A 60,948-nucleotide genomic window follows, 5' to 3' on the forward strand; every position below is an offset into this window, starting at 1 on the left:
AATCGATTCTAAGTTACAACTTATAGTTTGTGACTTATCTCAAGATGTTTCTTGTGCATTTTGGCATTGAATGAGCATAAGGTTGCAAGGTGAATTTGGAACCTCTAAATGTGATAACATATTGATTAAGCATGAGTATAGATGTCCACCTTGTGACATATGTATATCATTCCAAAAATAATTTAGCCACTAGATTTGCATTAAAATCTTATAATGGTAGACTGTGACATATCTTTTTTTGTACAATTTTATTGATTGGTAGCGGGACACAACTTCTTTAAAAAGAGTACTTATAAGTTATAATTCTTATGTGCAGGTATATATGAGAATCCACACAAATAAAAATAGTTGTCATCATGGTTGATACACCATAATAAAAAATTTGTGGGATCTTGATACAAAGAGGTGGCTGTGATTTGGATATGCATTACTTTGTGTTTGGCTACGAGGATTGAGTTGAACCTCTTGGCTTGTGGATTATAGACACCTCCTTGATGTGCTTTGTTGTGAATTGGATGTGCTTTGTGGTGAGCTATAGTCTGTGGTTTTCTGTGAACTGTTATGGGATGTAGTGTTATAGGTGTTATGTTCGTTATGCTTTTTATTCTACTCTGTGTTTTCTTTTTTCTTGACCATAAGTTTATATTTTTCTGCACTGTTGGTTTCAATAGTTTTTTTTATTTCAGAGTCAATGTATGAGGAAGAAGTTGATTGAAGAGTTAAGACCAGTAAAGGAATTGAGAGAGGGAGAGAAAAAATCATAGGAATGAAACAAGGAATACAGTGTTGCGAGAATTGTAGATGTCAAGCTCATGAATTGTAAAGGTTGTGCTCTCAACATTCGTCGCTCCCTCAAGTGATTCCTAGGTGACTAGGTGAGTGCTTCTTCAAGGATTGAATTCAATTTGATTTATTCATCTATAATGCAAGTATTGAGGAAGTATGTTATCTTCCTTATTTCAATCAAGAATGTTACCTTCCTGCACAATCTCCTCCGGCTATAATGCCCCCACCCCTGCTATAACTAATGTTGCCAGCCAGGTCCACTTCACACCCAAAACAATTCCCCAACAACCAAAGTGGATATTTTATCCGTGTTTTTTCACTTGCGAACTCTCACCAAACCAAGCTTCTGCAAGTGAGATGGTAAGGTTTAACTATTGTGCTTAAGTTCTTAGCTGTTATATATTGATCTTATTAGACTGTTTTTTGCACTGCAAAACTTGCCGGTATATGTTTATGATTATATTCGCAATGGGGAAGTTTACAAGTGGCTTTTGAGAGGGCCCATTGACAAGGAAGTGGAATGTACCATTCTTGGTGTGCCTAATCGGAATTAGGCGAGGTTTGGTAGGGGTTGGAGGGCCTTCTGTTCGTCACATGGATTGAAGGCAGGGGATGTGTTGACCTTCTTCTTAACCAGTGAAAAGTTTGTTGTTATTGTTTTATTCAACATTAAGCTGTGATAGAATGGCATGTATGTTCTTACTTAACGAACTGGATTGTATTTGTTGTTATCTATTATGTACTGGACAAGTGTTGTTATTTTACTTAGTTTACGATGGCATGTGTTGAACAAGTTGTTGTATCATCTGGTTTGTTATCCACAATTTCCCAATCATGAGTTGTCATATTATATATATGTAAGGAACATTTTGTAGAAGAAAATATCTGGTTGTAATCACCGTGCAAAGCACGGGCTTAGATACTAGTTATTTTACAAATGGATTATTCAGTTGAGTTTTTAAATTGTTATGCTTACATCCACAGCCGCTCTTCACCTCTAATCTCAATGTACGGAAAACTACAGAAATAACGACCATTCAACTAACATACTTGTCTATTCTAAATTTATTGATTATCATTTATAAAAGATGTTCCAATTAATATTGAATTACCAGGCTTTTGGATTTACTATACATAATACATGTATTGGAATTATTGTAATTTAAATTAGCAACTTGACTCACAAGTCAAGTCAGTTAGAGTTTGTTAGTTTGTTAGCAGTTAGTTACAGTTAGTTAATAGTCAGTTAGAGTTTGTTAGAGTTCAGTTAGTTAGTTTTTCTTTATCTTTCACTGATTAGGAACTTGTATAAAAACTGTAATCTTCAAGCATTGAATCTAAGAAGAATCATTCAATCAATTCATTGTTTCTAACATGGTATCATGAGCTTTTAGCTTCCGCTTTCTCTCTTCGTCTCTGATTTTCTCGGGAAAATTCCTTTTCTGTTGGAATTTTCTTGGTGACGGTTACCTATCCTTTTTTTCTTTTCTTCTCAGACATTTTCTCGAACACTTTCTTGGCATTCTCTTAGCTATTGTTTCTACTTTCTCAGAGATTTTCTCAAGCTTTTTCTACTTTCTCAGAGATTTTCTCGAGCACTTTCTCGGCATTCTCTTTGCCATTTCTTCACTTCTCTTCACTGATTCTTCTGCATAAAGCTTTGAAGCTTCTTCTACCTTCAACAATGGCTCCGATTACTCGAGCAAATGTGACAGACTCGACTCATGATTACTACATTCATCCAAACGAGAATCCCTCACTTGTTCTCGTTTCTCCAGTTCTTGATGGGAGCAATTACCATGGCTGGGCTCGTGCAATGGCGATGTCATTGCAGATGAAGAATAAGTTTGGTTTCGCTGATGGTTCGATTGCAAAGCTCTCTGATGATGATCCTATGCTTTCAGCTTGGAAGCGCTGCAATAATCTTGTGCTTTCGTGGATTAATCATTCGGTTTCTCCAGAGATAGCAACTAGCATCATCTGGATTGACACAGCTTCTGGAGCTTGGCAAGATCTGAAAGATCGTTTCTCGCAGGGAGATTCGGTAAGAATTTCTCACCTGCATCATGAATTGTACTCTCTAAATCAAGGTGATTTGTCTATTATTGCTTACTACACCAAGATGAAGATTCTGTGGGATGAACTATGCAATTATCTGCCAATTCCTGTTTGTGTTTCCCCTCATGCGTGCTGTTGTGAGGCTGTGAAAATCTTCAAGCAATATAGGGAAAATGATTGTGTGCTGTGTTTCCTTAGAGGTTTGAATGATAATTTTGCTGCTGCTAGATCTCAGATTTTGTTGATGGAACCTTTGCCAACTTTGTCTAAGATTTTCTCTATGATAATACAACAAGAAAGACACTTAGGCATTGGAGTACTTCCTGAGCCAGCAGCTATGGCAGTTCATACTGGGAATACACAAGGCACATATTCTAATTCCAACAGGGGAAGGTCGAATTCTCAGTATTCTTCAAGTAAATCCAATGTGCAGAGGTTGTGCACACACTGTGGAAGGCAGAATCACACTGTTGAAACATGCTTCCTTAAGCATGGCTATCCTTCCAACTTTCCAAATGGTTATAAGCCAAAGAAGGCTTACATTACAACTTCAGGAGGTGATTCACATTCTTCTTCAGATCAAGATGAACCTCCTTCTTCAAGTCTTGAGCTGACAAGAGAGCAACTTCAAGGTTTACTGGCATTACTTCCTCAATCTAAGCCCACTGCAGTTTCATAAGCCCCCAACCTTAAGCCTATTGCTGCTTCCAACCTTGTCAATAGTCACAATGTTATTGCTAATAACATAGGTATGGTCAATTCTCAATGGATCATGGATTCAGGTGCCACTGATCACATTGCTTCTTCCTTATCTTTCTTTTCTTCTTACTACTCAATCAAACCTGTACCTGTATCTTTGCCTAATGGAGCTCATGCTATTGCAAACCATTTAGGGACAGTATTTCTTTCACCTACCCTGACTTTACATAATGTTCTCTATGTACCTGAATTTTCTGTCAATCTTGTTTCTATACACAAGCTTACCAAAGTATTAAATCACAGATTGATTTTCACTGATTCCTTGTGTTTGATTCAGGACAAGACCACTTTGAAGATGATTGGGAGAGCTGAGATCAAGGATGGGCTATACATCATGGAGCTTCCACCTATTACTAGTTTCAAACCACTTCATACCTTCCATTCTGTAAACATGAGTACTGTTTCCTCTTCTAATAAGTTGCCAAATATATGGCATCATAGGTTAGGCCATCCATCTCAGCCTTGTTATATTTCTTTGCAACAAATGTACCCTGCTATTACTACTTCTCCGTGTAAGAATTGTGATACTTGTCATTTTGCTAAACAAAAAAGATTATCTTTTTCTTTGAGCCATACTATTTCTGGAACTGTTTTGGAATTGTTGCATGTAGATATTTGGGGACCATACAGTGTTGCATCTATTACAGGAGCCAAATATTTCCTCACAATTGTAGATGATAAGTCTAGGTTTACTTGGATAAAATTAATGAAAGCAAAATCAGAGGCTCGGGCTGCATTACAAACTTTTATCCTTTATGCACAGAGACAGTATGGATCTCTTGTTAAAATAGTGAGATCAGATAATGGGGTTGAATTTGCCATGACTGAATTTTATTCACAGCATGGAATTCAACACCAATTATCTTGTGTTGAAACTCCACAACAAAATGGTGTTGTGGAGAGAAAACATCAGCACATCCTGAATATTGCTAGGGCTCTTATGCTGCAATCTAACTTGACCCTTGAATTTTGGTCCTTTGCTGTGATTCATGCAGTATACTTAATGAATCTTTTACCAAGCAAGGTTTTATCTTACTCATCTCCTTTCATCATTTTGCATAACCTGAAACCAGACATTGAACACTTACGGGTTTTTGGTTCTTTATGTTATGCTACTTCCCTTACTGCACATAGAACAAAGTTTCAACCAAGAGCTAGGAAATGCATTGTTCTAGGACAGAAAGAAGGGGTCAAGGGATATCTTTTGTTTGATTTGAACACTAGAGAAGTTTTTCTTTCAAGAAATGTCATTTTTTATGAAAATGTTTTTCCTTTTCAAGCAACTGACACAGTATCACTATCCTCTTTGTTCCCTGTTCCCTCACTCCCTACTGATCTTAGTTCTTCCTCAGATGATTTCACTCCCCCACAGCCAGCTCAACTCGAGCCAGATACTACCATCATTTCTTCACCCTTTTCATCACCCTTGTTACCACAACCACCAGCCTTGAGACATTCCACTAGACAAACACAAAAACCCTCTTATCTCCAAGATTATCATTGTAACATAGCTCATACTTCTTCTCAGGCCTCTTCCTCTTCAGGTGTCTCTTATCCTATTTCATATTACATATCTTATCACACACTCTCACCATCACATAGAAGGTTTGCTTTAGCTGTTTCTCAGGAAGTTGAACCTCATACATATAATCAAGCAGTGAAGCATGAATGTTGGAGAAATGCCATGGATCTTGAAATTACTGCTCTAGAAAATACTCAGACTTGGGTTCTAACTGATTTACCACCTGGGAAACACCCTATTGGTTGCAAATGGGTTTTTAAGATCAAGAGACATGCAGATGGGAGCATTGAAAGGTACAAAGCTCGGTTAGTAGCCAAGGGTTACACTCAACAGCATGGTCTTGATTATTTTGAGACTTTTTCACCAGTTGTTAAGATGACCACGGTGAGATTAGTTCTTGCTATGGCAGCATCACATAACTGGCACTTGCAACAGCTGGATGTTAATAATGCATTTCTGCATGGACATTTAGATGAAGAGGTCTACATGTCTCTTCCACCAGGATATAAGCCAAGTCATTCTGGTCAAGTTTGTAAGTTGGTCAAGTCTCTATATGGGCTAAAGCAGGCTAGCAGACAGTGGAATTCCAAGCTTACATCCTCTTTGATCTCACTTGGTTACACACAATCCAAGTCAGATTATTCCTTGTTTGTTAAGCACACAGCCAACCACCTTACCATCTTGCTTGTCTATGTTGATGATATAGTATTGACTGGAGATGATCTTGAAGAAATACAACATGTCAAACATATTTTGGATCAACAATTCAAGATCAAAGACCTTGGAGCTCTCAAGTTTTTCCTTGGTATTGAAGTAGCAAGATCCAAGGAAGGTTTAGTCTTGTCACAAAGGAAATATGCCCTAGAGCTGATTGATGATGCAGGCCTGTTAGCAAGTCAACCAGTTGCTACTCCAATGACACCAGGAACCAAGTTTTCAGCTAGCTCGGGCCAACCTTGTTCAGACATTCTTGCTTATCGAAGGTTGATTGGTCGGCTACTCTATCTCACAAACACAAGACCTGATCTGTGTTTTGCTGTGAGCACTCTTAGTCAGTTCTTATCTAATCCTATGACAGAGCATCATGATGCTGCACTTAGAGTTCTTCGCTATATCAAACAACATCCTGGTCAGGGCTTATTCTTTTCTTCGACTTCAGCACATAAACTTACAGCGTTTTGTGATTCTGATTGGGCATCATGTGTTGATACTCGAAGGTCAATCACAGGTTTCAACATCTTTTATGGTACTTCCTTAATTAGCTGGAAATCCAAGAAGCAAAGTACTATTTCCAGATCCTCATCTGAAGCTGAATATCGAGCAATAGCATCCACAACCTGTGAAATACAGTGGCTACTTTATCTGATGAAAGATTTACATCATCCTATGTTGTCTCCTGTAGCTCTTAACTGTGATAACTTGTCGGCCATTCATATAGCTCAGAACCCCACATTTCATGAGCGGACTAAGCATATAGAAATTGATTGCCACTTGGTTAGGGAGAAAATTCAACAAGGGATCATCAAACTCATGCCAATTCCAACTACTGCCCAACTTGCAGATCTGCATACTAAAGCACTTCATCCAACGCAGTTCAATCATCTTGTTTCCAAACTAAGTCTTAGAGACATATATGCCTCAGTTTGAGGGAGGGTATTGGAATTATTGTAATTTAAATTAGCAACTTGACTCACAAGTCAAGTCAGTTAGAGTTTGTTAGTTTGTTAGCAGTTAGTTACAGTTAGTTAATAGTCAGTTAGAGTTTGTTAGAGTTCAGTTAGTTAGTTTTTCTTTATCTTTCACTGATTAGGAACTTATATAAAAACTGTAATCTTCAAGCATTGAATCTAAGAAGAATCATTCAATCAATTCATTGTTTCTAACAACATGGGTATCTTCCACGATATTCTTATCCACAACTCGAACCCAATAAGACAAAAAAGAAGAAGAAGAGAGAACTGATTCCGTCATCCTGACATCAATACGTGGAGTACTATAGCTAATATGAAGCAAGCTATTCAACACTGGTTTTTCTCATATTTCAGGTTTTTTACATTTTACCTCACACACTCAATCCCTATTTTCCATTTGCATCACGCCCGTCTTGTACATAGTATACACCAGGTGCTGGTGAAAGCATTTTCTTGGAAGTTATTTATTTCAAGAACCGTGTAAAGATAAATAGAATGTACAATCTCGTCCCCGGAATCATACTTTTTTCTTCAATCACTTTTTCTCGTTAATTATATTTTAGAACAGAAACACGTACCACCATACTCTGTTAGTCTGTTATGAGCATTATGATATGCATAGAGGAGTGTGAAAGCAAATTAGGATAGTCAAAAAATAAAGGAAGGAAAAAATAGAAGATAAGAAGACTATAAACAGAAAATGACGGAAGTTTCTAGTTTCTTTTTTTTAATACATCGGAAAAGAATTAGAAAACAAAAACATCTAAGGTATTCCTAGCGAGTCTTGGAGCATCATCACTAGTTTCTTAAATAAGTTCTCATAAAAAAAATAATATCTTAAAAATAGGATTTCTTTCAAAAAAATTGTTTGATGACCAAAAAATTGGAAACAAACATATCTTTGCCAAAAGTAAATCATAAATTAGGTGAAAGTATATCAATTATCCTTTATAAACTGTTAACTTTATTTTCCAAAAGAAATGTTTACTAAAACGTGCAAATTGTTAAAGTATATACCTTGAATTGGATCGTAGCTTATGATTCTTAAGAATCAAACTCTCAATTTAGGGATTCAAACTAGGGGTGTTTGCGGTCTGGATTAGTTCAGTTTTGAGGGAAAAATTCATCTGATCCAATCATTTCGATTTTGTCATTTCATCATCCAATATTTTTTTTAAAAATCTGATAGAATTTATATCGATTTGGATTGGATTGAATTTTGATTTTTCAAAGACAAACTATCAAAATCAATAAAGAAACTAAAGTTAATTTTAATCCTATAACATCAAATTACAAGCCTAAACAATGAGACTTTGGAATAAAAAAGTAAAGACAATCACCAAAAGTCTCCAAAATATTACCACATTCATTATTCTTGGCTCATTGCCTCTAAAACAATAAGAAGAAAAAGTTTATTCCTACATAGTAGATGACATATTTTTCAAATATATGTTCACTTTTATGCATATTTTTTCAAATTATTACTTGAAACTCTATTTACCCATATATGTTCATAAATAAGTACATGTCATATAATAATTAAATAAACATGTAAATTTATTGGAGTATGTACCAATAAAATTATATATATTTACAAACATTTGATTCGGATTTAATTGATTCGGTTTTGATAATCAAATTCAAAATCCGATCTAATTTAATAAAAAAATTCGGTTTTCTAATTTTAATTTCAACATGATTTTTGAATGAATTTACAAACATACACATAAACCATCTTGTGTTACAGTGGTGCTGTGTAGATTTTTAGTGTGGGGGAATGGGGACGGTCTATTTTGTCTGTGGAGGTCAGAATTGTATTACCAAATCAGACTTTTTGTAGTACAAGCATTGAAGATAGTGACACACTGAAAAATTGATGATGTTGTAGTTTGACACCTAGTCATGCGCCCTTTTTAACTACAAAGATGTCATTGTAAAAAGTGATGCCAAAAAGTGCCTCTAGTTAACTATACATGTTGCAATCATTTATATAGTGCGCATCATCATCTTTTTCTATCTTAAATTTTTGTGCTATGAAATCAACTTATCATTAACTATGGAACTATTTTGCTTTCTAATATTTTCATTGTTCCCCTGAACTGGTGTAATTGGCCCATCAAATCAATCACGTGCAGATCCAAATGGTGAGTGGAAACCCTTTTTTTTCACCTCCAATTTTCACACCGTTCATTTACTTTATGATAACAAGTAACATTGCTAAATGCCAACAACACAGGACCCATGTTTTACAATGGAGTGTACCACTTGTTCTACCAGTACAATCCCAATGGCTCTGTGTGGGGCAACATTGTATGGGCTCACTCAGTTTCAAAGGACCTCATCAATTGGAAAGCACTTGAACCCGCCATTTACCCATCCAAACCATTTGACAAGTACGGGTGCTGGTCCGGGCATTGATCAAGCTTATTTATTATATGGTCTCTCTTGTCATCATCAAGCACTTGCCATACATAAAACACTGAGAGGGGAGCAGAGGGAGCTCATCTTCCTTGCACTTCACAAATTGAAAAGGTTGAAATGTATCTAAGAGTTTTCTCTCCTTGGAAGAATGTATAGCATCAAATGATTTTTTGTTATATGTTTTAACTTCCCTTATAGGTTGACAACTGACTAATCAGTAATTAGTTTTATGGTTCTCTTATCAATTATACTTCCATGTCATATTTTCTTTAAGTTCAATTTTGTTGACAACCCCACAATCTTGCATTAATGAGTAAAAAACACTGTCAAGTTTGGGGTGTGTCAACTTTCGAAAAAAAATGTCCCACTCAAAACACCTCCTTTGCACACTTGCGCATTCCTTTATTTTTTAAAATTATGTTTCAAATTTATTGACTATGTTTCTTCTATCCTCTTCCCATTGTTGAATGTTGTTGATCTTATATTTTTCTCTCTATTTTCACTTATCTTTTGTCTCCGGTTGATCGCTTACAAACCTGACAACTTCGCTCATGTCGTTTTCAATGTAAATCTTAATATTAATCTTTCATTTTTGCAGGTTACAAAGACTTAATTAACTGTGAGACTTACAACTGGTGTAAGAACAAAGGAAACAAGGAAGAGCATGGTAACCATATTACAACTGGCTACCAAATCATTGCTAATTGGCTTAAATAAGTTTTTGGTCCCTAACCTTTACCACATGTTTGGTTTTCGTCCCTCGTCGGAGCAAAGATGAGCTTTAGTCCTTAACATTTGCCAAAAGGTTTGGTTTTCATCCCTCCGGAGCTCTGGGTCAACGTCGGAGCTTCGGTGGCCCATGTGGCATTGCCACATGGGATTAATGAGGCCATGTGTTATTTTTTCAAAAAAAATTGAAAATTAACTCAGTAATTAAAAACCCTTAACTCACTAATTAAAAACCTTAATTATCCGAAACTAATCCATCACCACAATGCACTAATTAACTCCCACTAATGGGTTGTAGTTTATTTCTTCACCATATTTTCTGTTGCTTGCGTTAATTGGGGTGTTCTAATTAAACTCTTCAATAGCAATAAACTACAATATTTCCCCTTCAGCCGCTGGCCTCCTCTCCCTTGGGTCGAATTAGAAGGGGAAATATTGTAGTTTATTGCTATTGAAGAGTTTAATTAGAACACCCCAATTAACGCAAGCAACATAAAATATGGTGAAGAAATAAACTACAACCCATTAGTGGGAGTTAATTAGTGCACTGTGGTGGGAGATTAGTTTAGGTTAATGGGGTTTTTAATTAGTGAGACAGTGAGTTAAGGGTTTTTAATTACTGAGTTAATTTCCTATTTTTTCTTTTTTGAAAAAAAAAAACTGGCCTCCTTAATCTCATGTGGCATTGCCACATGGGCCACCGGAACTCCAGCGTTGACCCATAGCTCCTGAGGGATGAAAACCAAATATTTTGACAAAGGTTAGGGACTAAAGCCCACTTTGGCTCCGGCGAGGGATGAAAACCAAACATATGATAAAAGTTAGGGACCAAAAACTTATTTTAAGTCTTGCTAATTTTGTTGTTGTTGTTGTTGTTAACTCTTAAAAAACTTAATCATGCTTTTTGTACATGTGTTCTGAAACTGTGAAGGCTGCTGCTGGCATAAATGTTTTTAACGTGGGGGATTCGGTTGAGGTTAGAGTACTTAACAGAGAAAAGCTCCAAGGAGGTTGGTATGTAGCCAAAATTGATCAGGAAATAGAACATGGGAGGTACATTGCTCTGTTCCAGCACCTGAGGGAAGAGGGCACTGCCACGCCTCTTAGAGAGGAGGTTGATGCCCAAAACATAAGGCTTCCTCCTCCGCCAGCTCAAGATGCTAAGTTTCAATTTCAAGATCAAGTTGATGCTTTTCACAAAGATGGCTGGTATGGTGGTACGATTTGCCGGGTTCCTACCCGAAACAAGTCTGTTGTTCACATTTGGGCGAATGATAAAGAATTTACGTTTTCCCACTCCAAGTTGAGGCCGCATCACCCCGAACCCGAAGATTGATGGCAAGTATGATTATTGCATCGTTCTTTAGTGTTTCAGTATGCACATGTGGTTCTGATGCTTGATTTTGTTGTTCCAAAATTAGAGATTTCAATGGTAGCTTAATTACTTTTTTCTGTCATGAAAATCGGGGGTGTTGATGTTCTTTTGGCTGTTTGAAAATAGGATGTGTGTTAATTGCTCAATTTTCTATCATGAAATTAGGGGCGTGATTTGAAGTTTTAACGAAATTAAGCTAGTCGAAAAAGTGATGTCAAAGGAAACAAGGGGTACTCAAGAGAGAATGAGGGTGCTAGTCCTCTAGTTCCGTGCTAGGACTTTAAGTTTGCATAGTGAAGCATGTCTCTTTTTCATGGATTCAAATAATTAGGATTTTACGATAGTATTTAGAAATTGCGATTTAGTGATGTATACAAAAATGCATAATGAATTTTGAGTGTTGGTTGTCGAAGGCCAATGTCATCTCATGCCTTAGTCTTAAGGCGGGTGTACACGTCGACCTTTGATTGCATAAGGGTAGACTATAATATTTAATGGCATTATTAGGGCATGGGTGCTTTTACACGGATCTCGCCGTTGTTGAGGGGGTGATAAGGGGGAACTCTTTTATGTCCTACCTTCTATTGGTGCTAAATGGACATTTTGATCCATGCTCGTACGTACCTAGCTCAGTGAGTACACTTGTAGTGTATATTTCCAACCATTCATATATACTGGTATATACTGGTATCTAAAGGAATATATGTGAGTTCTGTTCAACAAAAAAAAAAGGAATATATATGTGAGTTTAATAGTTTATCACTTTATCCAATCATGACTGGGGTAAGGGAAAGCTCTTCATTGCTTTTCCTCGTCTTGGGTGTTGTTAATGTGTATATCTATGATCCATTTATTAGAGGGATGTGTATTGTTCAGTTTATAATATTTTGAATCAATGCTTTGTTCTTGATTTGTGCTTATCTTTATAGGGTGAGTATCTGTCTGTGATGGACTCATTGAGATTTTATATCTTATTATTTTCTCATTTTGTTCAGGAACTCGAACACAAGAGAACTGAGGAGATAGAAGGTTTCTGGAATTCAGCCTCTACCACCTGAATCGTCTCATCTATCCTCTTGGAGCGAAATTTGGTTTCAAACTCTGTTTCACAGTTATATTTTGTGTGCTGAACCTTTAGTGTGGTTATGTAATATAACTTTAATTGTCGCATAAATTTGAATATTGGATTTTATGCTTAAGGCATTATGCTGTAATACACTACCTTATGGTTTGTGTTATTGAGTACTTGATTTGTAAAATTAAATTCCTTTTCTGTGCATATGTGTTGGCCTAAAATATTTGGCCCAAAACATATGAGCTTGCCAAAGAATGAACCAGGAAAGTCAGAAAAATGCTAAATTAAAGGGGTAGCAGAATTCGACAAAGGGATACTGGTAACCGTTGTTATTAACACGGGCATGTTTACCACGTGCGGCATTGACTGAATCAGTTGAAAGAGTGTGTGCCTCTCCCCACGATGGTCGTCCACGTAGCCAGTAAGCAGTTGAAGAACACCACCCTCCCCACTACGCATGGAACTTCCGGGGCAAGCATCAGATCGTGGGGAACCAGACCCACTAACCCGTCCAGTAAGGAAGAAAACCGCCAAGGACACGCGGGACATGGAGCACTATAAATAGAAGAATCTGATTCAGAAAAAGGGTTCCCAACTCAACTCTTAAAAACTCACTAAAAAGCTCACATGTCTGCATCAAAGAGACTCAACGAGCCTAACGTGATCATGGAGGAGTATGTTGCTGAACCAGCCGTTTATGTTTCATGCCTTTAAGCGCTTTAAGCTTGTTATTTTGTTACTTTGTGTTTCTGTCGATTTCTTTTCTGTTGATGTAATTAGAAGTTTTCGACTTATTTGATGTACCTTTCAGTTTGTTTAATGCAATTCGAATTTCAGCACCTTTAAACTTGCATTTTGTTCACTTATTGAGTTTACCCTTGGCACGTGGGTGTCGAGATTTCTAAATTGCACACACAACACTTTGGTAAGACGTTTTCCCAAAAGAGTCCTTAATTCGCAAAATTCTTAATTTCTTAAACCTTTTCCAATCGAATTTGGAGAATGTTTGTTTACTAAATATCATTGTAAACAATATGATACTGTTGATACCAAAATTTTATATATATCATGTGCCAGAACCTTATAATTTCTAGTCGAAATATGGTGCTGGTTTTGGTGTCGAAATTATATGTTGATGGAGCATTGTTCATGGTATTGGTTATCAATTCAACTATTTTTTAATGTGTCCAAGTTGTCTAATTGATTGGTGAAGTTCTCGACTAAAGACAAGGAAAAAGATGGCAACTATCAAAGAAAGTGGAACGTGGTAATCATGGAGGTGGAAATGGTGCAAGGAATTACCAGAAGTATAGCTACGGGAAGTTGATAGAAGTTATTTTATTTAGGCTTAATTCCACTTTGGGCCCCTGATGTTTCATAAATGTGCGATCTGCACCCCCCGTGTATAAAACGTGCGGTCAAGGTCCCTGATGTTTATAAAACGTGCGATTAACGCCCTTCCGTCCAAATCCGTTTGGTTCCTCAGTTGACCAAACGGAAAATGCTGACGTGGCGTTATTTAATTAATTAAAAATTCATTTTTCATATAAAATTATTTCAACATTATTTCAAAGCATAAAAATAAAAATTATTTCAAAGCAAAAATTTATCCAGAAGCTTCTCTACATCTTCAACCTCTAACTCATCTTCTTCAACTTCCCTAATCAAAACAAAAAAACTCAAACCCAGATAGAATCCCCAATCAACACCCAACCAACCTGCAACCTCCTCCCTCTCCCACCCACCTGCTATCACCACCCTTAGCTCACCCCAATCAATCTGCAACCTCAACAAACCCACCCCTACACACCTGCAACCGCCACCCTTAACCCATACCTCACCCCAATCAACACCCAACCAACCTGCAACCTCAACAAACCCACCCCACCCACCTGCAACCGCTACCCAACCAACCAGAGGAGAGAGCGGGATCGAGAAATAGAGGGCGAGATCCAGAGGAGAGAGCGAGATCGAGAGAGAGAGAGCGAGATGCACAGGAGAGAGCGAGATCCAGAGGAGAGAGCGGGATCGAGAGAGAGAGATCCAGAGCGAGATCGAGAGAGAGAGAGAGAGTGAATCTAAGAGATTTGGGGTTGTGGGGTGAGGTTGGGGTGAGGTGAGGTTGAGGTGAGGTTGAGGAAGCCATGGAAGGAGGAAGGAGGAAGGAGGAAGATGAAAGAAGAAGAAAGAAGAAGAAGCGTGAAAAGGGAGAGAGAGGGTCGAGTGAGAGTCTGAGTTCATTTTTTTTATTATTGAATTTTAATATTTTTTTATTTTTGTTAGAAAAATGATTTTTTATGAAATTAAATAAGTGTCACGTCAGCATTCCGTTTGGTCAACAGACGGAACCTAACGGAAGGGCGTTAATCGCACGTTTTAGAAACATCAGGGACCTTGACCGCACGTTTTATACACGGGGGGTACAAATCGCACATTTATGAAACATCAGGGGCCCAAAGTGGAATTAAGCCTTTTATTTATAATTATGCCAAGTGTATGGCTCTAATGTAGGGAGTTATTTTCTAAGATTTAATCTCTACCGTAAGATCTAGTGGCAGTTTCATTTCTTGCTCTATAAATAGCACATTTCATTGTAAAAATATTCAGACTCACACAATTACTCAAAACTCTCCATGGATGCCTCCAAGTCTCATGTGACATATGGCTACAAAGAGACTATGAGTGTGCTGTGATTCTCATCTTTAATTTTCAATGCAATTTCATTTCCTTTACCATTTTGATTTCCTTTTACTTTCTGTTATCCTTTTATCCTTTCAATCTTTACCTATCTATTCTTTTTTCCCTTTTGTTCATACCGTTCTTCACACAAAACCCGACCTTGACATTTAAAACGTCTTCACTAAAGAACCTAGAGAGGACTCTGAATCCGGTCCTTAAATTGCTTTTGGATTCTGTTTGTTTACCAAAAATCGGTGTAAACAGATACATTATTGTTAATTTATTATCGATAAGTATGGTTTTTTTTTAACAGCAAATAAGTATGGTAATCCTAGAAAATTACGGTAAGGGTGTTATTAAGACATTGACATATTCAACGTATGTTCAGCTTCGAATGCCATCTCTTCTTTCTTTCTCTATAGTACATCTTGATCTATTTTGGTGATAGTAAAATATATTGTTTCTCTTTTTAGATGATACCACCATTTAGTGGGGTTTAGAGTTTACAGCTTCGGGTTTAGGGGTTTAAGATTTGAGGGTTTTGGTTTAGGGACTAGGGTTGTTGGTTAATCTAATACCTTTTTAACCTTTGTAAACTGAAAGAGCAAATAACTCACGGTTTAGGAAAATTAAAATAAAAGTTCACCTTGGAATTAATGAGAATGCTATATTCTTTTTCTGTTCAATTTTATTTTTCTTTGTTGTATAGAACGTCCTTGCTACATCCATTGTGAGCAAAATCTGGTAAAGGGGAGTAATCTGCATCCCTTAACGAATTTTTTTAAAATATATATAAAAAATAAAAAGAATTACCGGCTTAATGTAGGTTCAAAATAATTACCAAAGCAGATAAATTTTAGGCTTTTTTGCACGATTGGCCCCCAAATATGGTCATTCTGAGAAAACCGTCCCCTAACTAAAGAATTAGCAAAAACATCCCTGAATTTACACCCGGTTGTAAAAGTGCTCTGCTGTCCAATTCCGTCCAAAATTTAACGGAATATTCCGTTAAAATTTAATTTAAAAATAAGAAAAAAACTTGTAATTTAAAAAAATAATATTTTAATTAAAAGTGAACTTTTATTTATTTTCTAACCCCTCAATAATTTTTTTCCTACCCATAACTCTTCATTTATTATTTTCCTCCCCCAACCAAAGTGCAATTATTAATTTTTTATTCAATACAAAAATTATTATTTTTAAATATAATATTATTAAAAAGGCCACATCATCAAAATGTTAAATTTTGGATGGAAAACTGACGGAAAACCAAAAGTGCAATCGGGTGTAAACTTTAGGGATGTTTTTTTGCTAATTCTTTAGTTGAGGGACGATTTTCACAGAATGGCAAAGTTGAAGGACCAAACATACAAAAAAACCTAAATTTTACATTGAAAAGACACACATGATATGCTTGAAGGTGGTTGGATCACGTGCTAATGGATCCAACTGGAGCCATGCGGATTACATGCGTTGGGAACACGCAAGATTCTCTTCAGGTGTGTAGTCAAAGGTTGGGGAGACAGCAGATCCCGTGACTCCTTTGAATGGGACACAACCAAAAATAAAATGTATGTGATCCGCTCAAGATTGATTCTCCCTCTCCGTTCCAGAAAGTTTGTAGTTTTGGGTATGATTTCAATATCCTCAATAGTTTGTTATTTTAGGATGTCAATGTACATTGTGATCCGCCTAGAATTGGTTGGATGATGTACAAAGTGATACGACTCGGCCTAGTTGGATCATGTATGATTTTAAGACGACGAGTTTCGGTTGGATGGTGTTTGCTGCATAACTATAAATACCACGCACGAAATGCACCACTCACACCTCTCACAAACTCATTTCTTTCACTCCTCACTTGCACTTAAATTATTATCAACACACCCAATTATTTTTCTGGAATTATGAGTTTTTTTGGTAGCAGTAGTATATTATAATGGTAGAAATTTTGAAGCGAGTGAATATACTATGTTTGATGGCGAGAGGAGGCTCATGCAGCTGAAAAGCAAGATGACCATGAATAACTTGAAGGAGAAAATTCATGGCAAGTTGAAGCTTCGACTTAACTAGGTGATATCTCGTGTGACCTTTCGATTATTTATGTCACAAATCCAGCCTAATTTACATGTTTTGAAGATTTGACGACAAAGATGTGGTGTGCATTATCAAGTCGTTAAAGAAACAAACATTTATGAGAAATCTTGAGCTATATGTTGATATTGATCAAGCCGGAAGTTCATCAGTGTTTGTTAGTGTTAGAGTTCCACATTGGCTAGAGATGTGGCAAAGCAATTGCTTATATATGGTTGTACAAACCTTAACTCTTGAGCTAGCTTTTGTGGTTGAGTATAGGTCTCTCAATTTATAATATATATGATATCAGAGCCTATCCTAGATCCATTTGTTGTTTGTTGTGAAGACCTCCCGTATATGAGGCACCTGTTGTTCAGTCCTGGACGTGAGGGGGTGTGTTAGAAGTCTCACATTGGCTAGAGATAGAGCATAAATAGTCTTTATAAGGATTGTGCAAACCTCAGCTCTTGAGCTAGCTTTTGGGTTAAGTTAGGTCTCCTTAATGTTATCAGAGTCAATGATTGTTTGACCATGGGCCTGAGCCCCTATCCTAAATCCATTTGTTGTGGAGACCTCTCATATTTGGGCCACCCATTTCATTCCACGGTCCAGATGTTCTACACTGGGCGTGAGGGGGTGTGTTAGAGTCTCACATTGGCTAGAGATGTGGCCAAGAAATTGCTTAAGCCTTAACTCTTGAGCTAGCTTTTGTGGTTAAGTTAAGCCTCCTTCAGTGTTAATCTCGGTGGCAACACAATTACAAGAGACTTTCGCTGATCTAGGTGTTGATACCAATGTTAACTTTGGTGATGATGTCCATGACGAGAACGATTATAATAAGGATATTAGTAATGCCTATTTCTCAGAAAATGAGGATGAACATGAGGAAGGCCAAAATCCTAATGGGGGGATTCGTCAGACACAGAAGTAGATAGAGATTTTGATGCTAATCTCGAGCCTTGACGGAAGGCGTACTGCTTAACGCATAACCATCAAGTCAAGGTATGTACAAAATGTTTATCTTTTTCGCATATTTAAATATGATTATACTCTTATTGATTTAAGTTATTATATTTAGATTGGACTTCTTCTTCACATTATACTTACATCAATTGGGAACACTTCAAAATATCCAGTTATATAGGTTTTTCAATAATTGTTGCAACAATTTGGCAGGTAATGGAGAGATTTTAAATAGGTTTTATCAATTGTTTTGAAATGCTTACCCAAAAATCAATTGTTTTAAACTAAAGTTAAAATTCGAAATTAAATCCCCAAAAATCAAGCAAGTAAATCAGAGGAATACTTAATATAATGGTGATTTATACGGTTTTATTCATTATTCTCTCTGTCACAAAAAAATATGATTTTGTTCAAATTTCAAATTCGAAGAATATGTTTTAGTTATAATGCAAGATAAGCCAACTCATGTTAATAATTTATGGGAAAATTCTATTTCCTCTGAATGTGATCCTTTGAATTATCCTCTGACTCTCCCCATTGGCCACTGTTGTGGCTTTAAAGCATTCATTAATGCTAACACATTTTTGCTTTTTTATCACTTTCCAAACTAACCATTTGCATCTAAAATTTACTTGTTTTTCTTTTTCACTGTACAGGCACGTACTTATGAATCTTTCAATATTTTAATTATTTATCATCTTCAAATTCAAGCTTTCATTTGAGTCGTGACCCGTGTTAGCCAACTCTTTTGTGTTGTTGGGAGATTTCCTATTACTCTTTGATTCATTGGTTTTTGTTCTTTTTCAAATAATATGAGTCATCATGTATGTGTATACAAAATAATTCACTACAAGAAATTTGTCATATACCAACGGACACTTTTAGTGACAGCAACTAAAAGCGTGGGTATAGGCATTATATACTAACAGACAAATTATCACCGTGACTATAGGTATGATATACCAACAGATGATTGCTACTATAGCTATATCTTCTAGTGACGAAACTTAAACCATGGGTATAGACAGTATATACCAACTGGTAAATTATTAACCGTGGCTATAAGTATGATATACCAACAGATAATTGCTACTGTAGCTATATTTTCTAGTGACGAAACTTAAACCATGGGTATAAACATTATATACCAACGGGCAAATTATTAATCGTAGCTATATGTATGATATAACAACAGATGATTGCTACTGTAGCTATATCTTCTAGTGACGAAACTTAAACCATGAATATAGATATTACATACCAACGGACAAATTATTAACCATGGCTATATGTATGATATACCAATAGATGATTGTTACCATAGCCATATCTTCTAGTGACGAAACTTAAACCATGGGTATAGACATTATATACTAACAAAAATCTTAATTTGTCCCTATAGGCGCTAGTAACATGTTAAAAAGTTGTGGGTATACATTACATATACCTTCAATTGCATACTTCGTTAGTGTACGATATAGTGGTAGAAATGAAATTCGTAGATATAAACCGATTTTGCCTACAGTGAGTCAGTTTTAAAACTGGCTCACCGTGATCCAAAATAGTTCAAATGATTTAGGTGTGTTGGATTTAACACTTTTAATATTTAACGACTCAAATTAATTAATATTAAAATAATTTTTTTTATTAACTAAATATTCTTTTACTTAAACACCCTTCTCCTCACCCCCTTTCTAGCTCCACCGCTCCCCACCCCTTCTTCCTCTCACATCCACCTCCCTGGACGGTGATGCTGTCGAGATCTGGACAGGAAGCAACTTGAGTTTGGTAGAATGAAAACCAACAATAAAGCTATCTTCATCCACACTCTCATCTTCTTCGCCCTCTACTCTATCCTCATCTTGAAACTCGCGTTCACATCTACACCGGTTGAATCAATCGGTTCCCAAGATTTGGGCTTTTCTTCATCTTTTCATTTTGTAACGTATTGTTCAGTTGAAAGAAGAAATGACAAATCCCCCATTGTTGTAACTTCTATTTTTAGGGAAATGAGAGCAAAAGGTTTTTTTATTTGGTGATGAAAATGCACGAATCATACAATATTTTGTGTGGTTTTGTTTTTGTGGGTTTGAAGTAAGAACTCACTTTTCAAGCTAATGCATTTTGGAGCCAAAAGATAGATTTATGTAATTCTAATTACTATGATGCAATTGAATTACAAAAGTGTCATTCCTCAATTTTTTTTTCCATCTTTCTCCTTCTCCTTACATCATCACCATGGTACAACACCACCATCATCACTTGGAGAAATACAAGACAATCACCCACATACTGCACATTGTTTTGCGTCCTCTTATCCAGCCATTGACACATCAACAACATTAGTACCCATGTAAATGCAGAAATAACCTCCAAATCACAGAGAAAGTTAAAATATATGGAATCCATTTTTGCATCAATGGAAGAAAGAAAGGTCCCAATTGTGTAAAGAAAAAAAGTCCTCACAAAATCATCACTAACAACATCCCCAATTGAATCAAGCCTCGCTTCAAGAGAACCCATCGCCACCCTCCTCTTCCCACGCGCTACTCCGTGCAACTCCTCCAATTCAGAGAACGGCTCCTCCTTCGTCAGCACCACGAGGTCCCCCACCAACGGCATGCCCAGAATCAATACAACATCCAGCAAGCTATCGAGATCTCACCGAAACCCACCGCGAAGGCTTGCCGCTCGAAATCCTAGGCCTTTATCACCTCCGTGAGGAAAAGTTTGTTCAGCGTCTGATTCAGAAAATCCGAAAAGCAACAATCAGTGACATGTTGCTGAAGATGGGGTTGGTGGATAAAAATAAGTAGGGGTTGTTTTGGTAAATTAATATATATTTAACAAATGAAATATTTTAATATTAATTAATCTCTATCATTGAAATTTAAAAATATTAAATCCAATGATGTATCACAAAGTAACATCATAATTTGAAAATTCACAAAAAACAAACCCCGCGATCTAGTAAATTGGATGTGCGCTTCAATTCATTTTTCTTTTCTTCCAATTTTTTCTTTCACTATGACCTAAACCTATTGAGATTGTCAGGTTGTCATTCACCACCGCTCGATCTTGTCGTTCACCACAACTCGCGTTCACCATTGCTCGCGTTCATCATCGCTCGCCCCTGCCACTCTTATTCGGCGATTCGTCTACAGCCACTCGCCACTGTCGTTCACCTCCGCTCGTACTTCTCGAGCTTCTTCTGTCCTTCCTCTATGGTTCCTCTTCAGCGATTCTCTGTCATTTGCACCGCTCGCCCCCTTCCATTGCTGTTATTGCTTCGGGGTAAGGGCTGATTAAGTTGTGCTTCCACTGTTGTTGTTGACTTTTACCCTTTTTCATTTCAATTATTCATCTGAAATGTTGTGTCTCTAGGAATCCTTCAATTTAATTGCTTCTTTTACTTTCAATTTTCGTTTTTCATTCTCTTCTATTTGAAAAATTCTCCATGGTGAAGTTCCTCTTGCTTCTGCTACCTGCTGACATTTGCTTTATCTCCACTGTTTTTGAATAATATAGATTTATAAATAAATAAAGGCTTAAAAGCATTTCATGCCCCTGATGTATCATGATTGTGCAAAGGTTTCCCCTACTCTTTTTTCGTCTACGTTTGTACCCTTCATGTTTCTAAAAAGTGCACCGAATGCCCCTCCGTCACTCTGGAGATGGAAAAATATGGGGTTTATTGTAGTTGGGGATGAAGATGATGAAGAAAATGATGAGACAATGAAGATGATGATGAATGAGTATGATATAAATAAAACTTTAGTCATAATATAACAAATTGGTTGTGTAGCTCAACTGATAAAGTGTGTGTTTTGTTAGTTCAAGGTCTTGGATTCGAATCCCCGACCCCATTTTCCCAAGTTCTGTTTTTTATTTAATGACACGTCACACCACGTAGGACGCTGACGTGGCCCATTTTTTAACGTCAGAGTGACAGAGGGACATTCAGTGCACTTTTTAGAAACATGAAGGGTACAAATGTAGACAAAAAAAAGAGTAGGGACGATTTTTGCACAATCGTCATACATCAGGGGCATGAAATGCTTTTAAGCCATAAATAAATTCAATTTTGGAACTGAATCGATTACAAAATTGATTCCGAACCAACAATAGTGGATTATTGGTTTTTTATCATCAGATTGATCGGATTGAAACAAACTGAAAAAAACACTCTTAAGTGTAGTTGTGGAAGAAAATGAAAAACATTATTATTTAAATGTAAATTTTTTTAATTTATAATCCTATAACTTTTGAACAATATAGATTTATAATCCTCTTAATCATAATTTAAATTTAGAAAATCAAAATCTATAACCCAACTATTTTAGAATATAGATTAATGGATTTGCACTTCCGGTTAAAGAAATTTTATTCATCTATGAAATCACAGTATGCCACATAATAGCAAGCATTACATTTCTTTTAAATTTTAAATAAAATAAAAATAAATTTATGATGTGATAAAAATCAATTAAATAATGTGTAAAATAAACTTACACTATCAATGTATCAACTGTTTTCTCTTAAAAATAATATGTATTTTTTAAAAATAATTAGTGCACTTTTCATTAATTATTAAAAAACTTGTATTCAAATATATTTTATATTAGTAATTATGTAAATTATAATAAAAAAAACAGTAAGTAACGTCTGTTATTTTCTTTTTGAAATTTAATGTAATACTAGTGTTTTTTACCCGCGCGTTGCACGGGGAATACATCTATTATATTTGATAGGTCAATTAATACCTTCATCATTAAAAATATAATAAACAACTGATGAAATAGAAGAGTATGAAATGATGAGCAAAGTGGACAAAAAGTCTTAAACTAAAACCCTTGTTGCATAGATTGAACTTCGTACAATTAAATAACTAATAAAAAAATTGTTAACCAAATCTCAAGCTATATTTGTTATGACATGATTGATGTAGTTTTTATGTTTGATTCTAGTGTTTTTTTACCCGTGCGATGCACGGGGAATAAGTATGTCGTATTTTATACGTAAATTAATACGTTTAATTTTTAAAATATAATAAACAAAGATGAAATATAAGAGTCTGAAATGCGAAGTATACGATTGATTAACTAATAAAAAGATTGGTTAACGAAATCTTAAATTGTACAAAACATATAAGGGGACGAATTTATCGTATTTGATACATCAATCAATACGTTTTTTTTTATACGTGGGTCAATACGTTGATTATTTAAAATATATTAAACAACGGATGAAATTGAAGTGTCTGATACGCTGAGCATAGTGGCGGAAAAGTCTTAAATTGAATCACTTGTTTGAAATTCATTCGGTTGAATAAATAATAAATAAAGATGAAATAGAAGTGTTTGAAATGCGAAGCAAACGACTGATTAACTAATAAGAAGATTGGTGAACGAAACCTCAAATTCTCCAAAACATATAAGGGCACGGTTTTACGGTCTCTAATAAACAGTAGCCGAGTTACTCTGCAGTGAGCGTGATTATGCGCGTCAATTTCCGCTCACACGTTCTCAAAAACTTCTTTGTAGACAACATTGCGCGTGGAGCTCGAAACTACCCTTTGCTCATCCACAATAAGCACCTTAAGCCCTTTTCTAGACTTCACCCTTGAGAGAGCGACATACAACTTTCCATGAGTAAACACAGGCCTCAGAAGGTACAAACCGACATGAGAAAGGGACTGGCCTTGACTCTTGTTTATAGTCATCGTGAAGCATAAAGTCATCGGGAATTGCCTTCGAGAGAATTGGAAGGGAAGACCAGAGTCAAAAGGCGTTAAGGTTATCCTCAGAATGTACTCAGTTTTACTTTTACCCTGCCTGATTCTTGATAAAACAGTCACAACAATTATATACTGAGTAAGATGAGTAACTCTCAACCGGATCCCATTACACAGACCAGCCGCTTGGTCTATGTTTCGCAGAAGCATGATCGGAACTCCAACTTTCAACATTAGTATGTGGTTTGGAATTCCCAAAATATTAAATTCCACTCATTATGAGTTTGTCAGCAATTCAGATAAATAATTATCAAATTTCATAAATATATCAGCTCATTAAATTATTTAAATAAACATTTTTTTATAGAAATGTTGTAAACATTTGTAACAAAATGATTAGATCAAACATAAGTGTTTAAAGTAATGTATGACTTGGACTTAAAAACAAAAATCTCTCGTACATTTAAAACTATAACATGTAGGAAACACCAAGTTCATATTTAAAATTTGGCTTTATGCCTCACTAACAGCACACCAGATTCAGTCAAAGTGTCAAACCACAAAAATTGACCAAATATTCACAATGCAAACTCATGGCCTATCTACCTAAATAATGTGGCAAAGTAAAAAAGGGACCTCCAGCCGAAAAGAATCATTTACATGCATATGGTATTATTATACATATATACCCAGCTCAATCCATGAAGTTTTCTGAATTTCCCCCCTTCTTCAGAATCTTCTTGAACTTCTCAATCTTTCACCACTGGCCAGAAACAACATACAGGCTAGTTAATAGAAGCCGGTCCCCAAAACTCTCAAGATCAGTAAGTGCTATTTTTCCCCTACTTGGATTCATAAAAAAATTTATCCATGCATCCTAGAAAGAAAATTATACATAGTATCTAAAATAGGTGTTTTAAGTAAATTACTGTTAAGATTGCCGAAGATTTGAGCTCCATCGATACAAATCACATCCAGATGTTACATCTATCAGTTGTTAGAGTCAAACAAAAATGCAGGCAGTAAACTGGTAAGCCTTGAAGGGGAGAGGGGAAAATCACATTATAACAGCCATGCATTGCAATGTATGTACACATTGAATTGAAATTAATTTTACCATAACTTTGATATAATGTTGGTGTTATGATTCTTAATTCTAAATTTTTCAATGAAGGACAATAGCATGATATCAATTTTGAAGTGAATATCCCACGAAGTTTGATAATCTGAAACAAAACTTTATTTCTATTCCCCAAAATTGCTCAAGAAATTGTGAAAAAAAACATAGCACAACTTCTTCTACACCATTAGATAAAAGTCTATCATGAACTTAGTGAAAGAAATATTAGACACTATCAATTCTAAGACTTAAAGATGATAGGAACCAACACCTTTAAGCAAGAGCGGTGCAATAGAAAGAGCAGCCTTTAAATATTGATGCTCACCTTTACGACCAAGTATATTGTCCCAAAACAAATATCTCAGTGCATTTCCGATTGTTCCCTGCAGAAACCATATAAGCAAAATCTTCTACAGCCTACCTCCATGAATTTCTCTCTTGAATTTGAGTGATAACCCAAATTTTGCACAGTTCAGAACTTAATATAAAGGTAATAATGCAGCAGGAATTATATATCATGTCACAGACAAATCCATGAACGTTAGGTTTTCTCTGTGTTTGGACTGCATGTACAAACTTACACCTTTCTCCATATTGACAACTGAAACATGAAACCAAACCAAATCAATAATACAATCTTGAACATGTTTCAGGTTATACTAACACATTCTTCAAATCTCAAAAATGCATGCGGTGACAGATTAAATCGGGAGAATGAATATCACTTACTCTTAGATAAAGACAGTGCACCCTTTTTCTTTTTAGCTGGATTGTTTGAGCAGTTTTGGTTGCTACTGCACTTTGGACAGAACCAATCCTCCTCAGGAACTTCTGGCAATGAAGGATCACAACAATCAATAAGTGTACCAATTCCACAGCCAAGGGAGCCACTTTCATCACCACAAATCAGCATTACATCTCATCAGCAAAATATTTCTTGTGATTAGGAGCTTTATCCCAATCTTCCGCCGATCTCATTCAGCTTGGCAACCAAGTTTCCTGGTGAAAGCCTCTTCCCGTTCACTGATACAGGAACCCCATACTCTATCTCGATTTCCACGTATCTGCAACACGTTCAAAATAGCTAAAGTGTGTGAGCAATTTGGGAAACTACGTGCATGTTTGTAAATTCTTCTACAATTGATTTTATTAGAAATTCAATCATGGGGAAAAGCTTATGTAAGTAGCTTTTGGGCATCAAAACATCAGATTTGTAACCTATTGCAGGGGTATTGGCCATCGTAAGTTTTAGGTTAAGGGACAATGAAATAAGCTAATAGTGCAATTTATCAAAAGGAGAAGAGATGATTTAGAATGATAGTTTGATGGGTATATATAGGGGAGAATATGGCTGATGTAGTATCTTAGAATAAAAAGATCAAATCTTTTAAAAAAAATATCTATCAAGGAGAAGAGATGATTTAGAATGGTTGTAATCTGATTGGATTTTATTTGAAATTTCAAACATATCAATTGAAAATTATACCTAAATACAAACAACAACAACTTTTAGAAACAAAATCTTATAAATTTCATACTGATACATTTTATGTAGAAACAAAATCTTATAGATTTAACTATATATATAAATCTTATAAATCAGCCAAAACAAATCTATTTTGGCTAATTTGAAAATTTTAAATCTATAGATTTTGTTGATATTCTGGAAACAAATCTAATCTGTTTCTAAACTTTTTAAATCTAATATGCTGGAAAACGAATTTATAGAATTTATATTACTTTTTGTATCTAATCTAAAATCTAAAGCAAATATATTACTATAGATTTGCTGGAAACTACATAAAAAGTATAGATTTTAGATTAGATTTGTTAAAGATTTTAGATATTAGAATAAATTTAATATTCTAAACTACATAAACTTTCGGTTTCAGCAAATATTTTATGCACTTAATTTTAGCAATATAATTGAAACAGCTATAAGAATAACAACTATAATTTTAATCATGTTAGGAGATGTCTATAAGTATGTTAAACAACTACTTAACATGTTATAATACTCATCAGTCACATACTGACAATTATAACCCAAATATAAATTGAACATACCGATACAGGTCCTTTCTCTCTTGCAGGTCTTTCATCAGCTTCTTATAATGATTTTCTATGTACTGCTTTGCAACTGCAACCTTCTTTTTTGTCACACTTGAAGGTGCTTCTTACTTCTGTCAAACAGGAAAATAAATGGCAGTGAATTAATGAGCTTAAGCAGTTTTAAGGAAGTGATTAAATTTAACAGAGAAAAAATGGAACAATATACCATAAAGTTCAGAAAATGCAAACAGCCCTTCAGATTACAATAGTCCATGCAATTACAATATGAAAACAAATAACTGATTGATATTATTTTAAAATATAATATTTGGTCTTTTAATTTATTTTAAATTTATTTTTAGAATATATTGATTAATTTTTATTGAATTTTCGAATTTTTTATTAATTCGGGATTTTATGAGTTTTTATTGTGATTTGCTAGATTTTGTTAGTTTTTATCTATCTTTATTTAATACCATTTTTAATATTAGATTTGATTGAGATTTAGGTTGTTTATTTCTTAATTTTATTTTAATTTATCTTATTATTTATTTTAAATCCAGAAAATACTTTATTTTATTTTAGATTTACTTTTAGAGTATATTAATTAAATTTTCTTAAATTTTTGGATTTTTAATTAATTCAGGATTTTATGAGTTTTTATTGTGATTTGCTAGACTTGGTAGTTTTTATCTATCTTTATTCAATACATTTTTAAATTTTAGATTTGATTAGGATTTAAGTTGTTTATTTCTTAATTTTATTATGGTGTTCTGGTGAAAAGCATTAGGTTTAGTTGTTAAAGAGAAATAAGGTAAGGAAAAATCAGGGCACATGTGGCAAGTGGGGCTAAGGAGAAAGAGCTGACGTGTAAAATATTAGGTGAGAATTAATCTGGGAGCGACACGTCACTAACTTGGCCTGTGGGAGCGACACGTCATGCTAGAAGTTGTTCTTTTCTAATATATATAGATAGATATAGATGTTGTTGGCCTAATTATTATGAGATTTTGAAGTAAGTTTGAAAAAATGAGAAAAGTAAAAAAGTTACGTTCAAAAAAAAAATTTAAACTTATTAATGTTCGATCTGTTGGAGCCTTTGGAGGAAATTTAGGAGGTAATACTCTTGATTAATTGTACATTTATTTCATTTATAATTGTCAACATATATTTTCGGCCAAAACCATTTGTACCCTCCTTCTATACTATCCCCACCATCCCCTTTAAAGCAAAAATACAATTATACCCCTAATTTTAAAAAAAAAACTGATTCAATTAAAAAAAAACTGATTCAATTAAAAAAAAATTGATTCAATTAACCTACTCCCTCACCATCTTCCTCTCTCATTGGTTCACGTTACATTCTCCTCTTCCAAAATCTGAGAACCATCTTCGTCTCTCCTTCAAGATAGAAAGGAACATGAAAGAAACAAAGGAATTTGAAGAACGAATGAGGAAGAAGAAGAAGCAAAGGAAGCTCCTAATAGACAACAAATTTCACCAAGTCAAACACCAAAACCAGAACCTGCAACCTGCAGCACAATCTGTAATTTAAATTACGGTAACCTCCACTACTAAGATAGCGGAAGCTACAACTACTTAGATAGCGGACATTACCTCTATTTAAGTAGCGGTAGCAATAAAACGTCCGCAGTTTAAATGTCAGATCGAACCAGACCCATATATTCTACCAAGATTTACGCGAAAAAACAGTAAAAATCCCAAAATCATACCTATTTTGAGCTTATATTCTTCTCTTGATCTCACCCATTTATCTTTTACACTGATTTGGAGCTTCAAATACCTTTAAGATGTGTGATGTGTTAATTTAGAAGATGAAATAGGGACGGAAAGTGAGAGTGGAAGAGGAAGAAGGAAGAAGAATGTGAGGTTGGGAGAGTATTTTTTTTACTATTTTGTATATTTTCTATGTTGGTGGTATTTTTGAAATTAAAAAAAAGGATGGTGTGGATAGTAAATAGGGAGGGTACAAATAATTTTGTCCTATATTTTCTTACCATTTCATCGTTAGTGTCTTTTTTTTTTGTCATTTGGCCATCAGTCTCCACGAGGGAAAGAAGCCCCACGTGACTAATCTGGCTCGGAATACGGTAGTGATGTTTCTGACCACAAATGTTTTTATTTTTTTACCTCAGAGGGGATCGAACCCGTTAGTGTCTTAAACACTATTAAAAAGTTTAAAAGTAAAACACTATTAAAATAGACACATGCTTCTCGGTTTTTATCTTTATTTTTTTATTTTTTAAATTTATTGAGTCATTAATATGGATCAATGAAAAATTAACAATATAGATAAATTAAAAGCTTACTTTGATAGATGAGTCTTATATATTATTAAGATTAACATTAAGACACCCATTTTATATCAACAAAATATACATACTTTATATTGTGATCACAATCACATTCTAATCTGAAAAATATCTCAATCTCAACACATGACTGTATCTAGTTCATCAAAATCATTTTACGCAACTGGTATAATTCAAAAATAATATGTACAACTCCTCAACCGAGTTCTCAAATCATGTCCACTTGTGCAAGAAGTTCATGTCTAAGGTTTTTTTTTTTTGAACAGATGTCTAAGGTTGATGTTCACGAATTTTCTGGGAACTGATTACGTGGACTAAAAATCTAAATATTTTTCATATGATAGCTCTTTATGTAAGCTTTCCAAAAATATAGATTTTATAGAGATTTATAGAATTATCTAAAAATCATAAACAAGGGCTGCACCATAAGTTAATATTGCTGCATCATATGGAACTTGTAGATAAATATGGTGTCAAACTATATTAGAAATTGGGATGCCTATACTCAACCACAAAAGCTAGCTTAAGAGTTGAGGTTTGCACTACCCTTATAAAGCTTATCTTGGCTCTATCTCTAGCCAATGTGGGACTTCTAACAAACTAGTTGTCCATGAATTATAATAAATCTACTACATTCGACACATTGCCTAGCAACTTCAACCACAAATTCAATAACACGACGTTAAAACACGACCTGATCTCACTAGGTATATGTTTTCTGCAACTTGAATCGTCATATCATGAATTGTTAACTTAACTCTAATGATGCAGATTACAAGCTTTGTGCATATTTTTTTGAGCGGAAGTTGGCAAACTTTCGGGAGGAAGCAACCCCCACTTTGCAACAGTGGCTTGATGAAATAAGAAAAGAGCAGAGGAGCCTTGCTTGTGACGAAGGGAGTCATAGATTTGGACACCCGACAACAAATTTATTTTCTCTACTTATCCTATCCACCAAACATACCTGCATTTTCTTTTCCTCTAATGGACTGGTTGTAATCCCCCTCTTGAGGGCTAGGCCTTTGGGCCATCTTTATTCAATGAATTCTTGACCCATCATCGACTAAAACAGGTTGGTCAATATGTCGGTGTCTCCTTTAAGCGTGAGATAGATAGATAGATTCGGATATTTCCTGGGGATAATAGACCCAACACAACACAGCATTCACAGATCCATCGAAAATTAAAATTAGGGTTTGTGTTATCCTTCTCTCTCGGAAAATCAATCAAAATTAGGGTTTGTGTTATCCTTCTCTCTCGGAAAATCAATCAACAATGGAGCTCGAAAAATCAAAATCAAAATCAATGGACGTTGCTCTGGGCTTGACGAAGCATTTATTCTCAAAAGCAGATTATCAGGGGAAGAACATAGTGTTTTCCCCCTTCTCTCTCCAAGCTGCTCTTAGCGTCATGGCCGCTGGTTCAAAAGACCGTACACTCGACGAGTTACTCTCCTTCCTCCGATTTGACTCCATCGACGATCTCACCACCTTCTTCTCTCAGGTCATCTTCCCTGTGTTAATCTCCGACGCTGCTGCTGATGCTGATACTGATGGTTCACATCATCTCTGTTTTGCCAATGGAATTTGGGCCGATGATTCGCTTTCCCTTTCCCATCGTTTTAAACAACTTGTGGCCACTCATTACAAGGCCACTCTAACTGCACTTGATTTTCAGACCACCGAGGTACACAGAGAAGTGAATTCATGGATTGAAAAAGAGACTGATGGCCTTATTACACAGATTCTTCCTCCCGGGGCGGTAACCGGCTTAACCAAGCTTATCTTTGCCAATGCACTGCTCTTCAAGGCTGAGTGGAAACACATGTTTGATGGTATAACATCAACATATCGTTTTCGCCTCCTTAATGGCACCTCTGTCGTTGTTCCCTTCATGAGAACCTGGAAGCGCACGCAGTATATTACCGCTTTTGATGGTTTCCAAATCCTCCGTCTTCCTTATAAACAAGGTAGCGACACAAAACGCAGCTTCTCCATGTGCATTCTTCTTCCAGATAAAAAGGATGGACTTTCAGCTTTAGTTCAAAAGCTGTCTTCAGAACCTGCTTTCTTCAAAGACAAGATTCCTCTCCAAGAAGTGCCAGTATCTGACTTCAGGATTCCAAGATTCAAAATTTCTTTCACATTTCAAGCTTCTAATGTGCTCAAGGAGTTTGGAGTGGTTTCACCTTTCTCGCATCAGGATGCCAATTTTGGAAAAATGGTGGATGTCAATTCTCTTTCGGATAAATTGTACGTGGAAAACATATTTCACAAATCTTTCATTCAAGTAGGTGAAAAAGGCACTGAAGCAACATCGGCCACGGTTGTGAGTGGGCGGAAACGACTAGGTGGTTTCTTGGGTACATACTTCGTAGCTGACCACCCCTTCCTCTTCTTGATCAGAGAAGATTTCACCGGAACAATACTCTTCGTTGGGCAAGTGCTCAATCCTCTTGAAGGAGCACCGGTCAAGGTTAGCACTCTCAATGTCTAATTTATTAGGAATGTTTATGATATTCTTTATTATGCTGTAAGGGAATAGTTTAAAACGGTGGAGGAGGAAGGACTAATTATATTAGTGTCTGGACTGTTTTGTTCGTTACTACATTTTTTAATATCGTGCTAGTGTTACTGTTCGCATAAACATAAGTTTCTCAATTGTCACTAAATTGTTAAGAAAAATTTAATTTAATTGGAGACCACAATGTTGATCTCCTATACCAGCTAGCATAGACTTTGTAGCTGACCACCCTTTCCTCTTCTTGATCAGAAAAAAATTCCCGCACGCAAGCGTTCAATAACAACAGAGCTACGCCGGTCAAGGTTAGCAATATGAATATATGATTGCATTTTGGGATTAGGACTGTTCATGATTTTCTTTATTGTGCTGTAGCGGAATAGTTTAGAAATGACTAATTATAGTAGTGTGTGTTGAATTTTTGTTGTTGTGTAGTGTTTCAGTCTGTTCTTTTAAAGCTATTTGATTGGACAAATCTTGTTTTGCTCATTACCATACATATTTTTAGATATTGTGGTAGTGTTTTTTTTATTATATTAGGGCCTAAACCCTAAAGAAAAAGGGGATGAATCCTTTTATAAACACTGGATTGTACAAATCGAGCATCAAAGAAATATAACAGAACACAAGAAGAGTATCATAAACGCAGAGGCATAGAAAGAGAAAGCCCGTTCTTATCCTATTTGAAGTCCCATCCTTTGATGTCTTCAATCCTTTTTTGTATTGGACCTATTGGTAGCATAAGCCTAACTATGATGTAGGAAAAGTTTATGAGGATGTTTATGGTAAGTATGTTGTTGATTTTGCTTCTCAAATTCTCAATCAAACTGTTAAGACTTAAGAGTACGAGTATGTAGAAAATGTATGCTATTCAATGAAAGAATATATATATATATATATATATATATATATATCATATATATATATAAACACACAGAGAGACACACGTCCATGGAGTGTTCTTCACTCAACAAACTGACTACCATTCCCGGCAGTCCTAACTGTCATCTCTTACAACCTAACTGTGTAACTGACATCCCTTAAACTGTGTTTTGATCATGTCAAAAAATCTGTGAATGCAAATAGCAGGCCTTTGACTTAGATTTAAGCAAGATTAACCAAGTAAATCGGGTACAACCATCAACGATGGACAGAAAATATTTATGACCATCATATGTGCAAGGAGAATATGGCCCCCAAACATCACAATGGACTAAATCAAATTGTAAAGAAGACATGTTATTAGAAAGGGCAATCTTCTGAGTTTTGATAAAGAACAAACAGTACAAGAATGAGAATTATAACTAGAAGGAATTGAAAAACTCAGTTTATTGCTAAGGAGCCTCATAAGTCATAACTTTGTCTAAAAATAGTTGGCAGTATTTTTTGATTCAGAAACTATAAGAACAGCATTAGAAATAGTAGAACTGTAGAAGAAGCTATTTCAGAAGCAGTATCAAAGTAGTAGAGGCCTTTTGGCACACTACCTCTGCCAATCGTCTGAGATTGAGGATCCTGAACAAGGAAAGAATTGGACAAGTCGATTGACTGAGTAAGTAACTCACTGATATCAGGTTAATAGTAAATGATGGAATGTAAAGGACATCATAAAGAAGAAGCTTTGATCCTAATTGCACAGTTCCAATTTCTAAAACAGGCACATGCACTTTAGTTGGCAAAAGAACAAATCTATTGGTTAAAGGTGTGTGAGTGATGAAAGGTGCTAAGGTACAAGATATTTGTGAAGAAGCACCTGAGTCTAGCAACTAGTGGGAAGAAGCATGAGAGGAATAAACTGTAGAAATCATACCAAGATTAGTAGGTTCTACAGAGGAAGCAGAAAGAGAAGCCTGAGAATCTGCTGCTGAAGCATGTGAAACAATTGTTGGCATTGCTCAGGTGACAGTAGCTAACTAGCTATGTAGGTGGCTGAATATTGCAGTTCAGATTTCGCTCCTACAGGGAGAATGAGAGTACATCAAGCGACCTACTTAAGTGACGTTTTAATCTTGGCTTTTCAATTTAATCCAATGGCTAATATTGTTAGTTCTCATTTCTTACAATAACATTAGTTTTCATTTGATACGCTCAAATATATACCCTCTAACTCAAATACAACTGCATTTTGTATATCCTTATTTGTTATGTTAGAGAACCTGTGTGAAGCTTTTTTTCTTGGTAATGTTTCAACTTTTTCCTTCCTATTGTGACTGGCTTCTAATCTGTAGCATGTCATTTTCCTTTTTTTTCAGCCGTATTAGAAAATGATACGCCTTAGGTTCCACCTAAGAGGAAGCGGTCAAGTAAAGATGATTCAAATGACGACCATGGAGGAGAAATTGTGCACTGATAATTTTATATTCCTAGTACTTTTATTCTTTAAATGCTTAAAGAGCTTAAGTTATCTAAAACTGTACTAGAAGTTGTTGGTATGTTCCTTACTTAAATTATGTTGTCCGTCGTATGAATTACTAGAAACTTAAATTATGTTGTAGGTCTTATGAATTACTAGAAAATTAAATTATATATTAATTAAATATTATGAAAATGTTATCTTTTAAATTTTAGTCATTATGATGTACTTGGTTTTCATTTATGGTGAAGTGCATCATCCATGACCTATAAACCACTTTTGGTGCTTGCTGTGATACCTTAATTCATATCAACACGTGGTACCCTAAAATGATATAAAGCAATAGAAAACATACAATTCAAACTTAGAGGAAGAGGATGGAGGAATATTTAGGTTTAATATGGGTGGAGCATGAAGGAAAAAGATCTTAACATGAAAGGAATTTATATTATCTCTCTGAATTACGAGTTGAACTAAAAATTGTATTTTTCATATTGTGTATTATATAACATAAACAAGCTTTAAAAGTCTAAGTTTTTAATTCATTAAGTCGATTATTAACCTTTTTAGAATTGCAATAATAGATCCATTCGCATTTTTTCAACAAAATTATAATTTAAAATATCACATGGGGTACCATACCCAAAAGAAATTCTAGGTACCACAAAATTTACCAACACATTTTGTTTTGTTTTAGAGGTATTAAATGTTCTTAAAGCAACACGTTTTCTTTTATTATTTCTCTTTGATTTAGATTTTTTCATGTGTCATCATGTGGCGTTTTGTGTTTACTTCTCTTCATATGTATTAAATATATGCAACGTTTTAAATAAATATGATGGGAGAAATACACATAACAAGAAATTATACCCGTGCGTTGCACGGGTTTACTTACAATATTTTTTAACATTATATAAAAATTATTGTAGTTTAACTAAATTAAAATTAAATTTTTTAATTATAAATAAAAAAATGTGTTAAGTATTTTTAATTATTGTAGAAAATTTTATGGCAGCCTGAGGTTATGTATTTGTTATTGTTATTGACATTTTGGTTGTTGCTTGTGTTTTGAGTACTCTTTTTCCTTCCTTAGGGTTTTTCTCACTTGGTTTTTCCTAGAAATGTTTTAATGATGCTCAGGCATAAGTTGTTTTAAGCACCAAAATGTTTAATGAATTGGCAAGGATGCACGGGACATTCTTGTACTGATTTAGCCCCTATTTTTCAAGAGAGGGGTGTTCTCATGTACATCTATCTTTTAATAAAAATAATTTTTTTTATAAATAATTAATATTACTCAAATTTAACTATTAGCATAGAAATCATTTTTGCAATTAAAATATTTCTTTATTTAACTATATGAAAAATAATTAATTTAATTTGAAATATTTAAATTTCGTAAGAAATGTTAAGTAATAAATGTATAATGTCAATAAATAAGTTTTAATATCATTTTTTTATATTTGTTACCTGGAAAATCATTTACTCTGACATGTGCAGACCAAGAAGTGATAACTTAAATAGTCTTTTTATAAAAAAAATAGCCTAAAATATTGTCTTATGAATTTAATTTTTTTCAGCTTATTTGGTTTTGTTTGCGAATGTTTTCTCACAGCTAATAGTCATAATACTAATCCCTTGAGCCTATACGATGACGTTAAGTGAATAGGATAGACCTCTCACAACAAACATTTATTCAACTTTAGACATTATTATTTTTCTCTATTATGTTTTCTCGAGTATTTTTTACTAATATATCATAGATACAAAATATTTTTTTAGTAATGCATATACATGTTAAAGTTAATATAAAATGCCTTTTAGTGGCATTTGTTTTTCAATTTTAAATTTTTTTATCCATATTATATATTATCAAATAATTTTTATTTTTAATATTTGTCAAATGAAAAACTAAAAATAATTTCATGTTTTTTTAAGTTGTTGAATGTTGTTATTTAAGGTAAGTAGTTGAATATTTTTTGACAATACAATTTTTTTCTGTTTTTATTATTTTTTCATATATTATTACAAAGAAAATTTATTATTTCTTAATGTATTTTAATTCAAATGTATGAGAGTTTTATGATTTAAAGTATTTAATGTAATGCTCAAGTCTCCTTTACATATAAATATAATTTTTTTAATTTTAATTTTTTATCTAAATTATTTATTAGTAAATATTATTTTATTATTAATTTTAATTTTTAATATTTTTCAAATGCAAAACTCAAGTAAATTTTAAGTTTATGAATGTTGTTATTTAATGTAAGTAGTTGAATATTTTTTGGCAATATAAATTTTTTCAATTTTAATTTTATTATTGTTTAATATATTTATTACAATTTTTTGTTTTGTTTGGATACTTTTAATACAATGCAACACTTAAGTTGTGCTTATGTATATAATACTTAAACTCAAGTGTGATTTATATATATATATATATATATATATATAGAAGATATATATATAGAAGATATATAGATTTAAAATTATTTTATATAAATTATTTTTAATAAATATTACTTAGTTATTATTAATTTTAATTTTTAATATTTGTCAAATGCAAAGCTCAAGTCAATTATAAGTTTATGAATGTTGTTATTTAATATTAGTAGTTGAATAATTTTTTATTAAATAATGTTTTTCAGTTTTTAATATATTTAATATTTTTTGTTAATTTTTAATGTATTTAATATAAATGGATTGGAGCTTTATGGTTTAATGCATTTAATACATGCAAAACCTCAAGTCTCCTTTACATATATACTAGATATTATACCCGTGCGTTGCACGGGTTTACTTACAATATTTTTTAAAATTATATAAAACTATTATACTAACTAATTAAAAGTTAAAATATTATTTAATTATAAACATAAAAAATTGTGTTAAGGCATTTCAATAAATATTATTGTAGTTATTTTTGTATAAATAATTAATATTACTCAAATTTAGTTATTTGCATAGAAATAATTTTAACAATTGAAAATTTTATTTATTTAAGAATATGAAAAATTATTAAGTTAACTTGAAATATTTAAATTACGTAAAAAATGTTAAGTAATAAGTGTTTAATATTATGAAATAAGTTTTAATATCATTTTTATACTTTTTACCTAGAAAGTATTTTGCTGTGACATGTCAAGACCAAAAAGAATAAATTCAATTTAATCTTTTGAATTATAATACGTGGAAACTTAAATAGCCTTTCGACAACAAAAAAAATAGCCTAAGATATCATATATCTTGCGAATTTAATTTTTTTAAACTTATTTGGTTTGCGAATGTTTTCTCACAGCCGATAGTTTTGAGACTAATCCCTTGAGGCTCTACGATCACGTTAAGTGGATACGCAAGGCCTCTTACAACAAATATTTATTAAACTTTGGTCATTATTATTTTTCTCTATTATGCTTTCTCGAATAATTTTTTTTTTGAAAGCTAAAGATATATTATTGATAGAAAGAAAGAACCATGAGAACAACTCTCTCAAGAAAGTACTTCAAAACTACCAAACCTAGGAGGGACAAAACTCGTAAATGTGTCTCGTTAAAACCTTCATAGGAAAAACTCAATGCTCGTTAATTTTTACTACTATATCATAGATCAAAAAATATATTTAAACATTTTTTTCAATAATGCACATATATTATAATTAATATTAAATACCTTTTAGCGTCATCATTCAATTTTAAAATATTCTATTCATATTATTTATTATTAAATAATTTTAATTTTTAATATTTTTCAAATGCAAACTGAAGATAATTTTCGTGTTTTTTTTAAAAGCCAATTTTAAGTTGATGAATGTTGTTATTTAATGTAAGTAGTTGAATATTTTTTAACAATACAACTTTTTCTGTTTTTAATTATTTTTTAATATGTTATTAAAAAGAAATTTATTATTTCTTAATGTATTTTAATACAAAGGTATGATAGTTTTATGGTTTAATGTATTTGATGTAAAAATAAAGTCTCTTTTACATATAAAATAGTTTTTTAATTTGAAAACTATTTTATCTAAATTATTTGTTAGTAAATATTATTTTCTTATTGAATTGAATTTTTAATATTTGTGAAATACAAAAATCATGTAAGTTTAAAGTTTATGAATGTTGTTAGTTAATGTAAGTAGTTTTTTTAATGGTGTTTGACAATATAATTTTTTTCAATTTTAGTTTTATTATTGTTTAATATATTTATTACAATTTTTGTTTGTTTGTGTGCTTTTAATACAAAGCAACACTTGAGTTTTGCTTAAGTATTTAATGCTAAAACTCAAGTGTGCAATGACTTCCCCAAGATTGTGGTACTCTTTTTCCTTGCTCGATTTTTATCCCACTGGGTTTTTCCAAGTAAGGTTTTAATGAGGCTCTCTCTTGGGGTTTCGTTTCGTCATTCTGTGGGTTAGTGGAAGGTTTTTAGCACAGCTCAAGATGTATTTTCATGCTTTAGTCTTATCAGATTCAGTTTGTACTTGGTTCTTGCCTATAGCTCTTTTTGGCTTAGGCTTTATTAATAATATACCTTTCGTTTTCAAAAAAAAATATATATATAGACTAGAAATAGTACCCGTGCGTTGCACGGGTTTATTTACACTATTTTTTTTAATATAGTATAAAAATTATTACAGTGTAATTAAATTTCTTTTGTATTAGTATTAAATTAATTTTAAAAACTTTGGTTGTAATATATTTTATTGATTTGGGTTCTCTGTTTTTAGGTTTATTATTGTGGTTTCAATTGTAGAGGTGCTGATTTATCATATATCCGGTTGTAAACATTGATACTCAATTATTGTCCCCATGTGTTATTTTATTTTTCAATCATAACTAATCTTTAAAAACCAATTTAATTATTTGAAAAATCCTTAAGTGAATTTAAAATATTTTAAATTAAATAATAAGGTTTTAATATAAGTTATAATAACATATTTTTTTATACTTTTTTATCAACAATAAAATAATTTTAACTTTTTTTTGAACTTGAAATAATTTTAACTTAAAAATTATAATAAGTTATAATTTTAGTATCGTAAAATATTATTTAGTAAATTTAAATTTATTCAACTTTTGTTATTATTATTTTTCTCTGTTATGCTTCCTCAAGTTATTTTTACTTCTATATAATAGATCAAAAATCATATTAATTTTTTTTTCAAATAATATACACATTCGATATAGTAATAATAATATCATATAGAGACATTTTTTTAAATTTTCAACTATTTTTTCGATGTTAATTATTAATAAATATTTTTTATAAGTAATAAATAGTAATAAGTTTTATTTTTTATTTTTTTAAAATTTCTCAACTTATGATTAATAACTAATAAGATTTATAATTATTATTAACAATAATGTAAAGATTATAAACAAATTATTATTCACAATCTATTATTGTCATTAATGTAAGGTAGTCAATTTCAATTATTATTATTTTTTAAAAATTCACCTCAAGTTGTAATGAATAATTAAAATTTAAATAATTTAAATAATTCATTTTAAATAAGAGAAATTGAAAAGTTTTAAATTTTAATATTTACTTTTAAATATGAGAAATTGAAAATTTTAACAATTAATAATTAATATAATGAATAATAAAGTTCATGTAGTTTTTATTTTAGTTTTCAATTTTTTTATTTAATGTTTTTAATTCAAAATAAATTTACTATTTTTTATGTGTTTAATGTTATTTTTTCAAGTCTGCTTTACATATGTATATATATATATATATATATATAGAATTTTTTTTATTTTAAAAGTATTTTATCTGAATTAATTATTAATAAATATTATTTTGTTTTTAATTTTGATTTTTTAAATTTTTTAAATGCAAAACTCAAGTCAATTTTAACTATGAATGTTGTTATTTAATATAAGTAGTTAAATAGTTTTTTATAATACAAATTTTTTCAGTTTTTAATTTATTAAATTATTTATTTTTTAATGTATTTAATATAAAAGTATGTGAGCTTTTATGATTTAATGCATTTATTGCATGCAAAAAACACAAGTGTGCTTTACATATATATATAGATATATAGAAGATCCTTCACTTTATATTGCCAATTTATATAAGAAGATTCAAATCCATTTCTCTCTACATTAATTTCAAGAGGGTTAGAAACATGAGCTCCCTTTAGACATATTATTACTAGGTATATACCCGTGCGTTGCACGAACTTATTTTAATTTTTTTTTTGGTACATCGGAAAATATTTTTAATATTTTTAAAATCATAAAAAGTTATTTAATTAAAATAAATTTTTATTATAAATGTAATAAAAAATAGTTTTATTGAGACATTTGAAATATTAGTAAGATTTATAATACTAATCAAGTTTTGTTTACCAATTATTCTTTAACCAAAAAATAATACTTAAATTTATAATTAACATTCATTCACTTGTTTAAAACCATTTAAATACTTTTAATAAATTAATAGTTTTTTTAATGGTGGGAAATATCATTAATTAAATTTAAAATATATTAAATGAAGTAAAAAAATTATAATATAAGCTGTATTAGTATATATTTTTATGTTTTCCTATCAACAATGAAATAATCTTAACTGTTAAAATAATTTTAAAAAATTAATAGCTCCAAAATCATTTAGCTAATTTCATTTTATTCCAAATTAATTATAATATATTCATCTCTCATGATTCATCGGGTTAGTTTCAATGATATATAATAGATCAATAAATATATTTAAAGAATTTTTTAATTAATATAATGTATTGTAATTAATATTAATATCATATAATAACATTAAAATATAAAATGCTTTTCTAAACTATTATTAATAAGAAGTGTTAAATAATTCAAGAAAAGATGAACTTTTCCTCTGCTAGGGTTCCTACCCCTTCTGTTGCTCATGCGCCGTCATCAACCAAACAGGGAGGGGCGGTGGGAGACGACAGCTCTCTTCTGGAGGTCAGTCTCGCAGAGGACGATGAAGCGGATGGCAAAGATGGAGAAGAGTCGAAAAGAAGTGAGTCAATTTTTGTGGGGAGTTACACTCTGTTCGTCGATGGAATTTCAGAGGCAGTGGGATATCCCCAAATCAGAGCCCTTTTTGCTCGGATTGGGAGGCTTGGGAAGGTTTTTGTGCGGCGACATAGGAAGATCGGTCGAAGATTTCGGTTCGGGTTCGTCCATTTCCTTTCAAGGATCCATGCTGAGATGGCGGTGGCTCAACTTAATGGCACGAAGGTCGGCGGCTCTCACCTTTCCGTGACGGTGGCGAAGTTTCCACTGGCGATCATTTCAACGTTGCAGCATAATGGCTCAAAGGCCTTGGTTTCCAGTCAGAGTGGAACTCTCTCTTGTTCGCAGAAGGTGAGAGTTAAGGGGTTTGGGACATGTCTGTTGTCTGGTTCGTGGCGAGATGTAGTTCTGGGCAATCTCGGAGTGCGGCGGAGGCGTGTTTTATCGGTGGCAGAAGACTGCATGTTTCTGGCATCTTGGAGGGGTTGTGATGAGGTTGATAGGCTGCCTGTGGAATTTCTCTTCCCGGAGCTCGCCTCTGATCGGTGGTCTGTGGGAGCTCAACTTGAAGAGAATGAGGCAATTAGGATGCCGGTGGATCTTCTATTCCCCGAGTGGCGATTTGGGGCGAACAACTTGGATGGTGGTGAGGGGCTTTCTGAACAGGATGCTAAGGTCCATTGTCAGGACGTGGGTAGTGATTTTGCCATTGTGACTGAGTTGCTCCCCTCTTCCTCTTCCTTGGCTGGACTTAACTTTCTTGATGCTGCCAAAGTGTCTGAGTCGCCTTGTGAGGTGGATGGTCTTGTCTCTGTTGATTCTGCAGTAGGATCGTCGGGGATGCCAAGACGGCGAGGTCGTCCAAAAAAGGCTCGTGATGGTGCTACTACCTGTGCTTTGGTAGTTGATCCTGGGGAAGGGACCTCTAAGGGTCGTTGCCCTTTAGAGAATGATTCTCGCCCCCGAGGGAGACCTAGGAAAGGTGTGAGCTCGTCCATGGTTTTGGTGCATGTGAGGTCTTCCTCCCCAAGCTCGGGGGAGGTGGTTTTGTATTCTTCAGAGAAACAACTGGTGGTCTTTGATTCTCAGAGGGTCAAGGGTACTTTGGGTGTTATGACGCGGGCGAGAGCGGCGTTGGCCTTAGGGGTTCGATTAGGATTGTCTTATTATTGCTCTGATGAGGAGGAGGCTCTTCAAGGCACGCAACTAATATTAGCTCTCGTGGGTTTATTTAGTGGTGATTAGAGGGTTCTTGATGGATTGCTCAGGGTTCTTTTTGGTTGTTCTGTCTACCATTGTTGGCTTAGGCTTTTTTGGGTTTTATTGGTTTTTCTTTGGGGGGCTGGGTATAGTGAGCAATGATTAACTTTTTGGTGTACTAATCATCTTTTGTTATATATATAATTCTCCTTTTACTTTCAAAAAAAAGTGTTAAATAATTAGATTAAACTTTTTCCTGTTACTCAAAAAAATTCTTAAATTAAAATAAATTCTTAAATAACTTTTACATAAAATATTACTAAGTTTCATTCTAATATTTTTAATTTCCCCCCTAAGTTTATGATTAGTAAAAAGTTCTTTGTAGAAGCTTTTTTTTTACAGCAAAAGTGATAATTTATTCATAGCTTAAACTTTATGAGTACAATCCACTCATGAATCAAATGAAGAAATCCGAAGCTCCATGTCTAAAGTATGTGCCTCATTAAAACCTCTCTAGGAAAAACTCATTTGAGATAAAAACCTATAGTAGGAAAAAGAGTACAACATACTAAAGACAGCACAAAAACAATATACCAGCAAAAAATACAATCTGTTTCATTACACCCGAAGAAAGAAAAAACCATAAGACACCAAAACAGATATACTTAAGCTCTTCCTAAGCCAAGCTCATCCCGGTTTTCTTTCCCATGTGCCAACCAAAAACTCCAATTGTTCTCCTGTCTAACACCCTTCAAAAGCTCATCCAGTTACTCACAGAATATAAATAGCCATGAGACATTGCATATACATACTTGCAGCAAGCCAACGTCCCTTTGAACCATATAAGAATAACACCAAAAACCCCCACCAAATCACCAGTAACATTTGAGGAGTGTTGTAATTAATTATAATTCTCAAAGCTCTTTTATATAAAAATATTTTTTAGTTTCATTTTTATATGACTAATTTTTATTTTTATTTTTATTTATGTTTATAAATGATATTATTTAATTAGGTAGGTGAATAGTTTCTCACAATGAAATTTTTTTCAGTTTTTAATTTTCTTATTTAATTCATTTCTCTTAATATTTAAGTTTTACAAATGACATTATTTAATTAGGTAGTTGATAGTTTCTCATTATGAAATATTTTTTCAGTTTTTAATATTATTATTAAATACAGTCAATACAAAATAATGTTTTTATTGCTTAATTTATTTTCATGCAAAGATAAAAATATTTTTGTTCCTTTAAGTATTTAATGTTTAAAGCTCAAGTGAGTTTTACTTATATATACTAGATTTAATACCCGTGCGATGCACGAGTTTATTTACAATTATTTTTAACATTACAAAAAATTATTATACTTTTAAAGGAATATTAAAATCAATTTTAATTATAATTATTATAAAAATCTTGAGACAATTAGAGTTTTTTATGTGAATAAATACATACTTAAATTTAATATTTTATTTTAATAATTAGCATTGAATTATTTTTAATAACTCATTTATTTTATATATTAAAAAAATCATGTAAGTTTGAAACATATTATCAAATAAGTTATGATAATAACAACACATTTTATCAACAAAAAAGTAATTTTTATATTATAATAAGTTGTAACTTTAATCGTTCTTTTAAAAGATAATTAAATAACGTAATTTTATTTGCAGTTAGTTTCCTCCTTTTTAAGTCATTTTCACTAATATATAATAGATCAAAAAATGTATAATTTTTTTTCCAAATAATACACAAACACCTTATTGTGAAAATTTTAATTTTAAAGTTATTTTATCTAAATTTTTTATTAATAATTTATATTTTATTAATAATTAATATTTATTATCTCACTTAAGGCAAACAGATCTTAGACACCACATCTTAACCCAAAACCTTAAGGCATTAGGTGTATGGGTCATCTCACTTATAAAGTGTTCATCTATCCTCTAACCATCAAATGTGAGACTTCTTTACTCACACTTGACATCCCAACAATCTCCCCCTCAAGTGTGAGTCCATCTCAAGCGCAAACCTCCAATTACTTGCACTGCCGTTGGATCTCCATCAACGGAACACGCCGCCTAGCCACCAATGCTAGGAAGACTTTCGACACAAGGAGCCGTAACCATGGCTACACCAATCATCGGCTCTGATACCACTTGTTGGGGGAGACATGGGAGCCCATGGGCCGAGGAGCAAGACATCAAGAGATCTTGACGCCACATCTTAACCAAAAACCTTGGGGCGTTAGGTTTATGGGTCCATCTCCTTATAAACTCTCCCACTTACCTTGGCTTCTCTGATGTGAGACTTGACTCCAACATTTGATTACAACAATCTCCCCCTCAAGTGTGAGTCTCTCAACCACATCACCCATGGTCCTTCCGTTTGCAGAAGCTATCCACCTTGCACCGTCGTTCGTTGCTCAACGGAACCCGCTGCCTAGCCACACTGCTAGGAAGACTTTCGACACAAGGAGTCGTTACCATGATCCACGAACCATCGGCTCTGATACCACTTGTTGGGGGAGACAGGGGAGCCCATCGGCTGAGGAGCAAGACACCAAGAGATCTCGACGCCACATCTTAACCCAAAACTTTAAGGCATTAGGTTTATGGGTCACATCTCTTACAAAGTATTCTCCTCACCCAAACTTAACCAATGTGGGACTCCAACTCCGCACTTGAATTCGCAACAATCTCCCCCTCAAGTGCGAGTAACCACCACATTATCATGGCCCTCTCCGCGGAAGCATATCCACCCTTGCACCGCCGTTCGCTTCACTGTGTCAACGGAACCCGCCGCCTAGCCACACCGCTAGGAAGACTTTTGATACAAAGAGCCGTAACCATGGCTATACTGTAACACCCCAATTTCTCAACTGAGGAATCACATTAGTAACCTAACAAAGTCTAAGGACTATTCTGCAATCCCTAAAATCCAAGGATATTTTTTTTAAAATGAGAATGAATACCATAGGGTTGGAAACACATGATAACTTTATTTAAATAAACTGTTTCCCGATATATAGTAATAATAGTTTACAACACCATAAGGAAGGTTCAGAATAAACATGCGCACTTTAACAGTGGCGGAAGTAAGGCTTTAATAACAGAGTTCTCATATAGAAAAGGAGACTCAAACATAGTCCACAAGAAGAGAAGCAAAGCTGCTTCTCACACCTCTACTCCACCGCTTACAACTCGATCTCCAACTCAAGCAGCTAAACCTCGGCGGAAGGATCTTCATCTCGCCTAATAGCGTTAAGCGCCCAAACAACAAGTAGCAAATAGAAAGGGTTAACTCCATGCAATTATCATGTATAAAAGAGAAAATCATGCTATTCAAATTTAATTACCTATCATGGTAATTAAACTAGCAACATCACTCAACTCATATATCAACAACTCAACATAGATTAACTCAGATAATAATAACCTCAACAATGTAGCATCAAATCAGATATCAATAAACCAATAATTAAAATCCAACAACATAGGGTCAGGTGTTAGTTCCCTATAATGCAACTATATGCTGCTACCAAAATGGATCGATTAATAACGCCTCAAAAGACGGGACAGACGTGGAACGACAACCACTGGATGCCATTTAATAACGCCTCAAAAGACGGGACAGCCATGTGGAACGACAACCACTGGATGCCACTTAATAACGCCTCAAAAGACGGGACAACCATGTGGAACGACAACCACTGGATGCCACTTAATAACGCCTCAAAAGACGGGACAACCATGTGGAACGACAACCACTGGATGCCACTTTCCCTATATGTCAAGTCAGTCAATGACAATTTCCAAACCAATAATCAACTCAGAATAACAACATGTTATTCATAATTTCAACAATAATCAATGGCCGAAGCCTAGAAAACATTTAGCAGAAGCCTCAGAAACGAAAGTGTAATCAAATATATATCACAGTAAAACAAGTCAACTTCGCAATCAAATTAAACACCTTCATCTCAAACACATACAGTGAAATTAAAGCAGGCAAGACTCAAAGACACTCTATACTGAGCTACACAACACAACACAGCATTCACAGATCCATCGAAAATTAAAATTAGGGTTTGTGTTATCCTTCTCTCTCGGAAAATCAATCAAAATTAGGGTTTGTGTTATCCTTCTCTCTCGGAAAATCAATCAACAATGGAGCTCGAAAAATCAAAATCAAAATCAATGGACGTTGCTCTGGGCTTGACGAAGCATTTATTCTCAAAAGCAGATTATCAGGGGAAGAACATAGTGTTTTCCCCCTTCTCTCTCCAAGCTGCTCTTAGCGTCATGGCCGCTGGTTCAAAAGACCGTACACTCGACGAGTTACTCTCCTTCCTCCGATTTGACTCCATCGACGATCTCACCACCTTCTTCTCTCAGGTCATCTTCCCTGTGTTAATCTCCGACGCTGCTGCTGATGCTGATACTGATGGTTCACATCATCTCTGTTTTGCCAATGGAATTTGGGCCGATGATTCGCTTTCCCTTTCCCATCGTTTTAAACAACTTGTGGCCACTCATTACAAGGCCACTCTAACTGCACTTGATTTTCAGACCACCGAGGTACACAGAGAAGTGAATTCATGGATTGAAAAAGAGACTGATGGCCTTATTACACAGATTCTTCCTCCCGGGGCGGTAACCGGCTTAACCAAGCTTATCTTTGCCAATGCACTGCTCTTCAAGGCTGAGTGGAAACACATGTTTGATGGTATAACATCAACATATCGTTTTCGCCTCCTTAATGGCACCTCTGTCGTTGTTCCCTTCATGAGAACCTGGAAGCGCACGCAGTATATTACCGCTTTTGATGGTTTCCAAATCCTCCGTCTTCCTTATAAACAAGGTAGCGACACAAAACGCAGCTTCTCCATGTGCATTCTTCTTCCAGATAAAAAGGATGGACTTTCAGCTTTAGTTCAAAAGCTGTCTTCAGAACCTGCTTTCTTCAAAGACAAGATTCCTCTCCAAGAAGTGCCAGTATCTGACTTCAGGATTCCAAGATTCAAAATTTCTTTCACATTTCAAGCTTCTAATGTGCTCAAGGAGTTTGGAGTGGTTTCACCTTTCTCGCATCAGGATGCCAATTTTGGAAAAATGGTGGATGTCAATTCTCTTTCGGATAAATTGTACGTGGAAAACATATTTCACAAATCTTTCATTCAAGTAGGTGAAAAAGGCACTGAAGCAACATCGGCCACGGTTGTGAGTGGGCGGAAACGACTAGGTGGTTTCTTGGGTACATACTTCGTAGCTGACCACCCCTTCCTCTTCTTGATCAGAGAAGATTTCACCGGAACAATACTCTTCGTTGGGCAAGTGCTCAATCCTCTTGAAGGAGCACCGGTCAAGGTTAGCACTCTCAATGTCTAATTTATTAGGAATGTTTATGATATTCTTTATTATGCTGTAAGGGAATAGTTTAAAACGGTGGAGGAGGAAGGACTAATTATATTAGTGTCTGGACTGTTTTGTTCGTTACTACATTTTTTAATATCGTGCTAGTGTTACTGTTCGCATAAACATAAGTTTCTCAATTGTCACTAAATTGTTAAGAAAAATTTAATTTAATTGGAGACCACAATGTTGATCTCCTATACCAGCTAGCATAGACTTTGTAGCTGACCACCCTTTCCTCTTCTTGATCAGAAAAAAATTCCCGCACGCAAGCGTTCAATAACAACAGAGCTACGCCGGTCAAGGTTAGCAATATGAATATATGATTGCATTTTGGGATTAGGACTGTTCATGATTTTCTTTATTGTGCTGTAGCGGAATAGTTTAGAAATGACTAATTATAGTAGTGTGTGTTGAATTTTTGTTGTTGTGTAGTGTTTCAGTCTGTTCTTTTAAAGCTATTTGATTGGACAAATCTTGTTTTGCTCATTACCATACATATTTTTAGATATTGTGGTAGTGTTTTTTTTATTATATTAGGGCCTAAACCCTAAAGAAAAAGGGGATGAATCCTTTTATAAACACTGGATTGTACAAATCGAGCATCAAAGAAATATAACAGAACACAAGAAGAGTATCATAAACGCAGAGGCATAGAAAGAGAAAGCCCGTTCTTATCCTATTTGAAGTCCCATCCTTTGATGTCTTCAATCCTTTTTTGTATTGGACCTATTGGTAGCATAAGCCTAACTATGATGTAGGAAAAGTTTATGAGGATGTTTATGGTAAGTATGTTGTTGATTTTGCTTCTCAAATTCTCAATCAAACTGTTAAGACTTAAGAGTACGAGTATGTAGAAAATGTATGCTATTCAATGAAAGAATATATATATATATATATATATATATATATATCATATATATATATAAACACACAGAGAGACACACGTCCATGGAGTGTTCTTCACTCAACAAACTGACTACCATTCCCGGCAGTCCTAACTGTCATCTCTTACAACCTAACTGTGTAACTGACATCCCTTAAACTGTGTTTTGATCATGTCAAAAAATCTGTGAATGCAAATAGCAGGCCTTTGACTTAGATTTAAGCAAGATTAACCAAGTAAATCGGGTACAACCATCAACGATGGACAGAAAATATTTATGACCATCATATGTGCAAGGAGAATATGGCCCCCAAACATCACAATGGACTAAATCAAATTGTAAAGAAGACATGTTATTAGAAAGGGCAATCTTCTGAGTTTTGATAAAGAACAAACAGTACAAGAATGAGAATTATAACTAGAAGGAATTGAAAAACTCAGTTTATTGCTAAGGAGCCTCATAAGTCATAACTTTGTCTAAAAATAGTTGGCAGTATTTTTTGATTCAGAAACTATAAGAACAGCATTAGAAATAGTAGAACTGTAGAAGAAGCTATTTCAGAAGCAGTATCAAAGTAGTAGAGGCCTTTTGGCACACTACCTCTGCCAATCGTCTGAGATTGAGGATCCTGAACAAGGAAAGAATTGGACAAGTCGATTGACTGAGTAAGTAACTCACTGATATCAGGTTAATAGTAAATGATGGAATGTAAAGGACATCATAAAGAAGAAGCTTTGATCCTAATTGCACAGTTCCAATTTCTAAAACAGGCACATGCACTTTAGTTGGCAAAAGAACAAATCTATTGGTTAAAGGTGTGTGAGTGATGAAAGGTGCTAAGGTACAAGATATTTGTGAAGAAGCACCTGAGTCTAGCAACTAGTGGGAAGAAGCATGAGAGGAATAAACTGTAGAAATCATACCAAGATTAGTAGGTTCTACAGAGGAAGCAGAAAGAGAAGCCTGAGAATCTGCTGCTGAAGCATGTGAAACAATTGTTGGCATTGCTCAGGTGACAGTAGCTAACTAGCTATGTAGGTGGCTGAATATTGCAGTTCAGATTTCGCTCCTACAGGGAGAATGAGAGTACATCAAGCGACCTACTTAAGTGACGTTTTAATCTTGGCTTTTCAATTTAATCCAATGGCTAATATTGTTAGTTCTCATTTCTTACAATAACATTAGTTTTCATTTGATACGCTCAAATATATACCCTCTAACTCAAATACAACTGCATTTTGTATATCCTTATTTGTTATGTTAGAGAACCTGTGTGAAGCTTTTTTTCTTGGTAATGTTTCAACTTTTTCCTTCCTATTGTGACTGGCTTCTAATCTGTAGCATGTCATTTTCCTTTTTTTTCAGCCGTATTAGAAAATGATACGCCTTAGGTTCCACCTAAGAGGAAGCGGTCAAGTAAAGATGATTCAAATGACGACCATGGAGGAGAAATTGTGCACTGATAATTTTATATTCCTAGTACTTTTATTCTTTAAATGCTTAAAGAGCTTAAGTTATCTAAAACTGTACTAGAAGTTGTTGGTATGTTCCTTACTTAAATTATGTTGTCCGTCGTATGAATTACTAGAAACTTAAATTATGTTGTAGGTCTTATGAATTACTAGAAAATTAAATTATATATTAATTAAATATTATGAAAATGTTATCTTTTAAATTTTAGTCATTATGATGTACTTGGTTTTCATTTATGGTGAAGTGCATCATCCATGACCTATAAACCACTTTTGGTGCTTGCTGTGATACCTTAATTCATATCAACACGTGGTACCCTAAAATGATATAAAGCAATAGAAAACATACAATTCAAACTTAGAGGAAGAGGATGGAGGAATATTTAGGTTTAATATGGGTGGAGCATGAAGGAAAAAGATCTTAACATGAAAGGAATTTATATTATCTCTCTGAATTACGAGTTGAACTAAAAATTGTATTTTTCATATTGTGTATTATATAACATAAACAAGCTTTAAAAGTCTAAGTTTTTAATTCATTAAGTCGATTATTAACCTTTTTAGAATTGCAATAATAGATCCATTCGCATTTTTTCAACAAAATTATAATTTAAAATATCACATGGGGTACCATACCCAAAAGAAATTCTAGGTACCACAAAATTTACCAACACATTTTGTTTTGTTTTAGAGGTATTAAATGTTCTTAAAGCAACACGTTTTCTTTTATTATTTCTCTTTGATTTAGATTTTTTCATGTGTCATCATGTGGCGTTTTGTGTTTACTTCTCTTCATATGTATTAAATATATGCAACGTTTTAAATAAATATGATGGGAGAAATACACATAACAAGAAATTATACCCGTGCGTTGCACGGGTTTACTTACAATATTTTTTAACATTATATAAAAATTATTGTAGTTTAACTAAATTAAAATTAAATTTTTTAATTATAAATAAAAAAAATGTGTTAAGTATTTTTAATTATTGTAGAAAATTTTATGGCAGCCTGAGGTTATGTATTTGTTATTGTTATTGACATTTTGGTTGTTGCTTGTGTTTTGAGTACTCTTTTTCCTTCCTTAGGGTTTTTCTCACTTGGTTTTTCCTAGAAATGTTTTAATGATGCTCAGGCATAAGTTGTTTTAAGCACCAAAATGTTTAATGAATTGGCAAGGATGCACGGGACATTCTTGTACTGATTTAGCCCCTATTTTTCAAGAGAGGGGTGTTCTCATGTACATCTATCTTTTAATAAAAATAATTTTTTTTATAAATAATTAATATTACTCAAATTTAACTATTAGCATAGAAATCATTTTTGCAATTAAAATATTTCTTTATTTAACTATATGAAAAATAATTAATTTAATTTGAAATATTTAAATTTCGTAAGAAATGTTAAGTAATAAATGTATAATGTCAATAAATAAGTTTTAATATCATTTTTTTATATTTGTTACCTGGAAAATCATTTACTCTGACATGTGCAGACCAAGAAGTGATAACTTAAATAGTCTTTTTATAAAAAAAATAGCCTAAAATATTGTCTTATGAATTTAATTTTTTTCAGCTTATTTGGTTTTGTTTGCGAATGTTTTCTCACAGCTAATAGTCATAATACTAATCCCTTGAGCCTATACGATGACGTTAAGTGAATAGGATAGACCTCTCACAACAAACATTTATTCAACTTTAGACATTATTATTTTTCTCTATTATGTTTTCTCGAGTATTTTTTACTAATATATCATAGATACAAAATATTTTTTTAGTAATGCATATACATGTTAAAGTTAATATAAAATGCCTTTTAGTGGCATTTGTTTTTCAATTTTAAATTTTTTTATCCATATTATATATTATCAAATAATTTTTATTTTTAATATTTGTCAAATGAAAAACTAAAAATAATTTCATGTTTTTTTAAGTTGTTGAATGTTGTTATTTAAGGTAAGTAGTTGAATATTTTTTGACAATACAATTTTTTTCTGTTTTTATTATTTTTTCATATATTATTACAAAGAAAATTTATTATTTCTTAATGTATTTTAATTCAAATGTATGAGAGTTTTATGATTTAAAGTATTTAATGTAATGCTCAAGTCTCCTTTACATATAAATATAATTTTTTTAATTTTAATTTTTTTATCTAAATTATTTATTAGTAAATATTATTTTATTATTAATTTTAATTTTTAATATTTTTCAAATGCAAAACTCAAGTAAATTTTAAGTTTATGAATGTTGTTATTTAATGTAAGTAGTTGAATATTTTTTGGCAATATAAATTTTTTCAATTTTAATTTTATTATTGTTTAATATATTTATTACAATTTTTTGTTTTGTTTGGATACTTTTAATACAATGCAACACTTAAGTTGTGCTTATGTATATAATACTTAAACTCAAGTGTGATTTATATATATATATATATATATATATAGAAGATATATATATAGAAGATATATAGATTTAAAATTATTTTATATAAATTATTTTTAATAAATATTACTTAGTTATTATTAATTTTAATTTTTAATATTTGTCAAATGCAAAGCTCAAGTCAATTATAAGTTTATGAATGTTGTTATTTAATATTAGTAGTTGAATAATTTTTTATTAAATAATGTTTTTCAGTTTTTAATATATTTAATATTTTTTGTTAATTTTTAATGTATTTAATATAAATGGATTGGAGCTTTATGGTTTAATGCATTTAATACATGCAAAACCTCAAGTCTCCTTTACATATATACTAGATATTATACCCGTGCGTTGCACGGGTTTACTTACAATATTTTTTAAAATTATATAAAACTATTATACTAACTAATTAAAAGTTAAAATATTATTTAATTATAAACATAAAAAATTGTGTTAAGGCATTTCAATAAATATTATTGTAGTTATTTTTGTATAAATAATTAATATTACTCAAATTTAGTTATTTGCATAGAAATAATTTTAACAATTGAAAATTTTATTTATTTAAGAATATGAAAAATTATTAAGTTAACTTGAAATATTTAAATTACGTAAAAAATGTTAAGTAATAAGTGTTTAATATTATGAAATAAGTTTTAATATCATTTTTATACTTTTTACCTAGAAAGTATTTTGCTGTGACATGTCAAGACCAAAAAGAATAAATTCAATTTAATCTTTTGAATTATAATACGTGGAAACTTAAATAGCCTTTCGACAACAAAAAAAATAGCCTAAGATATCATATATCTTGCGAATTTAATTTTTTTAAACTTATTTGGTTTGCGAATGTTTTCTCACAGCCGATAGTTTTGAGACTAATCCCTTGAGGCTCTACGATCACGTTAAGTGGATACGCAAGGCCTCTTACAACAAATATTTATTAAACTTTGGTCATTATTATTTTTCTCTATTATGCTTTCTCGAATAATTTTTTTTTTGAAAGCTAAAGATATATTATTGATAGAAAGAAAGAACCATGAGAACAACTCTCTCAAGAAAGTACTTCAAAACTACCAAACCTAGGAGGGACAAAACTCGTAAATGTGTCTCGTTAAAACCTTCATAGGAAAAACTCAATGCTCGTTAATTTTTACTACTATATCATAGATCAAAAAATATATTTAAACATTTTTTTCAATAATGCACATATATTATAATTAATATTAAATACCTTTTAGCGTCATCATTCAATTTTAAAATATTCTATTCATATTATTTATTATTAAATAATTTTAATTTTTAATATTTTTCAAATGCAAACTGAAGATAATTTTCGTGTTTTTTTTAAAAGCCAATTTTAAGTTGATGAATGTTGTTATTTAATGTAAGTAGTTGAATATTTTTTAACAATACAACTTTTTCTGTTTTTAATTATTTTTTAATATGTTATTAAAAAGAAATTTATTATTTCTTAATGTATTTTAATACAAAGGTATGATAGTTTTATGGTTTAATGTATTTGATGTAAAAATAAAGTCTCTTTTACATATAAAATAGTTTTTTAATTTGAAAACTATTTTATCTAAATTATTTGTTAGTAAATATTATTTTCTTATTGAATTGAATTTTTAATATTTGTGAAATACAAAAATCATGTAAGTTTAAAGTTTATGAATGTTGTTAGTTAATGTAAGTAGTTTTTTTAATGGTGTTTGACAATATAATTTTTTTCAATTTTAGTTTTATTATTGTTTAATATATTTATTACAATTTTTGTTTGTTTGTGTGCTTTTAATACAAAGCAACACTTGAGTTTTGCTTAAGTATTTAATGCTAAAACTCAAGTGTGCAATGACTTCCCCAAGATTGTGGTACTCTTTTTCCTTGCTCGATTTTTATCCCACTGGGTTTTTCCAAGTAAGGTTTTAATGAGGCTCTCTCTTGGGGTTTCGTTTCGTCATTCTGTGGGTTAGTGGAAGGTTTTTAGCACAGCTCAAGATGTATTTTCATGCTTTAGTCTTATCAGATTCAGTTTGTACTTGGTTCTTGCCTATAGCTCTTTTTGGCTTAGGCTTTATTAATAATATACCTTTCGTTTTCAAAAAAAAATATATATATAGACTAGAAATAGTACCCGTGCGTTGCACGGGTTTATTTACACTATTTTTTTTAATATAGTATAAAAATTATTACAGTGTAATTAAATTTCTTTTGTATTAGTATTAAATTAATTTTAAAAACTTTGGTTGTAATATATTTTATTGATTTGGGTTCTCTGTTTTTAGGTTTATTATTGTGGTTTCAATTGTAGAGGTGCTGATTTATCATATATCCGGTTGTAAACATTGATACTCAATTATTGTCCCCATGTGTTATTTTATTTTTCAATCATAACTAATCTTTAAAAACCAATTTAATTATTTGAAAAATCCTTAAGTGAATTTAAAATATTTTAAATTAAATAATAAGGTTTTAATATAAGTTATAATAACATATTTTTTTATACTTTTTTATCAACAATAAAATAATTTTAACTTTTTTTTGAACTTGAAATAATTTTAACTTAAAAATTATAATAAGTTATAATTTTAGTATCGTAAAATATTATTTAGTAAATTTAAATTTATTCAACTTTTGTTATTATTATTTTTCTCTGTTATGCTTCCTCAAGTTATTTTTACTTCTATATAATAGATCAAAAATCATATTAATTTTTTTTTCAAATAATATACACATTCGATATAGTAATAATAATATCATATAGAGACATTTTTTTAAATTTTCAACTATTTTTTCGATGTTAATTATTAATAAATATTTTTTATAAGTAATAAATAGTAATAAGTTTTATTTTTTATTTTTTTAAAATTTCTCAACTTATGATTAATAACTAATAAGATTTATAATTATTATTAACAATAATGTAAAGATTATAAACAAATTATTATTCACAATCTATTATTGTCATTAATGTAAGGTAGTCAATTTCAATTATTATTATTTTTTAAAAATTCACCTCAAGTTGTAATGAATAATTAAAATTTAAATAATTTAAATAATTCATTTTAAATAAGAGAAATTGAAAAGTTTTAAATTTTAATATTTACTTTTAAATATGAGAAATTGAAAATTTTAACAATTAATAATTAATATAATGAATAATAAAGTTCATGTAGTTTTTATTTTAGTTTTCAATTTTTTTATTTAATGTTTTTAATTCAAAATAAATTTACTATTTTTTATGTGTTTAATGTTATTTTTTCAAGTCTGCTTTACATATGTATATATATATATATATATATATATATAGAATTTTTTTTATTTTAAAAGTATTTTATCTGAATTAATTATTAATAAATATTATTTTGTTTTTAATTTTGATTTTTTAAATTTTTTAAATGCAAAACTCAAGTCAATTTTAACTATGAATGTTGTTATTTAATATAAGTAGTTAAATAGTTTTTTATAATACAAATTTTTTCAGTTTTTAATTTATTAAATTATTTATTTTTTAATGTATTTAATATAAAAGTATGTGAGCTTTTATGATTTAATGCATTTATTGCATGCAAAAAACACAAGTGTGCTTTACATATATATATAGATATATAGAAGATCCTTCACTTTATATTGCCAATTTATATAAGAAGATTCAAATCCATTTCTCTCTACATTAATTTCAAGAGGGTTAGAAACATGAGCTCCCTTTAGACATATTATTACTAGGTATATACCCGTGCGTTGCACGAACTTATTTTAATTTTTTTTTTGGTACATCGGAAAATATTTTTAATATTTTTAAAATCATAAAAAGTTATTTAATTAAAATAAATTTTTATTATAAATGTAATAAAAAATAGTTTTATTGAGACATTTGAAATATTAGTAAGATTTATAATACTAATCAAGTTTTGTTTACCAATTATTCTTTAACCAAAAAATAATACTTAAATTTATAATTAACATTCATTCACTTGTTTAAAACCATTTAAATACTTTTAATAAATTAATAGTTTTTTTAATGGTGGGAAATATCATTAATTAAATTTAAAATATATTAAATGAAGTAAAAAAATTATAATATAAGCTGTATTAGTATATATTTTTATGTTTTCCTATCAACAATGAAATAATCTTAACTGTTAAAATAATTTTAAAAAATTAATAGCTCCAAAATCATTTAGCTAATTTCATTTTATTCCAAATTAATTATAATATATTCATCTCTCATGATTCATCGGGTTAGTTTCAATGATATATAATAGATCAATAAATATATTTAAAGAATTTTTTAATTAATATAATGTATTGTAATTAATATTAATATCATATAATAACATTAAAATATAAAATGCTTTTCTAAACTATTATTAATAAGAAGTGTTAAATAATTCAAGAAAAGATGAACTTTTCCTCTGCTAGGGTTCCTACCCCTTCTGTTGCTCATGCGCCGTCATCAACCAAACAGGGAGGGGCGGTGGGAGACGACAGCTCTCTTCTGGAGGTCAGTCTCGCAGAGGACGATGAAGCGGATGGCAAAGATGGAGAAGAGTCGAAAAGAAGTGAGTCAATTTTTGTGGGGAGTTACACTCTGTTCGTCGATGGAATTTCAGAGGCAGTGGGATATCCCCAAATCAGAGCCCTTTTTGCTCGGATTGGGAGGCTTGGGAAGGTTTTTGTGCGGCGACATAGGAAGATCGGTCGAAGATTTCGGTTCGGGTTCGTCCATTTCCTTTCAAGGATCCATGCTGAGATGGCGGTGGCTCAACTTAATGGCACGAAGGTCGGCGGCTCTCACCTTTCCGTGACGGTGGCGAAGTTTCCACTGGCGATCATTTCAACGTTGCAGCATAATGGCTCAAAGGCCTTGGTTTCCAGTCAGAGTGGAACTCTCTCTTGTTCGCAGAAGGTGAGAGTTAAGGGGTTTGGGACATGTCTGTTGTCTGGTTCGTGGCGAGATGTAGTTCTGGGCAATCTCGGAGTGCGGCGGAGGCGTGTTTTATCGGTGGCAGAAGACTGCATGTTTCTGGCATCTTGGAGGGGTTGTGATGAGGTTGATAGGCTGCCTGTGGAATTTCTCTTCCCGGAGCTCGCCTCTGATCGGTGGTCTGTGGGAGCTCAACTTGAAGAGAATGAGGCAATTAGGATGCCGGTGGATCTTCTATTCCCCGAGTGGCGATTTGGGGCGAACAACTTGGATGGTGGTGAGGGGCTTTCTGAACAGGATGCTAAGGTCCATTGTCAGGACGTGGGTAGTGATTTTGCCATTGTGACTGAGTTGCTCCCCTCTTCCTCTTCCTTGGCTGGACTTAACTTTCTTGATGCTGCCAAAGTGTCTGAGTCGCCTTGTGAGGTGGATGGTCTTGTCTCTGTTGATTCTGCAGTAGGATCGTCGGGGATGCCAAGACGGCGAGGTCGTCCAAAAAAGGCTCGTGATGGTGCTACTACCTGTGCTTTGGTAGTTGATCCTGGGGAAGGGACCTCTAAGGGTCGTTGCCCTTTAGAGAATGATTCTCGCCCCCGAGGGAGACCTAGGAAAGGTGTGAGCTCGTCCATGGTTTTGGTGCATGTGAGGTCTTCCTCCCCAAGCTCGGGGGAGGTGGTTTTGTATTCTTCAGAGAAACAACTGGTGGTCTTTGATTCTCAGAGGGTCAAGGGTACTTTGGGTGTTATGACGCGGGCGAGAGCGGCGTTGGCCTTAGGGGTTCGATTAGGATTGTCTTATTATTGCTCTGATGAGGAGGAGGCTCTTCAAGGCACGCAACTAATATTAGCTCTCGTGGGTTTATTTAGTGGTGATTAGAGGGTTCTTGATGGATTGCTCAGGGTTCTTTTTGGTTGTTCTGTCTACCATTGTTGGCTTAGGCTTTTTTGGGTTTTATTGGTTTTTCTTTGGGGGGCTGGGTATAGTGAGCAATGATTAACTTTTTGGTGTACTAATCATCTTTTGTTATATATATAATTCTCCTTTTACTTTCAAAAAAAAGTGTTAAATAATTAGATTAAACTTTTTCCTGTTACTCAAAAAAATTCTTAAATTAAAATAAATTCTTAAATAACTTTTACATAAAATATTACTAAGTTTCATTCTAATATTTTTAATTTCCCCCCTAAGTTTATGATTAGTAAAAAGTTCTTTGTAGAAGCTTTTTTTTTACAGCAAAAGTGATAATTTATTCATAGCTTAAACTTTATGAGTACAATCCACTCATGAATCAAATGAAGAAATCCGAAGCTCCATGTCTAAAGTATGTGCCTCATTAAAACCTCTCTAGGAAAAACTCATTTGAGATAAAAACCTATAGTAGGAAAAAGAGTACAACATACTAAAGACAGCACAAAAACAATATACCAGCAAAAAATACAATCTGTTTCATTACACCCGAAGAAAGAAAAAACCATAAGACACCAAAACAGATATACTTAAGCTCTTCCTAAGCCAAGCTCATCCCGGTTTTCTTTCCCATGTGCCAACCAAAAACTCCAATTGTTCTCCTGTCTAACACCCTTCAAAAGCTCATCCAGTTACTCACAGAATATAAATAGCCATGAGACATTGCATATACATACTTGCAGCAAGCCAACGTCCCTTTGAACCATATAAGAATAACACCAAAAACCCCCACCAAATCACCAGTAACATTTGAGGAGTGTTGTAATTAATTATAATTCTCAAAGCTCTTTTATATAAAAATATTTTTTAGTTTCATTTTTATATGACTAATTTTTATTTTTATTTTTATTTATGTTTATAAATGATATTATTTAATTAGGTAGGTGAATAGTTTCTCACAATGAAATTTTTTTCAGTTTTTAATTTTCTTATTTAATTCATTTCTCTTAATATTTAAGTTTTACAAATGACATTATTTAATTAGGTAGTTGATAGTTTCTCATTATGAAATATTTTTTCAGTTTTTAATATTATTATTAAATACAGTCAATACAAAATAATGTTTTTATTGCTTAATTTATTTTCATGCAAAGATAAAAATATTTTTGTTCCTTTAAGTATTTAATGTTTAAAGCTCAAGTGAGTTTTACTTATATATACTAGATTTAATACCCGTGCGATGCACGAGTTTATTTACAATTATTTTTAACATTACAAAAAATTATTATACTTTTAAAGGAATATTAAAATCAATTTTAATTATAATTATTATAAAAATCTTGAGACAATTAGAGTTTTTTATGTGAATAAATACATACTTAAATTTAATATTTTATTTTAATAATTAGCATTGAATTATTTTTAATAACTCATTTATTTTATATATTAAAAAAATCATGTAAGTTTGAAACATATTATCAAATAAGTTATGATAATAACAACACATTTTATCAACAAAAAAGTAATTTTTATATTATAATAAGTTGTAACTTTAATCGTTCTTTTAAAAGATAATTAAATAACGTAATTTTATTTGCAGTTAGTTTCCTCCTTTTTAAGTCATTTTCACTAATATATAATAGATCAAAAAATGTATAATTTTTTTTCCAAATAATACACAAACACCTTATTGTGAAAATTTTAATTTTAAAGTTATTTTATCTAAATTTTTTATTAATAATTTATATTTTATTAATAATTAATATTTATTATCTCACTTAAGGCAAACAGATCTTAGACACCACATCTTAACCCAAAACCTTAAGGCATTAGGTGTATGGGTCATCTCACTTATAAAGTGTTCATCTATCCTCTAACCATCAAATGTGAGACTTCTTTACTCACACTTGACATCCCAACAATCTCCCCCTCAAGTGTGAGTCCATCTCAAGCGCAAACCTCCAATTACTTGCACTGCCGTTGGATCTCCATCAACGGAACACGCCGCCTAGCCACCAATGCTAGGAAGACTTTCGACACAAGGAGCCGTAACCATGGCTACACCAATCATCGGCTCTGATACCACTTGTTGGGGGAGACATGGGAGCCCATGGGCCGAGGAGCAAGACATCAAGAGATCTTGACGCCACATCTTAACCAAAAACCTTGGGGCGTTAGGTTTATGGGTCCATCTCCTTATAAACTCTCCCACTTACCTTGGCTTCTCTGATGTGAGACTTGACTCCAACATTTGATTACAACAATCTCCCCCTCAAGTGTGAGTCTCTCAACCACATCACCCATGGTCCTTCCGTTTGCAGAAGCTATCCACCTTGCACCGTCGTTCGTTGCTCAACGGAACCCGCTGCCTAGCCACACTGCTAGGAAGACTTTCGACACAAGGAGTCGTTACCATGATCCACGAACCATCGGCTCTGATACCACTTGTTGGGGGAGACAGGGGAGCCCA

At 32.8% G+C, this 60,948-nt stretch overlaps 4 protein-coding genes across 4 annotated transcripts; 3 read left to right on the forward strand and 1 right to left on the reverse strand.

The window, feature by feature from the left end:
• Positions 1-23,649: 23,649 nt before the first annotated feature.
• LOC130723837 (uncharacterized) lies at positions 23,650-24,102 on the reverse strand. Its single transcript, XM_057574978.1, has one exon. It carries the CDS (start codon positions 24,100-24,102, stop codon positions 23,650-23,652), a length of 453 nt encoding a protein of 150 aa, XP_057430961.1.
• A 6,201-nt stretch (positions 24,103-30,303) lies between these two features.
• LOC130730187 (serpin-ZX-like) lies at positions 30,304-34,441 on the forward strand. Its single transcript, XM_057582130.1, has 3 exons — positions 30,304-31,848; positions 32,146-32,198; positions 34,146-34,441. Exons 1-3 carry the CDS (start codon positions 30,649-30,651, stop codon positions 34,159-34,161), a joined length of 1,269 nt encoding a protein of 422 aa, XP_057438113.1. The 5' UTR covers positions 30,304-30,648; the 3' UTR covers positions 34,162-34,441.
• A 6,575-nt stretch (positions 34,442-41,016) lies between these two features.
• LOC130730188 (uncharacterized) lies at positions 41,017-42,670 on the forward strand. Its single transcript, XM_057582131.1, has one exon. It carries the CDS (start codon positions 41,083-41,085, stop codon positions 42,481-42,483), a length of 1,401 nt encoding a protein of 466 aa, XP_057438114.1. The 5' UTR covers positions 41,017-41,082; the 3' UTR covers positions 42,484-42,670.
• A 3,816-nt stretch (positions 42,671-46,486) lies between these two features.
• Positions 46,487-50,402, forward strand: LOC130730189 (serpin-ZX-like). Its single transcript, XM_057582132.1, has 3 exons — positions 46,487-47,809; positions 48,107-48,159; positions 50,107-50,402. Exons 1-3 carry the CDS (start codon positions 46,610-46,612, stop codon positions 50,120-50,122), a joined length of 1,269 nt encoding a protein of 422 aa, XP_057438115.1. The 5' UTR covers positions 46,487-46,609; the 3' UTR covers positions 50,123-50,402.
• The last annotated feature ends 10,546 nt before the right edge of the window (positions 50,403-60,948 follow it).

This window comes from Lotus japonicus, chromosome 1, assembly GCF_012489685.1.
Source record: "Lotus japonicus ecotype B-129 chromosome 1, LjGifu_v1.2".
Lineage (NCBI taxonomy): Eukaryota > Viridiplantae > Streptophyta > Magnoliopsida > Fabales > Fabaceae > Lotus > Lotus japonicus.

Excerpts from the sequence above, each read along its gene's own strand:
- LOC130723837 (XM_057574978.1), bottom strand. The coding sequence starts at position 24,102 with ATGTTGAAAGTTGGAGTTCCGATCATGCTTCTGCGAAACATAGACCAA.
- LOC130730187 (XM_057582130.1), top strand. The coding sequence starts at position 30,649 with ATGGAGCTCGAAAAATCAAAATCAAAATCAATGGACGTTGCTCTGGGC. Across the intron at positions 31,849-32,145 it reads TTGAAGGAGCACCGGTCAAG|AAAAAAATTCCCGCACGCAA; the intron begins GTTAGCACTCTC and ends CTTCTTGATCAG.
- LOC130730188 (XM_057582131.1), top strand. The coding sequence starts at position 41,083 with ATGAACTTTTCCTCTGCTAGGGTTCCTACCCCTTCTGTTGCTCATGCG.
- LOC130730189 (XM_057582132.1), top strand. The coding sequence starts at position 46,610 with ATGGAGCTCGAAAAATCAAAATCAAAATCAATGGACGTTGCTCTGGGC. Across the intron at positions 47,810-48,106 it reads TTGAAGGAGCACCGGTCAAG|AAAAAAATTCCCGCACGCAA; the intron begins GTTAGCACTCTC and ends CTTCTTGATCAG.